Genomic DNA, 68,045 nt, shown 5'->3' with positions numbered 1-68,045 from the left:
GTGAATCAATTGAACTGTGAGTCTGCAATGTGCTTGCAATAAATGATTTGTTAGCCCTTAATGACAATGCAATGAGTTGTTTGGTCTGCCCTGTGCTTGAGACTGCAATGCAAAATGCAAATGAAATGACAATGCCATGAGTTGTTTGGCCTGCCCTGTGCTTGAGACTGCAATGCAAAATGGAAATGAAATGACAATGTTTGGCCTACCCTGTGCTTGAGACTGCAATGGACCCGCTACAATTCGCATCAGGTTCTGCACACCGCTCTCTCTCACCTTGACAGCTAGAAGGGGGTTATGTGAGGATGCTGTTCATAGACTACAGTTCAGCCTTCAACATGATAGTCCCCACCAGACTTGTTGAGAAGCTGCTGGAACTGGGGCTCAACACCCCCCTGTGTGCCTAGGTTCTGGACTTTCTCACCGCCAGGCCCAGGGTAGTCAAGATGGGAGGAAATACATTGAAGTCCCTCACCCTGAGCACAGGATCCCCCCAGGGTTGCGTTAACCCAAACTCAAGTTTGGGTTAACTCAAACCGCCAGGAATGAAGTAGGCTGCAGAAAATGGTAGACATTGCCCAATCCATTAAGGGTCCTGCTGTCCCCACCATTGAAGGGATCTACAGGAGGCACTGTCTCAGAAAGGCAGCTAATGTAGATATGTGAAGAGAAAAAGATTAGTTAAAACAAATGTAGGTCCCTTGCTGTCAGAAAAAGGGTGAATTGATCATGGGGAACAAAGACATGGCAGACCAATTGAATAACTATTTTGGGTCTGTCTTCACTAAGGAAGCCTGGGGTTTCAGCGGCGGTCGCAGCGTGGACTCTCGGCGTGGAGCGGGTGAGCCCTCGCTGGGGCTCGCTGGAAGGGAGCGCTCCGTTTCGCTGGCCCGAGGCAGCTGGCAGCCTGAAGCCGTGGTCTGCACAGCTCCAGCTGGCGCGGCGTCCGCAGTCCGGTATCCCTCGTGGGGGACCCGGGGGAAGAAGGAGCTTCCACCGCCGGCCCGCGGCCAACTTCTACTGTGGGCCCGGCATGGACTTACCATCACCCCTGGAGGGGAGCTTCCAGCGGCTGGGAAACCCTGGAACGGCCGTTCGCACGGGACGAGGCGCGGCTTCCGAAGCCAAAAAGGGCGCGCCGGTTGGAGCGTCTCCCCAACTGGTGTCTCATGTAAGATCGACCGCCAGCCCTGCGGTCTTCGGTGCTTCTGGCTGCGGCGGGGACTTTAAATCTTCGACCGCCGGCCTGCGGCCTACACCATCCTGAAGCCGCGGTCTCTGATGGGGAAGAGCCGACTATGGACTGGCTCTGGACTCTGGTCCTGACCACGGGGGGAAATGGAGGAGGACTGGCCAATTTTTGTGCCTTCCACCACAATGATGAATGCTGTGGTGGATGTTTGTGTTAACTTTTTATTGTGTAATGTGTGTTCTTTCTCACTGTATCGCTGCTGACATATTCATTTCAAATGTGACGAATAAACCCGTATTGTATTGTATTGTATTGTATTGTATTGTATTGTATTGTATAAATAATCTGCTGGAAATAGCAGGGGACCAGGGGTCAAATGAGATGGAGGAACTGAGTGACATCCAGGTTAGCTGGGAAGTGGTGTTAGGTAAATTGAATGGATTAAAGGCCGATAAATCCCCAGGGCCAGATTGGCTGCATCCCAGAGTACTTATGGAAGTAGCCCCAGAAATAGTGGATGCATTAGAGATAATTTTTCAAGACTTTTTAGATTCAGGAGTAGTTCCTGAGGATTGGAGGGTAGCAAACGTAACCCCACTTTTTAAAAAGGGAGGGAGAGAGAAAACGGGGAATTACAGACCAGTTAGTGTAACATCGGTAGTGGGGAAACTGCTAGTCAGTTATTAAAGATGGGATAGCAGCACATTTGGAAAGTGGTGAAATCATTGGACAAAGTCAGCATGGATTTATGAAAGGTAAATCATGTCTGACGAATCTTATAGACTTTTTCGAGGATGCAACTAGTAGAGTGAATAAGGGAGAACCAGTGGATGTGTTATATCTGGACTTCCAGAAGGCTTTCGACAAGGTCCCACATAAGAGATTAGTATACAAACTTAAAGCACATGGTATTGGGGGTTCAGTATTGATGTGGATAGAGAACTGGCTGACAAACAGGAAGCAAAGAGTAGGAGTAAACAGGTCCTTTTCACAATGGCAGGCAGTGACTAGTAGGGTACCGCAAGGCTCAGTGCTGGGACCCCAGCTATTTACAATATATATTAATGATTTGGATGAGGGAATTGAATGCAACATCTCCAAGTTTGCGGATGACACGAAGCTGGGGGGGCAGCATTAGCTGTGAGGAGGATGCTAGGAGGCTGCAAGGTGACTTGGATAGGCTGGGCAAATGCATGGCAGATGCAGTATAATGTGGATAAATGGGAGGTTATCCACTTTGGTGGCAAAAACAGGAAAGTAGACTATTATCTGAATGGTGGCCGATTAGGAAAAGGGGAGATGCAACGAGACCTGGGTGTCATGGTACACCAGTCATTGAAAATAGGCATGCAGATGCACCAGGCAGCGAATAAAGCGAATGGTATGTTAGCATTCATAACAAAAGGATTTAAGTATAGGAGCAGGGAGGTTCTACTGCAGTTGTACAGGGTCTTGGTGAGACCACACCTGGAATATTGCGTACAGTTTTGGTCTCCTAACCTGAGGAAATACATTCTTGCCATAGAGGGAGTACAGAGAAGGTTCACCAGACTGATTCCTAGGATGTCAGGACTTTCATATGAAGAAAGACTGGATAGACTCGGCTTGTACTCGCTAGAATTTAGAAGACTGAGGGGGGATCTTATAGAAACGTACAAAATTCTTGAGGGGTTGGACAGGCTAGATGCAGGAAGGTTGTTCCCGATGTTGGGGAAGTCCAGAACAAGGGTTCACAGTTTAAGGATAAGGAGGAAATCTTTTAGGACCGAGATGAGAAAAAACATTTTTCACACAGAGAGTGGTGAATCTCTGGAATTCTTAGCCACAGAAGGCAGTTGAGGCCAGTTCATTGGCTATATTTAAGAGGGAGTTAGATGTGGCCCTTGTGGCTAAAGGGATCAGGGGGTATGAAGAGAAGGCAGGTACAGGATACTGAGTTGGATGATCAGCCATGTTCATATTGAATGGCGGTGCAGGCTCGAAGGGCCGAATGGCCTACTCCTGCACCTAATTTCTATGTTTCTATGTTTCTATGTTTCAATGGTTCTTTATTGTGACATGTACAGAGCTACAGCGTAATGTTTAGGAAGGAACTGCAGATGTTGGTTTAAACCGAAGATAGAAAAGGAATGGGTGACATCTGAAAAAGGGCCACGGCTCAAAATGTCATCTATTCCTTGTCTCCAGAGATGCTGCTTGACCCGCTGAGTTACTCCAGCATTGTCACATGTGTCCATCTTCGATACAATGCAATGGTTGTTCTACAGACTATCCATCAAACCATACAATAGATCCTCTTCTGGAACAGCATGTAGAGAGTCCCCATGTTCCAGTGCCATTATTCAACTTCCAAGCTTCTGAAATGTCTGATCTTTTAATACATCTCTGCATTATACTGCTGATGGGACTATCATCAGACCCAGTGGATGGGAACCAATGTGAGCATTGGGAATGACACAATACATTCCTGCCTCAACACACTCACACCCCACGTACAGTATCTCTGCTGTTCCTTCATTTGAATTTCAACTTTCTTTACATCACCAGCGCTGGCTATTCAGTCCAATGCCCCTTTGCCAGCTCTTTCTGGGAGTTTTCCAATTTAATTCCACACCCAAACCTGTTCCCTGCCCATCAGCAAAAATGTTTTTTTTTAATCAGACGTTTCCAATAACCATTTGAAAGTTCAATCATATCTAATTCAGTCACTCTGTCAAGTAACAAGTTCTACATTTTAATATCATCAGTAATTCAATCAAATTCATGATGTGGTTCATATTTTTTATTTTGTGATATCATGACATTGTTTGAAAAAAACTTACGTCAGTTATAGCAAAACAACTTTAGGTATAATACGTTGGTGAGACCGCATTTAGAATATTGTGTTCAGTTCTAGGCAACATGTTATAGGAAAGATATTGTCAAGCTTGAAAGGGTTCAGAAAAGATTTACAAGGATGTTGCCAGGACTAGAGGGTGTGATCTATAGGGAGAGGTTGAGTTAGCTGGGTCTCAATTCCATGGAGCACAGGAGGATAAGGGGTGATCTTATAGAGTGTTATACGATTTTATAAGTGATCTTATATGATTTAATAGGAATCCGAGGGGTAACTTTTTCACACAAAGGATGGTGGGTGTATGGAACAAGCTGCCAGAGGAGGAAGTTTAGGCTGGGTCTATCCCATCATTTAAGAAACAGTTAGACAGGTACATGGATAGGACAAGTTTGGAGGAATATGGACCAAACACGGGCAATTGGGATTAGTGTAGCTGGGACATTGTTGGCCAGTGTGGGCGAGTTCCGCACTGTATCACTCTGTGACTTTATAGATATTGACAATGTTGGCAAATGAAAAGAAGGGAATGAAAAAAGGCAAGCAAGGAAATACAGAAGAGTGAGAGGTCTGGAAAAGAATAGTTAACATTCTAAATGAAGCCCAAAGAATATAATCAACCGTGTCCATCTTCCTCCAGGGCTCAGAAATATCAGTCAGCAGAGGAGACCATGACCCAGGAAACTCAGTTCATGGAGAGCTTGTTTCAGTTTAGGTTGAGTCTAGTTTATTGTCACGTGTACCGAGGTACGGTGAAAAGCTTTTGTTGCGTGCTAACCAGTCAGAGGAAAGACAATACATGGTACATTCACAGTAATCAGATACATGATAAAGGGAATAATTTGAATAATGTTTAATGCAAGATAAAACCAGCAAAGTCCGATCAAAGATAGTCCGAGGGTTCCCAATGAGATAGATAGTAGTTCAGGACTGCTCTCTAGTTGTTGATAGAATGGTTCAGTTGCCTCGAGTCCAGCACATGACATTTTAACAATAAAGTGGAGAGTGAGATCCAAGAAATTACATTTATATGTGGTCCGGGACCAAAGCCCAAGAAATGTAGGTCAACAGTTGCTTCGGATTCAGGGATGAGGAAAGTAAGTCAAAGAAAGAGACCAAGGCCCAGGAAATGCAATCAGTAGGAGCAGACTTCTCTCCATTGAATTTCAAGTTCTTTATGGAGCTATGAAAGTTTTTGAAAAGTGGAAACCAAAGGGAAGTCTTGTGTTTGTACAGTAACGGTAATTACATTACATATTAAAAACTTAATCCAATAGCAATACAGCCTAGTGCAAGTTCCATAATTGAAAGATGGTTATGTTTCTCATTGCCAACACCTACACAGAAACGCACTCTGCAATTTTAACATAACAGATGATATTTTAATTTAAAATTTCCCAGTGCATTTAATTTCACTGTTACCTGCATATTATTTGACAGGCTATTCCCACCAATATTTTGGTAATGAAAGCCTCAAAATTACTCCAGGTAAAGCCTTTGTACAAATATTTAATTTTAATGTCATTTATACTAATAAAGAAGTCACTATTTAACATTATCCCAATGAAGACTGGTACATTTGAAATGAAGTAGCTAAAAGTTAAAACACTTAAAAATAATAATCCATTGTAATTTACTGTGAAAATCAAGAGAACCTATTGAAAAACATTAAAGGGAAATACAGAATACTGGGCCAACGAGCTAAACCTGCTTTTTAATAGATTTGATGGTGGGGCCTCTGCTCACCCTCCCCCCTGCACCCTGTCGGTCTCCCTGAGCAGGTGAGGAAAGAGCTGAGCAGACTTCTCCCAGGCAAAGCCTTGGGTCCTGATGGTGTCAGCCCTAGGGTACTCAAGGCGTGTGTGTGCCAGCCAGTTGTGCGGTGTACTCCAGTATATCTTCAACCTGAGCCTGGAGAGGGTTCCTGTGATGTGGAAAATATCCTGCCTGGTTAATGTACCAAAGAGGACACTTCCCAGCTCCTCCAATGACTACAGACCGGTGGCACTGACTTCACACATCATGAAGTCCCTGGAGAGGCTGGTGCTCACTCACCTGCGACCCCTGGTTAAACCCTACCTGGACCCCCTGCAGTTTGCTTACCAAACAAAGATGGGGGTTGAGGACACCATCACCCACCTGCTCCATTGTTCCTATGCTCACCTGGATAAGTCGGGAAACATTGTGAGAGTCATGTTTTTTTTGACATAACACTATCCAGCCTGCATTGCTAGGGAGCCAACTGGCAAAGATGCAGGTGGATGCTTCATTGGTGTCCTGGATCACCAACTACCTGACTGGACGACCACAGTATGTCAGGCTACAGAACTGTGTTTCAGACATGGTAATGAGCAACACAGGGGCCCCACAGGGAATGGTCCTCTCTCCCATCCTGTTCACCATCTACACCTCGGATTTCAGATATAACTCGGACTCCTGCCACCTGCAGAAGTTTTCAGATGACTCTGCAATTGTGGACTGCATCAGTGAGGGGAGGGAAGCTGAATACAGAGGTGTAGTCAACGACTTTGTTGAGTGGTGTGGACTGAATCACCTGCAGCTCAACACCAACAAGACTAAAGAGCTAGCGATAGACTTTAGAAGGAGAGGAACACCCCTGTCCCCTATCACCATCAATGGTGTGGATGTGCAGTTTATCATGGAGTACAAGTACCTGGGAGTGTACCTGGACAGTAAACTGGACTGGTCCAGGAGCTGAGGCCCTGTACAAGAAGGGACAGAGCCGGCTGTACTATTTGAGAAGGCTCCGCTCCTTCAACATCTGCAGTAAGAAGCTGCAGATGTTCTGCCAATCGGTGGTAGCCAGTGCCATCGTCTTCACTGCCGTGTGCTGGAGCAGCGGGGCAAAGGCCGCGGATCCCAACAAGATCAACAAACTCATCAGGAAGGCTGGCTCCGTCCTGGGGGCAGAGTTGGATTCATGGGATGTGGTCTTGGAGGGGAAGATGCTCCTCAAACTATGGAGCAAGCTGGACAATACAGCTCACCCCCTCCATGACACACTGGTCAACCTGGGGAGTACCTTCAGCAACAGACTGGTTCCACCAAGATGCAGGACAGAACGCCACAGAAGACCCTTCTTCCCCGTGGCTATCAAACTGTACAACTCTTCCCCTTCTGTTGTGGGGTAGACTGAGACTGACTCTCCCCCCCCCCCCCCCCTTCCCCACCCCACCCTCCACCACCCCTCCCCAATCTTTGCACATTCCCAATCCTTTCCACTGGTCACTTTAATTTCATGTTTCATGTATTTTGTGTTTTTTATGACTGTTGGCAGATCAATTTCCCTCCTGGGGTAAATAAAGTTCTATTGTATCGTATCATATTGTATCAGAAATAATGATGGCAATAGGACAATATTAAGAATTAGAAGAATAAATCTCATTGATTTTCATAACCATAGTCATAATCATACTTTATTAGCCAAGTAAAAGACAAGGCTCCCGGGACAGGCTGGGTTAGCCCAGTCTGTGTCTTTCGTGAGAAAGATACCCAATAAAGCTACGGAAAGGCAAAATGAACCACCATGGCCTAAAAATCCATCAGGCGAGAATGAAATGCTCGGAGAAGGAGAAAGAGATGCAGCGCACAGGCCTTGAACCTGGTGAGCCGGGCCAGGACTCACCCCACAGAGCGCAGTCCCCCCACGCACTGGAGTCTCCCAACCCCTGCAGAGTAGTTATTAAGATGGCTGATCTATGGGCGGTTGCTGCTGGGACACAAGTTGGGGCCAGATCAACCCCGGCTGGGTCGCCTGGGCGAGGGTGTCTGATGTTGTGAGACCCGAAACAACCGATGACCCCAGGTCACATCACTGAGGATGCGTCCCAGCGTATCTGGAAGATGTACATTTTTCACAATGTTTTGCAACATACGAGGAATTTGATTTGCCATACAGTCATACCATTAAAAAGCAACAAATCACACAAAATACATTTTAACATAAACATCCATCACAGCGATTCCTCCACATTCCTCACTGTGATGGAAGGTGAAAAAAAGTTCAATCTCTTTGGTGTCCTCGAGGGGGCCTTGAGCCTTCCGTTGACGGGATGATCTTGACTCCTGTAGCAGGCGGCGTTTGGGCCCACCGCGTTTGGGGGCGATCGAGCTCCTGCATCAGGGGATACTCTCAGCTCCCCCGCGCCGGGCAATCTGACCCCGGGTAACCCCGGATGCCTGGATGTGAGTCAGTCACTCTGGAAGATCGCAAGGGAGAGACCACAACTGTATTTCTAAGCTGTGATAAGGGGGAAATCCTTTAAAACCGAGATGAGAAGAACTTTTTTCACACAGAGAGTGGTGAATCTCTGGAACTCTCTGCCACAGAGGGTAGTTGAGGCCAGTTCATTGGCTATATTTAAGAGGGAGTTAGATGTGGCCCTTGTGGCTAAGGGGATCAGGGGGTATGGAGAGAAGGCAGGATACTGAGTTGGATGATCAGCCATGATCATATTGAATGGCGGTGCAGGCTCGAAGGGCCGAATGGCCTACTCCTGCACCTAATTTCTATGTTTCTATGTTTCTATGTGAATCAATTGAACTGTGAGTCTGCAATGTGCTTGCAATAAATGATTTGTTAGCCCTTAATGACAATGCAATGAGTTGTTTGGCCTGCCCTGTGCTTGAGACGGCAATGCAAAATGGAAATGAAATGACAATACCATGAGTTGTTTGGCCTGCCCTGTGCTTGAGACTGCAATGCAAAATGGAAATGAAATGACAATGTTTGGCCTGCCCTGTGCTTGAGACTGCAATGGACCCGCTACAATTTGCATACCATCCCAGGTTCTGCACACCGCTCTCTCTCACCTTGACAGCTAGAAGGGGGGCTATGTGAGGATGCTGTTCATAGACTACAGTTCAGCCTTCAACATGATAGTCCCCACCAGACTTGTTGAGAAGCTGCTGGAACTGGGGCTCAACACCCCCCTGTGTGCCTAGGTTCTGGACTTTCTCACTGCCAGGCCCAGGGTAGTCAAGATGGGAGGAAATACATTGAAGTCCCTCACGCTGAGCACAGGATCCCCCCAGGGTTGATTTAACCCAAACTCAAGTTTGGGTTAACTCAAACCGCCAGGAATGAAGTAGGCTGCAGAAAATGGTAGACATTGCCCGATCCATTAAGGGTCCTGATGTCCCCACCATTGAAGGGATCTACAGGAGGCACTGTCTCAGAAAGGCAGCTAATGTAGATATGTGAAGAGAAAAAGATTAGTTAAAACAAATGTAGGTCCCTTGCTGTCAGAAAAAGGGTGAATTGATCATGGGGAACAAAGACATGGCAGACCAATTGAATAACTACTTTGGGTCTGTCTTCACTAAGGAAGCCTGGGGTTTCAGCGGCGGTCGCAGCGTGGACTCTCGGCGTGGAGCGGGTGAGCCCTCGCTGGGTCTCGCTGGAGGGGAGCGCTCCGTTTCGCTGGCCCGAGGCAGCCGGCAGCCTGAAGCCGTGGTCTGCACAGCTCCAGCTGGCGTGGCATCTGCAGCCCGGAATCCCTCGTGGGGGACCCGGGGGAAGAAGGAGCTTCCACCGCCGGCCCGCGGCCAACTTCTACTGTGGGCCCGGCATGGACTTACCATCACCCCTGGAGGGGAGCTTCGACCTCCGGCCCTGCGGTCTGCGGTGCTTCTGGCTGCGGCGCGGCGGGGACTTTAAATCTTCGACCGCCGGCCTGCGGCCTACACCATCCTGAAGCCGCGGTCTCTGATGGGGAAGAGCCGACTATGGACTGGCTCTGGACTCTGGTCTCGACCACGGGGGGAAATGGAGGAGGACTGGCCAATTTTTGTGCCTTCCACCACAGTGATGAATGCTGTGGTGGATGTTTGTGTTAACTTTTTATTGTTTATTGTGTGTTCTTTCTCACTGTATCGCTGCTGACATATTCATTTCAAATGTGACGAATAACCCCGTATTGTATTGTATTGTATTGTATTGTATAAATAATCTGCCGGAAATAGCAGGGGACCAGGGGTCAAATGAGATCGAGGAACTGAGTGACATCCAGGTTAGCCGGGAAGTGGTGTTAGGTAAATTGAATGGATTAAAGGCCGATAAATCCCCAGGGCCAGATAGGCTGCATCCCAGAGTACTTATGGAAGTAGCCCCAGAAATAGTGGATGCATTAGAGATAATTTTTTTTAACTTTTTAGATTCTGGAGTAGTTCCTGAGGATTGGAGGGTAGCAAACGTAACCCCACTTTTTAAAAAAGGGAGGGAGAGAGTAAAGGGGGAATTACAGACCAGTTAGTATAAACCATCGGTAGTGGGGAAACTGCTAGTCAGTTATTAAAGATGGGATAGCAGCACATTTGGAAAGTGGTGAAATCATTGGACAAAGTCAGCATGGATTTATGAAAGGTAAATCATGTCTGTCGAATCTTATAGAATTTTTCGAGGATGTAACTAGTAGAGTGAATAAGGGAGAACCAGTGGATGTGTTATATCTGGACTTTCAGAAGGCTTTCGACAAGGTCCCACATAAGAGATTAGTATACAAACTTAAAGCACACGGTATTGGGGGTTCAGTATTGATGTGGATAGAGAACTGGCTGGCAGACAGGAAGCAAAGAGTAGGAATAAACAGGTCCTTTTCACAATGGCAGGCAGTGACTAGTGGGGTACCGCAAAGGCTCAGTGATGGGACCCCAGCTATTTACAATATATATTAACGATTTGGACGAGGGAATTGAATGCAACATCTCCAAGTTTGCGGATGACACGAAGCTGGGGGGCAGCGGCAGCTGTGAGGTGGATGCTAGGAGGCTGCAAGGTGACTTGGATAGGCTGGGCAAATGCATGGCAGATGCAGTATAATGTGGATAAATGGGAGGTTATCCACTTTGGTGGCGAAAACAGTAGACTATTATCTGAATGGTGGCCGATTAGGAAAAGGGGAGATGCAACGAGGCCTGGGTGTCATGATACACCAGTCATTGAAAGTAGGCATGCAGATGCAGCAGGCAGTGAAGAAAGCGAATGGTATGTTAGCATTCATAGCAAAAGGATTTGAGTATAGGAGCAGGGAGGTTCTACTGCAGTTGCACAGGGTCTTGGTGAGACCACACCTGGAATATTGCGTACAGTTTTTGTCTCCTAATCTGAGAAAAGACATTCTTGCCGTAGAGGGAGTACAGAGAAGGTTCACCAGACTGATTCCTGGGATGTCAGGACTTTCATATGAAGAAAGACTGGATAGACGCGGCTTGTACTCGCTAGAATTTAGAAGACTGAGGGGGGATCTTATAGAAACTTACAAAATTCTTAAGGGGTTGGACAGGCTAGATGCAGGAAGATTGTTCCCGATGTTGGGGAAGTCCAGAACAAGGGTTCACAGTTTAAGGATAAGGAGGAAATCTTTTAGGACCGAGATGAGAAAAACATTTTTCACACAGAGAGTGGTGAATCTCTGGAATTCTCTGCCACAGAAGGTAGTTGAGGCCAGTTCATTGACTATATTTAAGAGGGAGTTAGATGTGGCCCTTGTGGCTAAAGGAATCAGGGGGTATGAAGAGAAGGCAGGTACAGGATACTGAGTTGGATGATCAGCCATGTTCATATTGAATGGCGGTGCAGGCTCGAAGGGCCGAATGGCCTACTCCTGCACCTCATTTCTATGTTTCTATGTTTCTACGTTTCAATGGTTCTTTATTGTGACATGTACAGAGCTACAGCGTAATGTTTACGGGATGTATTGGTACGGGATACTGAGTTGGATGATCAGCCATGATCATATTGAATGGCGGTGCAGGCTCGAAGGGCCGAATGGCCTACTCCTGCACCTAATTTCTATGTTTCTATGTTTCTATGTTTCTATGTTTAGGAAGGAACTGCAGATGTTGGTTTAAACCGAAGATAGAAAAGGAATGGGTGACATCTGAAAAAGGGCCACGGCCCAAAATGTCATCTATTCCTTGTCTCCAGAGATGCTGCCTGACCCGCTGAGTTACTCCAGCATTGTCACATGTGTCCATCTTCGATACAATGTTGTTCTACAGACTATCCATCAAACCATACAATGCATGAGTACAATAGATCCTCTTCTGGAACAGCATGTAGAGAGTCCCCATGTTCCAGTGCCATTATTCAACTTCCAAGCTTCTGAAATGTCTGATCTTTTAATACATCTCTGCATTATACTGCTGGTGGGACTATTATCAGACCCAGTGGATGGGAACCAATGCGAGCATTGGGAATGACACAATACATTCCTGCCTCAACACACTCACACCCCACTTACAGTATCTCTGCTGTTCCTTCATTTGAATTTCAACTTTCTTTACATCACCAGCGCTGGCTATACAGTCCAATGCCCCTTTGCCAGCTCTAACTGGGAGTTTTCCAATTTAATTCCACACCCAAACCTGTTCCCTGCCCATCAGCAAAAATGTATTTTTTTAATCAGACGTTTCCAATAACCATTTGAAAGTTCAATCATATCTAATTCAGTCACTCTGTCAAGTAACAAGTTCTACATTTTAATATCATCAGTAATTCAATCAAATTCATGATGTGGTTCATATTTTTTATTTTGTGATATCATGACATTGTTTGAAAAAAACTTACGTCAGTTATAGCAAAACAACTTTAGGTATAATACGTTGGTGAGACCGCATTTAGAATATTGTGTTCAGTTCTAGGCAACATGTTATAGGAAAGATATTGTCAAGCTTGAAAGGGTTCAGAAAAGATTTACAAGGATGTTGCCAGGACTAGAGGGTGTGATCTATAGGGAGAGGTTGAGTTAGCTGGGTCTCAATTCCATGGAGCACAGGAGGATAAGGGGTGATCTTATAGAGGGTTATACGATTTTATAAGTGATCTTATATGATTTAATAGGAATCCGAGGGGTAACTTTTTCACACAAAGGATGGTGGGTGTATGGAACAAGCTGCCAGAGGAGGAAGTTTAGGCTGGGTCTAGCCCATCATTTAAGAAACAGTTAGACAGGTACATGGATAGGACAAGTTTGGAGGAATATGGACCAAACACGGGCAATTGGGATTAGTGTAGCTGGGACATTGTTGGCCAGTGTGGGCGAGTTCCGCACTGTATCGCTCTGTGACTTTATAGATATTGACAATGTTTGCAAATGAAAAGAAGGGAATGAAAAAAGGCAAGCAAGGAAATACAGAAGAGTGAGAGGTCTGGAAAAGAATAGTTAACATTCTAAATGAAGCCCAAAGAATATAATCAACCGTTGTCCATCTTCCTCCAGGGCTCAGAAATATCAGTCAGCAGAGGAGACCATGACCCAGGAAACTCAGTTCATGGAGAGCTTGTTTCAGTTTAGGTTGAGTCTAGTTTATTGTCACGTGTACCGAGGTACGGTGAAAAGCTTTTGTTGCGTGCTAACCAGTCAGAGGAAAGACAATACATGGTACATTCACAGTAATCAGATACATGATAATGGGAATAATTTGAATAATGTTTAATGCAAGATAAAACCAGCAAAGTCCGATCAAAGATAGTCCGAGGGTCCCCAACGAGATAGATAGTAGTTCAGGACTGCTCTCTAGTTGTTGATAGAATGGTTCAGTTGCCTCGAGTCCAGCCCATGACATTTTAACAATAAAGTGGAGAGTGATGAAGAAATGGCATTTATATGTGGTCCGGGACCAATGCCCAAGAAATGTAGGTCAACAGTTGGTTCGGATTCAAGTCAAAGAAAGAGACCAAGGCCCAGGAAATGCAATCAGTAGGAGCAGACTTCTCTCCATTGAATTTCAAGTTCTTTATGGAGCTATGAAAGTTTTTGAAAAGTGGAAAGCAAAGGGAAGTCTTGTGTTTGTACAGTAACGGTAATTACATTACATATTAAAAACTTAATCCAATAGCAATACAGCCTAGAGCAAGTTCCATAATTGAAAGATGGTTATGTTTCTCATTGCCAACACCTACACAGAAACGCACTCTGCAATTTTAACATAACAGATGATATTTTAATTTAAAATTTCCCGGTGCATTTAATTTCACTGTTACCTGTATATTATTTGACAGGTTATTCCCACGAATATTTTGGTAATGAAAGCCTCAAAATTACTCCAGGTAAAGCCTTTGTACAAATATTTAATTTTAATGTAATTTATATTAGTAAAGAAGTCACTATTTAACATTATCCCAATGAAGACTCTGGTACATTTGAAATTAAGTAGCTAAAAGTTAAAACACTTAAAAATAATAATCCATTGTAATTTACTGTGAAGATCAAGAGAACCTATTGAAAAACATTAAAGGGAAATACAGAATACTGGGCCAACGAGCTAAACCTGCTTTTTAATAGATTTGATGGTGGGGCCTCTGCTCACCCTCCCCCCGCACCCTGACGGTCTCCCTGAGCAGGTGAGGAAAGAGCTGAGCAGACTTCGCCCAGGCAAAGCCTTGGGTCCTGATGGTGTCAGCCCTAGGGTACTCAAGGCGTGTGTGTGCCAGCCAGTTGTGCGGTGTACTCCAGCATATCTTCAACCAGAGCCTGGAGCGGGTTCCTGTGATGTGGAAAACATCCTGCCTGGTTACTGTACCATAGAGGACACTTCCCAGCTCCTCCAATGACTACAGACCGGTGGCACTGACTTCACACATCATGAAGTCCCTGGAGAGGCTGGTGCTCACTCACCTGCGACCCCTGGTTAAACCCTACCTGGACCCCCTGCAGTTTGCTTACCAAACAAAGATGGGGGGTGAGGACACCATCACCCACCTGCTCCATTGTTCCTATATATCCACCTGGATAAGTCGGGAAACATTGTGAGAGTCATGTTTTTTTTGACATAACACCATCCAGCCTGCATTGCTAGGGAGCCAACTGGCAAAGATGCAGGTGGATGCTCCATTGGTGTCCTGGATCACCAACTACCTGACTGGACGACCACCGTATGTCAGGCTACAGAACTGTGTTTCAGACATGGTAATGAGCAACACAGGGGCCCCACAGGGGACGGTCCTCTCTCCCATCCTGTTCACCATCTACACCTCGAACTTCAGATATAACTCGGACTCCTGCCACCTGCAGAAGCTTTCAGATGACTCTGCAATTGTGGACTGCATCAGTGAGGGGAGGGAAGCTGAATACAGAGGTGTAGTTAACAACTTTGTTGAGTGGTGTGGACTGAATCTCCTGCAGCTCAACACCAACAAGACTAAGGAGTTAGTGGTGGACTTTAGAAGGAGAGGAACACCCCTGTCCCTTAACACCATCAATGGTGTGGATGTGCAGTTTATCATGGAGTACAAGTACCTGGGAGTGTACCTGGACAGTAAACTGGACTGGTCCAGGAGCTGAGGCCCTGTATAAGAAGGGACAGAGCCGGCTGTACTATTTGAGAAGGCTCCGCTCCTTCAACATCTGCAGTAAGAAGCTGCAGATGTTCTGCCAATCGGTGGTAGCCAGTGCCATCTTCTTCGCTGCCATATGCTGGGGCAGCAGGGCGATGGCCGCGGATCCCAACAGGATCAACAAACTCATCAGGAAGGCTGGCTCCGTCCTGGGGGCAGAGTTGGATTCATGGGATGTGGTCTTGGAGGGGAAGATGCTCCTCAAACTATGGAGCAAGCTGGACAATACAGCTCACCCCCTCCATGACACACTGGTCAACCTGGGGAGTACCTTCAGCAACAGACTGGTTCCACCAAGATGCAGGACAGAACGCCACAGAAGATCCTTCTTCCCCGTGGCTGTCAAACTGTACAACTCTTCCCCTTCTGTTGTGGGGTAGACTGAGACTGACTCCCCCCCCCCCCCCCCCCACCCCCCCCCCCCCCCCCCCCCCCCCCCCCCCCCCCCCCCCCCCCCCCCCCCCCCCCTCCCCAATCTTTGCACTTTCCCAATCCTTTCCACTGGTCACTTTAATTTCATGTTTCATGTATTTTGTGTTTTTTATGACTGTTGGCAGATCAATTTCCCTCCTGGGGTAAATAAAGTTCTATTGTATCGGATCATATTGTATCAGAAATAATTATGGCAATAGGACAATATTAAGAATTAGAAGAATAAATCTCATTGATTTTCATAACCATAGTCATAATCATACTTTATTAGCCAAGTAAAGACAAGGCTCCCAGGACAGGCTGGGTTAGCCCAGTCTGTGTCTTTCGTGAGAAAGATACCCAATAAAGCTACGGAAAGACCTAATGAACCACCATGGCTTAAAAATCCATCAGGCAAGAATGAAATGCTCGGAGAAGGAGAAAGAGATGCAGCGCACAGGCCTTGAACCTGGTGAGCCCAGCCAGGACTCACCCCACAGAGCGCAGTCCCCCCGCGTACTGGAGTCTCCCAACCCCTGCAGAGTAGTTATTAAGATGGCTGATCTATGGGCGGTTGCTGCTGGGACACAAGTTGGGGCCAGATCAACCCCGGCTGGGTCGCCTGGGTGAGGGCGTCTGATGTTGTGAGACCCGAACACCCGATGACCCCAGGTCACATCACTGAGGATGCGTCCCAGCGTATCTGGAAGATGTACATTTTTCACAATGTTTTGCAACATACGAGGAATTTGATTTGCCATACAGTCATACCATTAAAAAGCAACAAATCACACAAAATACATTTTAACATAAACATCCATCACAGCGATTCCTCCACATTCCTCACTGTGATGGCAGGCGAAAAAAAATCAATCTCTTTGGTGTCCTCGAGGGGGCCTTGAGCCTTCCGTTGACGGGATGATCTTGACTCCTGTAGCAGGCGGCGTTTGGGCCCACCGCGTTTGGGGGCGATCGAGCTCCTGCATCAGGGGATACTCTCAGCTCCCCCGTGCCGGGCAATCTGACCCCGGGTCGGGGCAGGTTGAACCTTCTGCGACTGGAGCGTCCGGACTTGGTCTCTACCCGAGACTGCGAGCTCTGCGATGTTGAAAGCCGCAGACCGCGCGCGGTTGGAGCATCGATCCCAGGCAAGGGATCGGCTCTGACGGTAAGTCCATGATCCCGTGGTGGGGCTCAAAGTCAGTCCCAAGCAAGGCAGCAGAGTGACCGGAGATACGATCCGGTAAACAATCACATCTCCGGCAAGGTAAGAGACTGAAAAAAAAGTTTCCTCTGAACCCCTCCCCCATCCCCCACATAAAACAAATCAGAGAACAATAATACAAACTTTTAAAACACACTAAAATTAACAAAAAAAAGACGGAAAAACAGACAGACTGTTGGCGAGGCTGCCATTGTTCGGCGCCCCCTGGTGGATTTTGAGCAATTCCTTTGCATCCTCTAATGTAATTCATTCTGCTTCTTAATTCGATGGAGTCGTTTTGTAGGTGTTCTCGTCAGCTGGCGCTTTTTTCTTCCTGCTTTGGGCAAACAATTTTTTCTGGCTCTTTGGAGATGAATCCACTGATTGTTCAGAGGGTTTCCTGAACCTTTTGTATAGCTGGTAGACTGATGAGAAACAAAAATAAAGACTATATTTTACAAACTAAAAATCGCACAATACTAATTAGCATAACAAAGATTGACTATTAAGAAAAATGTGTAACTGATGGCACAAGGAGGGCAGGAACCCAACAGCGAACTAAACACAAACTTTTATCACTGAATTTTTGATACCCTTGTCTTGATGCTATTTCATTCGAAAGATTTTCTAGATTCTATTCATAATATTCTGGCCAGTGAAACTAGATATGTATGTATAAATATTAATAATATGTAACTATGTTTTTTATACTGTCATTCTGTACTGCCAATAAGCAAAGCTGAGGTCCTTGTTCACTCAAGGTAAGAGCTTGGTTATTCAACATTGAGGTGAGAAGAATTATCCACCTAAAGGAATTATGGAGGTACAGTTTAAAAGTATATTTTAAAGAGATTGTTGGGTCTTTATATATAAGGGGAATTAAGGCATATGAGGTTTGTACAGGAAAGTGTTGCTGAGGTAAAATATTAATCCTGATCTTATTGATTTCAGTATTCAGTATTTACTTTAATGTCATTTTCACTGAGTACTTACATACACAGAAGAAACAAAAAATTGTTTCTCAATCAGTTCCCGTTAGTGCAGTTAATAAAAACAGAATAAATATATACAGCTTTAAAATTAAAATTAACATATCTAAAATAGGCCTAACATATCTAAAATAGGCCTGTTGAACGCCTGTTGAATGTTTAGTAGAGTGTTAAATTTGTTCATGATATATGTATTTTTATTTCTATTTATTTTTAATGCACACTGAATGGACACTGGTTGAGCAACGTTTTTTTTGTTTCCTCTGGGTATTTGAATACTCAGGAAATGACAATAAATATATACAATACAATACAATAAAAATTGAACTAAAAACAGACATTCAGACCGAACAGTGGCTTTGCTTTGACAGGTGCCCAGCTGTCAAAGTACGGGCGAGTTTAGATGTGTTGGTGTATGATGTATGGGGAGGGGACACAATCCGTTAACCATTTTTATTGCCTGTGGGAAGAAGCTGTGTAGCATCCTGCTGGTTCTGTAGCTGATGCTTCTGTACCTCTTCCCAGATGGCAGTGCAGTCAAGATGGGACAAATGATATACTCAAGCTTTTGTTTCTTATATGCAAAATATTTATCTGTCTCAAAAGTGTTTAATCTTATATAGTTTTTGTTAACTGATCTGTGGAATGCAACGCATGGTTCCTTTTATATATCCCACTCATTTATGTTCTCACCTTTTAGACTCTAGTGAAACAGTGCGGAAACAGGCCCTTCGGCCCACCAAGTCAGCTCCAATCAGTAATCACCCCGTAAGCTAGCACTATCCTGCACACTAGGGACAATTTATAATTTTATCGATGCCAATTAACCTACAAACCCATACATCTTTGGAGGGAAGCAGAGCAACTGAGAAAACCCACGCAGTCACAGGGAGAACATATTAACTCTGTACTACATTTGTATCCTGTAATCATTTAATTCAGTTTAGTTTAGAGATACAGTGCGGAAACATACCATTTTGCCCATCGAGTTCATGCCGACCATCGATCACCCGTACACTAGTTCTATGTCCTACACACCAGAGGCAATATACAGAAGCCAATTAATCTGCAAAACTGCATGCCTTGGAACATGGGAGGAAACCGGAGCACCCAAAGAAAATCCACGTGGTGGTCACAGGAAGGACGTACAAACTCTGCACAGATAGCACTGCAGTCAGGATCAAACCCGGGACTCTGGCACTGTAAGGCAGCAGCTCTACTAATGCGCCACTGCTCTGCGTATTTTTCCCATCCATTTTTCTAACCCTTATCCTCTTCTCCATTCCCACTCTGCCTGAGATTTGAATCCTGTCAGCAGCAGCCTGCCTACTTCAGTCACATCTTTCATCTCACAATAATCACACCTACCTGTAACAAGTATTAGTCCTTCAATTATTTGAAACAAAATATAAATGACAGGGTATGCAAACATTGACTTTAGAATTTCTGGCTTGAAGGATAGCATTAGGATGGTTGTACAAATTTGTCCACTCTGTGCCCCAGTTTCAAAACCTATAGTTCGACACCTGAAAAAGAAAACAAAGCAATCAAATGAGAACAGTAATTGCATATTTTTTCTATATTGTATTACCATATTATACGCTCTGTTAAATTCCAAGTAAAACAGATTTGTGACATAAATAAGTAACTTACTTATTTATTCACTTAAACGACAAACGTACAAACCACACATTTAATTAGAGAAATCCTGAAATGGCAAGGGTTCTGTTAGAAAGTTGGAATATTTAAAATCAGAAGGGTGATCATGCAGTTGTCTCTTGCATTGAACATGAAGAGTTCTGTTCCTCATCCATTAGGCAGCATCCTATCCATTCCCACCATCATCTCAGGGTATGTCCGGTCTCTTAATCGAGAGTCCATCGTTAATGAGGACCCAAAGGATCGGACTGGAAACGTTAAATATTTACTATTTTATGGTTGCAAGTCAAACATGAGAAATTCTTTTCATGATCACATCCTACAATACTGCCCTGCCCCACACTAATGAATTAATCAATACTGCTCCATGTTTGATATTACCAAAGGACTCTCTAAGAGAAATAAGGCCACAATATGGACATTGCACAGGAGCATTCAATGTCCATTTTCTGACACCAGTCAAGATGGCTACATCATTAAGGGTTTAGTATCTATCTATCTGATAGCAAGGGAATCAACGTGAGTAATTTCTCCTCAAGACGTCATCATCACTAACCTACCAATTGCTAACGTGGCTGACCACAGTACTAGTGACAGATAACCACCGAAGATACATTGTGAAACTCTGTCCATATAATGAGCGAGCCTTCGTGTGGCATTATAGCACTTCAATAGACTATCAACAACAGACGTAGTGTCTGTGAAAACCTGGCGCCCAGGTAATGCAGTGGGCTGTCAGCAGCAGAAAATAGTACACCCCATGAAATGACTAACCCTGGATCAAAGCAGAGTGTAAATGACCAAAGCTGCATAGCGCATGATTCAAAATAGGCATGTAATTTAGTGAAGTTATTTCATGGAGCTGCTTCTCCATTAACTGCCTGAATGAAAATTTCCACAGGGATTCTCTAAATTGCCCATTGTAGACCTCATGGAAGATCGACAAAATCCTCTGTCTGTTGTCCATGCCAATTCCGGGTGAAGTTATGGGGCTGTCCCACTTTTTCAGCGACTACCGGCACCCATCATAGGTCATTGCAGGTCGGCGAAAATTTTCAACATGTTGAAAATTCAGCGGCAACCAGAAAGACACTACGACTCTTTGGGCGACTGAGGAGACTACTCATGACCATACAGGCGACACCCCGGCGACATGTCGCAGGGTGAAGCCTATATGGTCGTGAGTAGTCGCCCAAAGAGTCGTACCTTGTTCTGGTTGACCTGCAACGACCTATGACGGGTGCCGGCAGTCGTCGAAAAAGTTGCATGTGGGACAGGCCCATTACTGTGCCCAGCCTAGGGAAGGCAGAGTTCTGAATGACATGCTAGATACCACGTTGTTTCCACTAGTGGGAGAATCTAAAACAAGGGGCACAGCTACAGGTTAAAGGACAGAAACAAGGAACGGCTTATGCTGGTTTACAAAAAAATGGACACAAATTGCTGAAGTAACTCAACAGGTCAGGCAGCGTCTCTCGAAAACATGGATAGGTATATTCTGGGTCCCGACTCTTCTTCAAGTTCAAGGTGATCATTTGAAAGTGAAGTGTGTCGGAACGTCTTCTCACAGAATCATTGGAATTCTCTATTCCAGACGGTTGAAGGAGTAAATAATTTTTTTGATAAAAATTAGGGCATTCTGGATTATGGAGAAGAAGGAATGAGAATTGGTCCAGAACAGCGTGATCTTGTTGAATGATGAGGATGCAGGTTTGTTTATACCCTGATGCTTTTAATCAAGTTAAGAATGATGTGAAAGTACAGTTACTCTAGAAATATCTCAATCTTGTTGATGGATCCCAGCAGGTAACTACAAGGGTGAAATATTTGCAAATGCCTTCTGCCAAAGCACTGAGTGCATGATCCTCAACTCTCTCTGAAACTACCCATGTTTTAATATCTATTCAGAGTGATCCACACCCTAACATATTAAGAAGACCTAAGTACACTGGCCACCACAAACATCATGGAGGACTGACAATACTGTAGTTTTGGGCAACTACAAATAAATTTCACATATCCTCTATCCAATCCAGCATTGATATTACACTGGCTTCTAGCTAATAAAGTGGAATTTTCAAAATTATATTCTATCCACAAAAAACGGGATACATAGTAGGTCTCGACCCGAAATGTCACCTATTCCTTTTTCCAGGGGAGAGAACATCTTGAACTGCCTGACAAACTGAGTTACTCCGGCTTTTTGTGTCTGTCTTATATTTTACCAAGTCTATCAATCTGTTTTCTACCAGCTTCAGGAGAATGTGGATTAAATGGCTCAAAAGTTCAGAAATTGTTTGTTAATTTACCTCTTCCACGATTGCCGTAAAATGACAGCGAGAACAAAGCCTGTAGTGTAACCAATAAAAGGGCTGATGACTCCTATAGCAAGCAACGATGAGTCAGCCTTCCATGCCCCTCGGTACAGCAGTGAGGTCGTCACTGCTAAGATAAAAAATATGACTGCACCAACACTAGTTCCTACCTGTGTAGAAATAGAACCATTTGTTATTTAGGTTGGGACATAGTTTAAGATAAACTGTCAAGCAAAATGATTGAGGCAGATACAGGACAATACGATACAATAGAACTTTATTCATCCCAGGAGGGGAATTGGTCTGCCAACAGTCATAAAACACAACAAGGTACATGAAACATGAAATTAAAGTGACAAGTGGAAAGGATTTGGGGATGTGCAAAGATTCGGTGGGGGGGGGAGGAGGGGGAAACATAGAAACGTAGATACATAGAAACATAGAAACATAGAAACAGAAAATGGGTGCAAGAGCAAGCCATTCGGCCCTTCGAGCCTGCACCGCCATTCAATATCAATCAATCAATCAATCAATCAACCTTTATTGTCATCTTGCAAGCAACAGTTGGACAGGGCAAAATAAAAAGACGTTTCCCAGGGAATAGCGGAGCATCGCACATGAAATTTAAAACATTTTGCACATAATAACACTAAAAACAATCCAGTCCCTGATGGAACAGTATAAATAGTTAAAAGCAGGTAAAACACAACGTTAAAATACAATAAACCAATCATAAAAATGTCCGGGGCAGCTGATTTGAGTGGCCAGTGCCAGTTATTAAAGTGGCCAGTGCCAGTTATTAAAGTGTCCGTGCCAGCCGCAGAATCAAGTGACTGAGTACAGAATGACTGTTTAGCAGCCTCAAAGCCTGTGGTAGGAAGCTGTTTAGCAGTCTTGTAGTCCGGGCTTTGATGCTTCGATATCGATGTTGCTTACTGTGTGTGGGAAGCCAGGAAACAAAAAGGGGCGAAGGGTGACTGCAGTAAGGCTTGTTGAAACACAGAATGCAGGAGGAAAGGATGGTGTGGGAGGAGACAGACTGAGCAGAAAAAAAAGAATAATTTTGAAAATGACAATAGAATGTGGAACAGAACTCAGATTAATTGCGCAATTGTGGAACGTTTGCTCAGATTGATCTCCGTCCACAGTTTCTCCGTCCATTCTTATAGTTAGTTTATATCCCGCTGTATACATTGACAGTCCTCCTCACTGCCCACTTCAAAATGCAAAACATCAGCTTCCTCTTAAAATTCATAAATCAGCAACACATGTTAGCTCCAAACTTGGAACTTGTGGCGAGGGAGGAACACGATGGGTTCCAGGGCATGGTTTCAGATCAGGGGTGAGAGACCCCTGAGGGCTGTTGAGCCTCGCTTTTCATCCAACATTTTCTGAAGAGGACGTGTTCGACCTAGTCACTGAGCTAATGATAAGCAATAGTTTAATGAAAATGATAAAGTGTCCAAATTATGTTCTGTTTGTAATCAGAATGTTGGGGAAATGAGGCTATGGCCAAATGACTGAAAAACATTATGTCAAACAGATTGTCAAAGTTTTACCAAAAATTGTAAACGTTGGCCATTTAGAGGATCAGATGGTGATTTAAGACAGGGAAATAAGATTAGGAAATGGCAGACACTTTGAACAACTGCTTTACATATGTTTCAATGTAAAAATCACCAAAAATCAGACTTTTCTGTGGAACTGTTATGCTGCAGTGCTGAGAACTATATCCTGCACTCTGTATCGATCTCCTCACTCAACCTTTATACTTGTGTTTCGCTTGATTGCATTCATATATATTGTTATCTGATTTGACTGGATAGCATGCCAACAAAAAAGTTTTACACTGTATCCTTACACGTGATAATAATAAACCAAAAATGGCACTGGATACTGCAGAACGAAGGAAATTTAAACAATCATTAACACGAGGATAAATGTTGGGCAACTAATGCGACCTAAGGCAGATAAATCCTCCAAACCCAATGCTAAGATTGTTTAGTTTAAAGATTCAGCACGGAAATGGGCTCTTCGGCACGCCAGGTCCACGCCGACCAACGTTTCCCGCACATTAACACTGTCCTGCACACACATGGGACAATTTTTACATTTACCAAGCCAATTAACCTACAAACCTGTACGTCTTTGGAGTGTGGGAGGAAACCGAAGGTCTCGGAGAAAACCCACGCAGGTCACGAGCAGAACGTACAAACATCATGCAGACAGCGCCCGTAGTCGGGTTCAAACCTAGGTCTGTAAGGCAGCAACTCTACCGCTGCACCACCATTTGGACAATTGTCTTTTGAAGAATCACGTATTTGTTGGTGGAGGAACATCTCATATCCGTCTGAACGATCAAGGCCCTTATTTTTGGAAATTATGACCTGTGACACAACCAAGGAAAATAGATTTTCTGCACCTTCCCTGTTAACTCATGACAGGAAATTGCACAATTCCTTGGGATCACTGCTTCTTCTCCTGAAATTGAGAGTATAGGCCCAGCCTGCTTAATCACTCCCTCTCTCGGGTATTAACCTGGTAAACTGGTGTCAGACTAACTGTATTACAAGTGTATCCTTCCTTGAGAAAGTGACTTGACAATATGTGAGGTGTATCCTCACCAGGGCCCAGTATAATTACAGTTAGATACTAGACTAAGAGGCACCAGTTGGGTCCCATGTTCACACGGGAGGGCTGGTCTCCCAACGCAATAATCCACCTCTCCACGATTTCCAATATTGGTGGCCAGTGGGGGGGAGGGGGGGGGGGGCTTCTGGAGCGCTAATATGAATGTTATGGGCTGAAGGGACTGGTTTCCAGAGGACTAGTATGGACATTGTGGGTCAAATGGATTCTTGGGGTAGCAGCTCAGTCACTCAAGCTTGATGTGCTGGCAGCTCACTCACAGCTGGTGGGCTGGCAGTTGACTCACGGCTATTCCTTGAAATTCCATTTCAAGCAGGGTGCAAGGCCACCAAATTCAAAGCAGGGTGCAGGTTCAGTTTCCCACCACTTCAAGCAGGGTGCAAGGTCACCGAATTCAAGTGCAGTTTCCTATCACTTCAAGCAGGGTGCAAGGTCACCGAATTAAAGTGCAGTTTCATGCCACTTCAAGCAGGGTGCAAGGCCACCAAATTCAAGTGCAGTTTCATACCACTTCAAGCAGGATGCAAGACAAGTTTACACCACCAACTATTTGCATGCTTTATTTCAAACCAACCACCACCAACCATTTACTGTGCTTTATTTCAAACCAACCACCACCAACCATTTGCCGTGATTTATTCCAAACCAACCACATTTTCATTTTCAAACCACATTAAGGGCACTCAAGGTCAGTAAAACCACACTCACAGTTTAGTAGACTTGTGTTCAGAGTTATTCACAGCTCAGACTGAGAGATGTGACCCCCTTGCTTCTTCCATCTTGCAGAGACTGACTGAGGCACTCACGACTTCTGGGTTTTATAGTCCCTCCAGAAGGGGCGTGGCCTTCAGGAGGGAGAATCTCAACATTTTTTAAACACTAATAACTCTTTTATTTTTCATCGATGGGAAATATCCTCTTGACCTGCGCAGGGGAGGGGGACTCCGACTAAGATGGCCAAAAATCACAGCCGTAAGTGGCAGTGATTTTCTAAAATCAATATACAGAGCAACTGGAAGTGGTCAAGATCAGACTTTTAGTAATATAGATAAAGCATTTAATAGGTAGATGATAAGAAGCTTTGTCCCGTGGTATTGGTAACAAAAATAAGGGGGTCGGTCATAAGTGATAGGAGAATAATTAGGCCATTCGACCCATCATGTCTACTCCGCCATTCAATCATGGCTGATCTATCTCTCCCTCCTAACCCCATTCTCCCGCCTTTTCCCCATAACTCCTGACACCCATACTATTCAAGAATCGATCTATCTCTGCCTTAAAAATATCCATTGACTTGGCCTCCACAGCCTTCTATGGCAAAGAATTCCACAGATTCACCACCCACTGACTAAAGAAAATCCTATTAAATCCTTAATATTTGTTCTTTTAAGTTGAGAGGAAGGAGTTTCAATGTGAACTTGAGGAGAATTATTTTTTTAAGTAGCGAGCAGTTGATATCTCAGATGTTGCAAGGAGAGGATAGAGTCAAGTAAGTTGCTAGACATTTACAGGCATTTAGACAAGCACTCTAATAGGCAAGGTTGGAAGGATGTCTTCCTAATAGAGGCAAATCAGGTTAGTGTATATGGCCAAAATGATGGCATGATATTGTGGGCCAAAGGGTTATTTCTGTGCTCTACAGTTAAACAAGTGGGCTTTACCAATTTGAGTAAATTACCATTATTCCTGCCCTCTGTGTGTACGATAGTCAGAGTGTACATGGTGATCACTGGTCAGCACGGACATGGGGGGCCAAAGGGCCTGTTTCCTCACTGTATCTCTAAAGTTCAAGTCTAAACTTAAACAAGGTCGGTTAATGATAGAAAGGTAAGTATATTGTAAAAAGCAGACACCGAATCATTAATTTACAAGGATTTAGTAAATTAAGAGAATGGGTAAACTTTTGTACATATCATTTGTTAGTTTAGTTTGGAGATACAGCATGGAAATAGGCCCTTCAGCCTGCCAAGTCCATCGATCACCCATTCACCCTAATTCTATGCTATCCTGCTTTCCCATCCACTCCCTACAGATTAGGGGATAATTAACCTACAATCCTGCATCCCTTTGGGGTGTGGGAGGAAACGGGAACACCCAGAGAAAACCCAAGTGGTCACAGGGAGAATATGCAAATTTCACATACAGCACCCAAGATCAGGGTTGAACTCTAAACTGTGCCCTGTGTACTGGTGCAAGAATTGATAAAACAAATATATTTTTACATCAATTAATATTGATTGCTTAATTATTCTGGGTTAACAAATAGAAGGAAAATAAAAACTTACTTTGAGAAGAATCTTTGATTGTTTTGGCCACTTCTTTGCAATAAAAATTCCAAGTACAATTGGGATGATCAAAGCAACCAAAGTAATACCTGGTGCAGAAACAAAAATAACATTTTAAAACATGTGACAATAATAAACCTAAACCAGTTAACCAGAAATATACTGAGAAGAGAACCAGACAGCATCCCAAGAATAGCCCTGCACTGGACACCGGAAGGGAAAAGGAAAAGAGGGAGACTCAAAATCACCTGGCGTTGAACTGTAGAGGAGGAAATGAAAACAATGGACCTGACCTGGGGTAGTGTCCAGAAGCTGGCCCAGAATAGACAGGAATGGAGGACCTTTGTTGCTGCCCTACATGCCAGGAGGCATAATAGGCAGTAAGTAAGTAAGTTAACCAGAAATGACCCTTGAATTTGATTTGATTTTTACTCCTAAATCCTAGATATCCAAACACAGGAACACACAAATTTGGAGCAGAGTAGGGTTCAGTTCCTCAAATCTACGGTACCGATCAATAAGATCATGGCTGATCTGATTGTACCCTTAGCTTAATTTACCCGTTTAATGTAGCAACTTTTCACCTGTGTAGGAAAGAACTGCAGATGCTGGTTTAAATCGAAGATAGACACAAAATGCTGGGATAACTCAGGCAGCATCTCTGGAAAGAAGGAATTAGTGACATTTCATGTCGAGACCCGAAACTTAACTTTTTACCTCTTACTTATCAAATGTCTTCTTACTTTTGCCTTTGAAAATATTCAAAAAATCCTCTTCCATTGCCCTTGAGGAGTTATAAAGATAGTTCTAAAGCCTCATGAGCAGCTGAGAGAAAAACATTTACTCAACTCAGAAGTAAATGATGACTTCTTATTTGTAATCCATTCCAAATTCTCCCAATGAAGGAAAATCCTTTCCCATCCACCCCGTCAAATCTCCCCAGGTAATCCATTGGTTGAAAAATATCTAAATTCAATAATAATAATAATAATAATAATAATAATAATAATAATAATAATAATATATTTTATTGTCATTGCACATCAGTGCAACGAGATTTAGTATGCAGCTTCCAACCGATGTAAAAGAAGAGTAAAATAAATAAATAGCTGTGTGACGTGACCATCCGAGGGAGACAGTCCAGGGGGGTGGGGGGCATTCAGCAGGGCCGGTTCAGAGCCGCTATAGCTCTGGGAATAAAGCTGTTTCTGAGTCTGGAGGTTCGGGCGTAGAAGGCCTTGTAACGTCTGCCGGAGGGAAGTAGTTCGAACAGTCCGTTACAAGGGTGTGAGGAGTCTTTATGGATGCTGACGGACTTCCTGAGGCACCGTGTGTGGTAGATGCCCTCCAAGGCTGGTAGCTGTGTCCCAATGATCCTCTGCGCTCTGTGGACGACGCGCTGAAGAGCTCTCCTCTCCGCCTCCGTGCAGCTGAGATACCACACAGAGATGCCATACGTTAATATGCTCTCTGTGGTGCAGCGGTAGAACGTTGTCAGCAGCTTTTGGGGCAGACATGTCTTTTTTAATGTCCTCAGGAAGAGCAGTCATTGCTGTGCCTTCTTGACCAGCGCAGCGGTGTTGGTGGACCATGTGAGGTCCTCAGAAATGTGAGTGCGTAGAAACTTAAAGCTGGACACTCTCTCCACACTTTCCCCGTAGATGGAGATTGGGGCGTATTCTCCATTATGGGACCTCCTGAAGTCAATAATCAGCTCCTTGGTCTTGGAGGTGTTTAGTGACAAGTTGTTACGTGCGCACCAGTCCGCCAGGTTCTGCACCTCCGCTCTGTATTTTGTTTCATCACCATTGGTGATCAGCCCAATCACTGTTGTGTCGCCTGCAAACTTCACGATGGTGTTGGTGCCGAATGCAGGAACACAGTCGTGAGTGAAGAGGGAGTAGAGCATGGGGCTTAATACACAGCCCTGTGGTGTGCCGGTGCTCAGGGTGATAGTGGAGGACAGGTGCGGGCCCAGTCTCACTGCCTGCGGTTCAAGATACTCATGGAGGGTACCAGGAGATTGGAAAACAGCCAATGTGACTTCTTTGTTCAAAACAGGAGAATGACAGAGAGCAAGAACTACAGGTCAATTAGTTTGGAGACACAAGGAACTTGGACAAGCCTGAAGAAGGGCCCTGACCCAAAATGTCACCTATCAATTCCCTCCCCTGAGGCTGCCTATCCCTCTGAGTTACTCCAGCACTTTGTCTTTAGATCAATTAGTTTATTCTTGACAAATGTTTATTATTGTTGGCAAGATGCTAGAGTCAGTAATCAAAAATGAATTTACTTGGATAGGTTGAGTGTATTTACACATGGTCATTGTGGTTTAATGATAGATGAATCATGTTTTTAAAAAAAAGTTCAAATTCTCTGAGAATGTGGCAGGGAGTTGATAAAGAGGAATCGATGCATGTGATATATTTAGTTTTCCAAAAGACATCTGACAAAGGGGCCACATGAGAGGTTGATGCATAATTTAAAACTCCATGGTTTTGGAGGAAGTATGTTGGCATGGATTGAAAATTCACTCAGAAATTTTGAATAAATGTTTTATTTTCAGATTGGAAGGAGGTAAATTTTGGAGTACCACAGGGATCAGTTCTTGGTACACAATAATTACATTAATAACATTAATGACCTGCAGGAAAGAACAGTATGAAAGATTTCCAGATTTGCCGATGATATACTATAGGTGAGTTGTGAGAGATCTTGCAAATCTGCAAGGGGACATAGAGTGAGTGGACAAAGGATTAACAAATTAAGTTTAATATAGAGAGTTTACCTGGAGCTTCAGCAAGAAAAATCAATAGGCAGATTATCATCCACTGTAAATGGAGAGAGTGTTTAAATGAGTGAAAAGCAAAAGGGATCTTATAGAAACATATACAATTCTTAAAGGACAGGCAAGATGCAGGAAAAATGTTCCATGTAAGGGAGTACAGAACCAGGGGTCACAGTTTAAGAATAAGGGGTAGGCCATTTAGGACTGAGATGAGGAAAACCCTTTTCACCCAGAGAGTTGTGAATCTGTGGAATTGTTTGCCACAGAAGGCAATTGAGGCCAATTCACTGGATGTTTTCAAGAGAGAGTTATATTTAGCTCTTAGGGCTAAAGGAATCAAGGGATATGGGGAAAAAGCAGGACCAGGGTACTGATTTTAGATGATCAGCCATGATCATATTGGATGACAGTGCAGGCTCGAAGGGCCGAATGGCCTACTCCTGCACCTATTTTCTATGTTTCAATGTTTCTATGAGATGGCTTCTCAGAGCAGCTTGTAGTCAAGCCTAGTAGAGAAAGGCAATTTGGTATTTGGTGTTGTGTAATGAACGGGATTTGATTTGGGAGCTTAAGGTAAAGGAACCCCGAGGAGGTAATGACCATAATATGATCAATTTAAAACTGCAGTTTGAATGGGAGAAGCTGAAATCATACATGTTGGTATTACTATTAAGTAAAGGTAACTACAGAGGCTTGAGAGAGGAGCTGGCTAACATGGATTGGAAAGGGACTAGAGCAGGAATGACAATGGAGCTGCAATGGCAGGAGTTTCAGGGGGTAAGTCGGAAGATGCAGGATCTTTTCATCCCAAAGAGGAAGAAAGATCCTAAAGGGAGAATGAGGTGATTGTGGCTGACAAAGGAACACGACTAGAATAAATTCACTGACAATAAAACTAGTTTGAGATTTGTCTTTAACAGCTAATTTCTGACTCATCATGACTATGATTCTATAGCTCTTGGACTCTGACTCCATGTCTCTATGGCAATCACAATCATAATAATACTTTATCAACCAAGTATATTTTGCAACTATCGAGGAATTTCATTTGGCAAGTCAGTCATACAAATAAAAAGCAACGGAATACACAAAATACATTTTAACACAAACATCCACCACAGTGACTCCTCCACATTCCTCACTGTGATAGAAGGCGAAAAAAAGTAAAATCTCTTCCCTTCTTTGGCCTCAAGCCCTCTGTTGACGGGACGACCTTGACTCCCGTAGCCGGCGATGTTTGGGCCCCTCCGCATCGGGCAATCAGTTCCTGCATCGAGGGGATGTCAGCTCCCCTGCGCCGGCGATTGGACCCCAGGTCGGGGTTGGTCGAGCCTCTGCTTCGTTGGAGCTTCCCGACTGGGCCTCTCCCGAGACTGCAAGCTCATGATGGTAAAGTCTGCAGGCCGGCGGTTGGAGCAATCCCAGGCAAGGAATCGGCTCCGATGTTAAATCCACGCCCTGCGTTGGGCTCAAAGTCAGTCCGAGGAGGCCGCCAGCACCACCGATGTTAGGCCACAGAGCGACTGGAGATGCCATCCAGAAAACAATCGCATTTCCGGCAAGGTAAGAAAAGTTTCTTAAAAGGTTTCCCCCGACCACCCTCCTCCTCCCTCCACATAAAACTGGAGAACATTTACACAAACTTTTAAAATACACTAAAAATAAAACAATTGATGAAAAAACAGACAGACTGTTGATGGGGCTGCCAATCATGTGGCGCCCCTGGTGACTAGGATTATGTCTCTACAGTGTATGTCTCTATGTCTCTCTATTACTGTATGTCTCTATGTCTCTCTGTCTCTCTGTCCCCGTGTCCCCGTGTCCCCGTGTCCCCATGTCCCCATATCCCCGTGTCCCCGTGTCCCCATGTCCCCATGTCCCCATGTCCCCATGTCCCCATGACTCTATGACTATGACTATGACACTGTCTCCATGGTCCAGTCTCACATCCTATTTCAGAAATGCCAACAGGGAATGTTAGCTGACCGCTCATTCAGTGACCTCAGAATGTCAATAATCTGAATTATTGAATACTCTGTTTACTTTTAATTGTGCCAGACTTATTTAATCATCTGCCTTTTAAATAAATTAAGTTTGGCAATCATACAAAATATGCAATGCTGACTTTGACAGTGAGATAATGAAATCTGGTGCTGACTGGTAGCTTTTTTTTGTTAGTAACATTTAGAGGGAACTTAAATATTATTCTTTCTCTGCAGAATAAACCAGTCATTCTGGGGGCAAGGCATGACTTTGCTTTTTTAACCACTTTGAAGACAATTCTGCTGAAGGCTGTAAATTTGAGTCATTTTATATTTCATCTCAGTGACCATACACTAGTGTTGGAGATCTGGATAGGAGGGACACCTCCATCAGATCTTATTTATTGACTACAACTCTACCTTCAACGCCATAATTCCAACCAAACTCATCTTCAAACTCCTGGTCCGAGGAGTCAGCACCCTCCTCTACAACTGGGTCCTTGACTTCCTGATCTGCAGACCACAATCGGTAAGGATTGACGGCAACACCTCCTCCATAATAATCTTCAATATTGATGCCCTGACATGGCTGCATCCTCAGCCCTTTGCTATACTCCCTCTACACTCTCTATTGTCACTCCAATTACATTCTAACTCTCTACATGTTTACAGATGACACCACAGCAGTAGTCCGATCACAAACAATCTCAAACAACAGAACAGGAAGGTGATAGATAGCTTAGTGGTAACGGTGTCAGGGCAACTACCTCACCCTCAATGTTAACAGAATGAAGAAGCTGGTCATCCACTACAGGAAGGTGGAGTGCTTGCCCCTGTCTGTATTAATGCTGCAGGGGTGGATAGGGTTGAGTGCTTCAGGTTCCTGGGTGTAAATATCACCAACTATTTGGCCTGGTCTAACCAGAGTGGCCCAGTGACGCACTGGCGCAGCGGTAGACTTGCTGCCCTATACAGCTTACAGTGCCAGAGAGCCGGGTTCTATCCCAACTATGGGTGCTGTCTGTACGGAGTTTGTACGTTTATCCCGTGACCGGATGAATTTTCTCCGATATCTTCAGATTGCTCCCCCACTCCAAAGACTCCCCCACTCCAAATGTTTGTAGATTAATTGGCTTGGGTTTGTTTACTTGGTATAAGTGTAAAAATAATTGTCGCTAGTGTGTGTAGTGTAGTGTTAATGTATGGGGATTGCTGGTCGGTGCGGATTCGCAGTATCTCGAAATTAAACTAAACCACCACTATAGTTTTGACTCTATGGTCAAGCAAGCGCGCCAGTGCCTCTACTTTCTCCGAAGGTTAGTATTACAGTTCCAGAGGTGTTGACGGTCCTGACACGTATGAAAATAGTCAAATATCCTGGACATGGCCCAAACGCAGGCAGGTGGGACTAGTGTAGCTGGGACACGTTGACCGATGTGGGCAACTTGGGCCGAAGGGCCTGTTTCCATACTGTATGACTCCATGATTATGACTCTATGATCAGATATATCCAAGGACACTGTGGGAAGCTAGAGAGGAAATTGCAGGGGTCCTCACTGAGATTTATCAGTCGGTATTAAATACCAGCAAGGTGCCAGAAGACTAGAGGGAGGCAAATATTGTGCCTCTATTCAAGAAGGGCTACAGGTATGGTTTGATAAGTTTTTCACTATATCTCATTCACTGTATCTCAATACACATGATAATAATGAAAAAACTAAACTGAACTAAACCTTTCCCTGGACAGAGCAAGGACCTCAATAGGCAATTAATCCAGTGGTTGACGGAGGAGATTGCTGCAGCAGATGTAGTTATAGCACAATCCAAGCCCCATGATCCAAACTACAGACAATAATGAAACCCTATTGCTCAAGGTGCCATCATTCTTCTCAGCAGCTGTCGTCAAAGGCACAACTACCTCAGCCTGCATTGACATTTGTATGCCTCACAATATTCCATCCTTCACAAGTGCTTCCCACCACACTTGCCTCAACATATCACCATGCAAAAATAGGCCAATTTTACATCTGCAAAAGTGACATAAAGAGTTAAATACAGTCATTCACATTGTACTTAGTTTGAACAGACCACATAAAAGAATAGTTAATGGTCCAAGAAGTTTCCCGAGAATGCTAACAGATTGAACGCAGCTTAATTGGAGGAGTTCTTTCCAGGAACGATTGTTAGATCATAGAACTGTGATTCAGGGCTATGCTGAGATGTCAACTATTGTGGTTTGCTACTCACTGTGACTTTAATGAGCTAAGGAAATTGACGATCCCTATGGCATTATTTTCAGTGGTGAGTTCCTGGCTTTGAGGGGCTTCATTGTTTCATAGGCCAGATAAATTGACAACAACATTGGCGCAGTGGTAAAGTTCCTGCCTTGCAGCGCCAAAGACCTGGGTTCGATCCTGTGGGTGCTCTCTGTACAGAGATTGTGCATTCTTCCTGTGACCATGTGGGTTTTCCCTGGGTGCTCCGGTTTGATGCTACACTCCAATGATGTACAGATTTATAGGTTAATTGGTTTCTGTAAAATTGCAAATACTCCTTGGTGTGTAGGATAGTGCTAATGTATGGGGTGATCGCTGATCAGAGTGCACTCCATGGGCCGAAGTGCCTGTTTCCACATTGTATCTTTAAAGTAAAAACAAGACACTAACTACTAAGTTTTAAGAAAATCTGAAACTTTTCCCCTGGTATCAAGGTCCAATCAGAAAGCAGAAGAGCTAATTGTGACAAAAATAATAAGTGATACCTGGCCCAGGTTTGGATAGCGAAATACCTTTGTGGTCATGAGAGCTGCTCAAGGAAACTTTCAAGGGGAAACAATTCCTTGATTCTCTGGGTACGATCAGCTCAGCGGGCATTTAAGGTACCCCAACATGGTGAAAGATCAGTGTAAAAACATATAAAAGAAGAAACATCAGGCACTTCGGCAACGATAACCCAGGACCTACCCCCACAGAAGGAGAATCCTGACTTCTGAACTCAGCGAAGACCACAACTCATTGTAGTGAACCTGATGAGTTCCTCTCACATGGGTAATTCAGATTCAGATTCCGATTCAATTTTAATTGTCATTGTCAGTGTACAGTACAGAGACAACGAAATGCATTGTCCGTGTCCAAGTCATGAGTTTTGTGATTTAATGTATTGAGTAGCAAGTTAAGCCAATGCTTTAAATGCAAGGTTATGGAGAAGTATAAGCATTAATTGAATTTTGGTAATAACAGAACCGTTAATACACTCATTCATAATCATAACTCTGTCACTTCCTGTATAAGATAGCACATATCTGGTGCAAGGAGTCAGTGCTGGTGATGATCAAAAGGTGAACAACTGACATACTGTCCATAGGCAAAATAAGGGACAATGTGCTGCTAAATAGAGTCTACAAATATTGCTGATCGCTTCGTCCAAAACGTTCTCCTCACAGAAATGCTCCATTATGGTCCATTTCACTCACCCTCCAGTGAGCCCACATGCTGGACACCCTGGTCCTTCACTGCAGGTTCACAAGAGCAATATCTACCCTGTCATCAGGAATAATTGGAAAGGCCACCTTGTCCCCAAGATTAATTGGAAGAGATAAAGAGTCAACTTGCAACCTTGCATGCCCTCCTCCAGTCTTAGAGCCACAGAGTAGTCATACAGCGTGGAAACAGGTCCTTTGGCCCAACTTGACCACACCGATCAACATGTCCCAACTACACTAGCACCACCTGACTGCATTTGGCCCATATCCCTCGAAACCTGTCCTATCCATGTACCTATATTTAACATTGTGATAGTCCCTGCCTCAACTACCTCCTCTGGCAGCTCGTTTCATATACCTACCACCCTTTGCGTAAAAAAGTTGGTCCTCAGGTTCCTATTAAATCTTTCACCCCCTCACCTTAAACATATGTCCTCAGGATCTTGATGCCCTACTCTGGGTAAAAGACTGTGCATTCACCCTATCTATTCCTCTCATGATCTTATACATCTCTATAAGATCATCATTCATTCTTCTGCACTCCAAGGAATAAAGTCCTAGCCTGCTCAACCTCTCCATATAGCTCAGCCATTTGAGTCCTTGCAACATCCCCGTAAATCTTCTCTGGACCCTTTCCAGCTTAACGATATCTTTCCAATAACAGGGTGACCAAAACTGAACACAATACTCTAAATGTGGCCTCACCAATGTGTTGTGCAACTGTAACATGACCTCCCAACTTCTATACTCAATACTATGACTAATGAAGGCCAACATGCCGAAAGCCCTCTTGACCACCCGATCTACCTCCGGCACCACAGGAACAATGGGCCTGCACTCTCAGATCCCTGATGCAATCAGCTCAGTTAAGGTTGTTTGAAAAGGGGTGCAGCGTGTACAGTCACTTGTGTCTCCATTTTAGTTTTCTACCGCATAATCTCCTCAATATATGCCTACCTTGAAGATGGTGTCCCCTCCTCACCGTCGGGAGTTTCATAAGACCCTCCCTCACTGCTCGCCCCCTCCGTGATTCCTACAACTCTCCTGCTCTTCAATCTTGTTATCTTTCTGACTCATGAGCACAGCCTCCTGTCCTTCCTCAGCATTTAGCTTTGCCCCCGTCTTAGCTTGTATGGCTTCCAGCCACATTTCTAGACTTCTCAATTCAGTCCCGGCCAGGATCTCAAGTACCTGCAATGTATTCATCATTTCCCCCAGAGGTCTTGCCTCCATGACCTGCCCTCTACCCTCTGCATCATGTGTTGGTGAGTCTGGAGAAGGGTCCCAAACCGAAACACCATCTGCCCAGCTCTCTCCACAGATGCTGCCTGACCTGTTGAGTTCTTTTAGCAGTTTGTTCTTTGGTAAAGCTGTTTAACGATGCTTGAGGCCATATCAGTGCACAGTACATCACTTTTGTTTTTAAACATATAATTCATTTCTATCATCCTGTAATATTTTATGTTGTAATTCCATTTGTCACTTACACTGTTAACTTAGCATTAACGAACTTGCAAACAAGTTCTGCATTATGCAATAAAAAGGAACTGCAGATGCTGGTCTATAGTAAAGATAGACACCAAGTGCTGGAGCAATCCAGCGGGCCAGGCAGCACCTCCGGACAAAACTGACAGACAATGTTTTGTGTCGGGACCCCTCCTCAAACTGTATTATGCAGTTCTGTAAACTTTTACAAGTTTTACCTCACCAACATGAGCTCAGACCAGGCTGAACATGGAATAATTACCTACAGATGTTGCTACATGTGGAGCCTGATAAGGGAGAAGTGGAATCTAGGGTAAGGCATTACTTCAGTTAGAACTTGCCATTGAAGGAGCAATGTCGAGCATTATTGCCCCATTGTTGATCCTACAATGGAGTCTGAGCAATAAAGGAAAACCTCAACAGCTAAGAAAAATAACATATCTATAGAATCCAGGTGATTGGTAGTGTGTGGATAGAGAATACAGCAGTTCATGCAGGAAAATCAGGGGAGGATTATCTGAGCAGATATGATCTGCCAGAATGTGACGTCCAAACTATAATAACCGAACAATTAAATGATTTGGACATTCACCAACATGAGCTCAAAGACTTAAAGCAAAATAAAGAACAACAGCTGAAATGAATTTATAAATAAAGTTTCTCATGTTCTGGTTACTGCCCAGTTGGTCTTTTTGATTTTTTTTAAATAAATTAATTATTTATGATCAAGAGGCGATGGTGAAAAAAGATAAAACACAGAAATTAACAATGTGATATTATGGTTCATCAAGAAGAGAGGAACCATTGGTGGAGTTCTTGAAGGATCCTCATTTGTGGAAAGCCATGGCAAGAATGGCTCAGTCACATGTGAGAGAGCATTTCTCAATGGCGCTCATTCGATGTCAGTGGACATTCCTCCCAGATAGGAATTATTTACCTGAAACGCTCTGATTCTTCCCAAAATGCTTTACTTTTCAGTTCACAGAGATTCAACAACAGAAACAGGCCTTTCAGCTCACGTTGATCACCCGTTCACAGTAGTCCTACGTTATCAGAAGTTCTGATCCACTCCCTACAAATTAGAAGCAATTTCTAGAGAGGCCAATTGACCTACAAAGATGCATGTCTTTGGGATGTGGGAGGAAACCAGAGAATCCAGAGGAAACATAGGTAGAACATGCAAGGGTCATAGGGAGAACATGCAAACTCCACACAGATATTACCCCAAATCAGGATTGAACCTGTGTCTCTAGTGTAGTGAGGGAGCAACTCTGCCAGTGGCGTCATTGTGTTGCCACTGTGTTTCTTTCCTATCATGGTAATGATGCTTGAATGGTAACAGATGTTCTCTCATGATCACTGTTGATGGTGGAATGCAGCCCATCTGGTCCCTTCTTCTTCTGTTCCAAAAGGGGCCTCTAGCAAGCTGCCCATAATCAAAACACACCGTTTCTTCCAGTGTCCCACATATCTTCTAGAAATAGAGCAGCACAGAACTCTCTCTGCTTCTGCAAAATCTTCAGAGCACTCATAAGGAAAAGGGTTGGTGGAATTCTGGTGAGATCCATAAAAGTCTCCCAATATGTATCAAAGCTTCCTTCAATTATAACCCAGTGGAACGGCCTCCAGCAATGTATCAACATTGTCAGATGATGGCAGCTTAAAATTGAAACTAAAGAAAGTTGGTGTTGATTGCAAAACACTGAGTTAAAAAGGCATGCAGCTTCTTAATGAACAATGTTATCCCGAGATATTTCGAAGAAAAAGTTCCACGATTCTGTAGGCTTTCTTAAACTTCTTTAACAATTTGCATATTCAAAAACCCAATGATATCTTCCTTTGATGAGACTTTGAAGGTATCACTTTCCCTGGTAAGGACTGATGTGAAACTTGCTGATGATACAAAGCTACGTGACACTTTGGATTGGGAGAATGTGGTAGGTGGATTATAATGTGGGAAAAATGCAAGGCCATCCATTACAAGAGAAAGCAAAAAGTAAAACAGTGAGGAACACAAAAAGCTAACAAATTAGAGATGTTGGAAGAAAAATACACTAAAGTGCTCAGCAGGTCAAGTAGCAAGTGTATAGACAGGAACATGATCAATGGCATTTCAGTTCAATTAACCATCAGCAGAAAGTAGAAATGTTAGAAATCAAACAAGCTTTACGCTACAGAAAAGGGAGAGAGATGGAGACAGTTTATTCTGGAGCAATCGTAGATGGCAGCTCTATGCGTAAGTGAAACAATAGAGGAACAATTAGTCCACTGGCACTTCATTGTAGTCCCTCACCTAATAGAAAGGTCACTGAGGAACAAATTAAGATAAATTACAATCTTGCACAAAAGCCATGAAGTTTAGAGACTTTAGTGAGATACAGTGTGGAAACAGGACGTTCGACACTCGAGTCCGTGCCAACCAGCGATCACCCCGTAAGCTAGCACTGTCCTACACACTAGTATTAATTTATAATTTTACCAAAGCCAATTGACCTACAAACCTGCACGTCTTTGGAATGTGGGAGGAAACCCGTACAAACTCCGTACAGACAGCACCCTTAGTCAGGATCGAACCCGGGTCTCTGGCGCAGTAAAGCAGCAACTCTACCACTGTGCCACTGTGCCACCCTAATAATAATAAGGGACTTTAATTATTGAAACATAAAATAGATTACCAATCACAAAAGTGCAAAAGAGAAGTTCAGAGGGGAAGTGAAAAAAATAAATAAAAGACGCAAAGAGAACGATCAAGAAGAACTGGGATAAAACATAAAGAGATTCTTGAATATACTATAAGCACCTAAACTGGAGAAGGGCTCCTAAATTAAAAGGTGGGGTTGATCACAAACCATAAAAAACATTTATTCATGGAGGCAGGGGCCTGTGTTGAGGTACTAAAGAAAGTAAGTAAGCATAAGAAATAGAAGCAGGAGAAAGTTGCTGAATTCCTTGCTCCTTCTCACAAGTTCACAAGTTATAGGAGTAGAATTAGGTCAATCGGCCCATCGAGTCTACTCTGCCATTCAATCATGTCTGATCTCTCCCTCCTAATCCCATTTTCCTGCCTTCTCCCCATAACCTTTGACACCTGTTCTAATCAAGAATTTGTCTATCTCTGTCTTAACAATATCCACTGACTTGGCCTCCACAGCTCTCTGTTGTAACAGATTAACTACCCACTGACTAAAAAAGTTCCTCCTCACCTCCTTTCTAAAAGAGCGCCCTTTAATTCTGAGGCTATGGCCGCTAGTCCTAGACTCTCCCACCAGTGGAAACATCCTCTCCGCATCCACTCTAATTACGCTTTTCATTATTCTATAAGTTTAAATGAGGTCCCCCCTCAAACTTCTAAACTCCAGCAAGTAAGTACAGGCCCAGTGCTGTCAAACGCTCATCATATGCTAACCCATTAATTCCTGGAATCATTCTTGTAAACCTTCTCTGGATCATCTCCAGAGCCAGCACATCCTTCCTCAGATATGGGGCCCAAATTTGCTCACAGTACTCTAAATGTGTCCTGACCAGCACCTCAGCATTATATCTCTGTTTTTGTATTCCAGTCCTCTTGATATAAATGCTAGCATTGAACTTGCCTTCTCTGACATTCAGTAAGATTACAGCTGAGCATCAGCGATTCTTTTATCCCCTAAATATCGACAAATCTATTGATCCTTGTCTTGAATACACTTGTTGAGAATGTCTCCATAACCCTCCCGAGAAGAGAACTTAAAGATTCACTGCCCTCAGGTAACAAAGCGTATTCCCATCTCTGTCCTGACATTGTAAACCTTGTGTCTATTCTAGTGTATAGAATAGAACTAGTGTGCAGGTGATCATTATTCTACGTTCGCTCTTCTGGGTGAGATGCTAACTGCATTTCGTTGTCTCTGTACTGTACACTGCACAATGACAACAAAGATTGAATCTGAATCTGAATCAAAGGGCATATTTACACACTGTATCTCTAAACAACACAAGTGCTGTCCTTACATCTGCCCTATCAAGCTTTTTAAGAGTTTTATTTATTTTTAGTTATTTTAATACTTCAAATAATATAAATAGGCAGAAATAAATTTGATCACCTATTTCTGTGTAAGGTGTAATCATGCTTGCATCTGGTGATTTGTTGGTATCGTTGCATCCTTGTGCCAAGGTGGGTGAGTAGATAAAGAGGTTCAAAGGCATGAAACCGGTGGCCAGGATTGTAGAGATGACTGTCATGAAAATACTGCAAAACACAAAGCGGTTACTGTTTTTGAAATAATACTAAACAATCCTTCTTCAGAAATGTTGGCTTAAAGAATAGAGACTGGAATTTGCAAACAGTAGAAAACAAAACAACCTAACTTATCCTGCAAACAGCGAGGAGTTTAGTTTAGTTTATTGCCACGGATGGGCAAGTAAAATGATACTCAATATCCATAACGATTTATATAAGTTTATGTGGAAGCAAACGTGATACAAATATATTTGCCAAGTTATTCAGTTTGATTTTGATCAACATTTTGATCATTATCTCAGTGTAACAGAGTATAGTCATGAATGCCCTATGGTAAAATCACAATTGACGTGGATTTTTTCATGTTCCCTACAATAGGTTTCAGAGCACAGGCACAGGCTTGACCACATTGAAGATAGGGACTTATTAACATGGACCTCCCCAGTCTTTGGGGATGTCTGACATCCTTATTATGCATGGTGGCGATTTGGGGGAAAGGGCGCGAGTAAAGGAGCAACCTAATTGGCGAGTCTAGAAGAGTTTGAAAGAATGACATGTTGAAGACCTACTTCGACTATGTAGAAGACCTCCTTCCATCTCCTTCGACTATGTTGAAGACCAGCTTCGACTAGCCACGACTATAGAAACTTACAAAATTCTTAAGGGGTTGGACAGGCTAGATGCAGAAAGATTGTTCCCGATGTTGGGGAAGTCCAGGACAAGGGGTCACAGCTTAAGGATAAGGGGGAAATCCTTTAGAACCGAGATGAGGAGAACTTTTTTCACACAATGAGTGGTGAATCTCTGGAACTCTCTGCCACAGAGGGTAGTTGAGGCCAGTTCATTGGCTATATTTAAGAGGGAGTTAGATGTGGCCCTTGTGGCCAAGGGGATCAGAGGGTATGGAGAGAAGGCAGGTACGGGATACTGAGTTGGATGATCAGCCATGATCATATTGAATGGCGGTGCAGGCTCGAAGGGCCGAATGGCCTACTCCTGCACCTAATTTCTATGTTTCTATGTTTCTATGACTATATAACCATATAACCATATAACAATTACAGCACGGAAACAGGCCATCTCGGCCCTACAAGTCCATGCCGAACAAATTTTTTTCCCCTTAGTCCCACCTGCCTGCACTCGTACCATAACCCTCCATTCCCTTCTCATCCATATGCCTATCCAATTTATTTTTAAATGATACCAATGAACCTGCCTCCACCACTTCCACTGGGAGCTCATTCCACAGACTAGCTACGACTAACTTCGGGAAAATTGGACACCGAATAGTGGAGAGTGAAGACGACTTCCTTCGACCTCCCTTTGACCTCCCTTCGACTATGATGAAGGCTATCTACGACTACCTTTGATTACCCTTGATTACCTACGAATAACATGCCGACCTACTACGACCTACTATGACCTAATACGACTAAATCTACGAGTAGAAAAAGTATAGATTTTTTTCCATGGCAACCTTTTTTTACTCGCGGGCATTTTTTAACATATTGAAAAAAACGCAGAGACCTAGCTGAGGCCTTGAGAACGTGGAAACCACTCTCGAGCATGAAGGAGAGTCACGATGACCTCCTACGATCTTGTGTAGACCATGCTGCGAGTATGAGTCGAGGGCAAACTCACAAGAACTCGCGGATTAGGTCGCCCAACTGGGACAGGCCCTTAAGGGGATGAATAGCATGGTCATGTGTAGTAATCAGAAGGGAATGGTGATGCTGGTTTACCAATACAAGGCACAAAGTGCTGGAAAACTCAGTGTGTCAGAAAGCATCGCAGGAGAACACGAGTAGACCCTTCTTCACACTGATTGGAATTTTGGATTGGGACCTTTCTTCAGACTTAGCAGTGGGCAGGGAGGGGTTGGGGGAGAACTGCCCTAAATTTCACTTGGACTAACTACCACCCTGCTGTAAATTACACTTGAACCATCTCTAACATGTCTCTCCTCCTGATTTTTCTGACAGACTATCAACTGATTTCTACTATGAACACATTATCTCATAATTATGTGGACTACACTCCCTCCAACGTTACCTCTTGCAAAGATGCCATCCCTTACTCTTAATTTATCCACCTCCAACGATCTGCTGCTAAGATGAGGCTTTCCATTCTAGGATATCCGCGATGTCCTCTTTCTTTAGTAAATGTGTTTTCCTTCCGTGCTGTCATATATGGATCCCTCACCAGCATCTCCTCTGTGTCCTGTAGTTCTGCTCACGCTCCAACTCCCCACAGAATGGAAAAAGGATTGACTTCCCCTGGTCCTTACCTTTCACCCCATCAGACTCCACATCCAACACATCTGCGATATTTCCACCACCTTGAAGGTGATCCCACCCTCATTCACATCCTCCCAACCCCACTCCTTTCCATTTTCTGTTTTCTGTAGACATCTTTCCATTCACACTTCCTTGGTTCATCCAGCCCTTCCCACATAACCCACCCCCTGTCCAGGTACTTTCCCCTGCAATTGCAGATGTAACACCTGTCCCTATACCTCCCCCCTCACCTCCATCCAGGGACACCCGCAGTCCTTCCAGCTGAGACAGAGGTTCACATGCACCTCCTCTAACGTCATCTTCTGCATTTGTTGCTCCCAATGTGGCCTCGTTTACATTAGCCAGACCATGCATAGACTAGGTCCACCACTAGGCTTGATCGATCTCTTTGTTGCTGACCATTTTAACTCCTCTTTCCATTCCCATACTGACTACTGTCCTGGGCTTCCTCCATTGGCAGAGTAAGGCCACATGCAAACTGGAGGAACAGCACCTTATATTCCGCTTGGGTAGCTTACAAACATAATGGTATAAACACTGATGTCCCCAATTTTAGGTAATTAGCCTACAAACACCTCCCCCCCCCTTCCCCCACCACCTTTTCCCCCCTTTCTTCCACATGCCACACTTGGATGCATTGAGATAATAATCTGCCCCCTTGTTTTTGCTGCAAAAGTGGATTACCTCACAATTATTTATATTATACTGCATCTGCCATGCATCTGCCCACTCACTCAACCTATCGGCTTCAACCTCCACCCCTCGCAGTGCATTCCAGACACTCACCGCCCTCTGTGTAAAAAACGCCCCATATACCTCCTTTAAACTTTGCCTCTCTCACCTTAAAGCTGTGCCCCCTAGTATTTAATTTTTCTATCCTGGAAAAAAGATTCTGACTCTCTGCCCTATCTACGCTTTTCATAATTTTATATTCTTCTAACAATAATCCAAGTCTGTCCAACCTCTATCTGAACCCTCACTAATCCAGGCAGCATTCTAGTAAACTTCACCCTTTCCAAAATCTCCATGTCTTTTCTGTAATGGGGTGACCAGAACTGCACACAATACTTCAAATGTGGCATAACCAAAGTCCTATAAAGCTGCATCGTGACATCCTGGCTCTTATACTCAATGCCTCTACCAATAAAAGCAAGCATACCATATGCCTTCTTTACCACTCTATCTACTTGTGTTGCTACTTTCGGGGAATAATGAACTTGGACCCCAAAATCCATCTACACATCAATAAAGCAAAGGGCCCTGCCATTAATTGTATATTTTCCCCTTATATTTGACCTCTCAAAATGTAAGACCTCACACTTCCTCGGATTAAACTCCATCTGCCATTTCTCCACCCATTTCTGTGGCTGATCTATATCCCACTGTATTCTATGGCAGCCTTCCTCATAGTCCACACCCCAGTAATGTTGGTGTTATCTACTCATTTAATAACCAACCCATCCAAGTTTATGTCCAAGTCATTTATATATCTCACAAATAGCAGAGGTCCCAGCACAAATCCCTGTGGAACTTTACTGGTCAAAGACTTCCAGTTTGAATAATGTCCTTCCACCACAACCTTCCGTCTTCCATCAGTGATCTAGTTCCAAACCCATATGAATTGTCGCTATTAATTGCATGCATCTTAATCTTCTGGATCAGCCTACCTCGAGGGACTTCATCAAATGCTTTGCTAAAATCCATGTAGAAACTATCCACTGCCCTACCTTCATCAATCACCTTTGGCACCTCTTCAGAAAAGTCGATCAAGTTAGTAAGGCCTGCCATGTACAAAGCCATGCTGACTGTCCCTAATTAACCCACTCTCTTCCAAATGGGAGAAAATCCTATCCCGAAGAATCCTCGCCAATAGCTTCCCTACCACTGACCTGAGGGACACAAGCCCATGTCCCTGGATTTTCTATATTTCCCTTCTTAAATAAAGGATCAACATTAGCTACTCTCCAGTCCACCTGGATCTCACCTGTGGTGAGAGAAGCCACAAAGATCTTCGCCAATGGGCCCGCAATCTCCTCTCGTGCCTCTCAACTACCTGGGAAAGAGCTCATCAGGTCCGAGGGATTTATCCACCATATTGCTTTTCAAGACTCCCAACACCACCACCTTCCTAATCTCAAACTGCCCTTGCATATTATTATTCTCCATAATGCTCTTCATCATGGTGAAGACAGATATAAAGTACTTCTTTAGTACCTCGCCTATATCCCCACTCCAAGCATAAATACCCTTTTTTATTCTTGAGCAGACATACATACTCCCTCGTTATCCTCTTGTTTATATAGGTATAAAATGTTTGGAATTTTCCTTAATTTGACTTGCCAAAGTCCATTTGTCTCTTTTGGTCCTAATTGCCCACTTGAGTTCTTTTCCGCATTTAGATTAGTTTAGAAATACAGCGTGGAAACAGACCCTACAGCCCAACAAGTCCACACCGACCAGCAGTGACTCATGCACTAGTTCTATCATACACGCTAGGAACAATTTACAGAAGCCAATAAAATCTACAAACCTGCACGTCTTTGCATAGTGGGAGGAAACTGCAGCACCCAGAGAAAACCCAAGCGGTCACAGGGAGAACCCCGTTTATATCAATGGGACGATGGTGGAAAGGGTCAAGAACTTCAAATTCCTGGGCGTGCACATTTCCGAAGATCTTTCCTGGCCCCAACACACTGATGCAATCATAAAGAAAGCACATCAGCGGCACTACTTCCTGAGAAGACTACGGAGAGTCGGTATGTCAAAGAGGACTCTCTCGAACTTCTACAGGTGCACAGTAGAGAGCATGCTGACTGGCTGCATCGTGGCTTGGTACGGCAACTTGAGCATCCAGGAGCGGAAAAGGATGCAGAAAGTTGTAAACACTGCCCAGTCCATCACCGGCTCTGACCTCCCAACCATTGAAGGGATCTATCGCTGTCGCTGCCTCAAAAAGGCAGCCAACATCATCAAGGGACCCACACCATCCTGGCCACACACTCATCTCTCCGTTACCATCGGGCAGAAGGTACAGGAGCCTGAGATCTGTTACATCCAGGTTCAGGAACAGCTACTTCCCCACAGCCATCAGACTATTAAACTCACCAACAAACAGACTCTGAACTGTAAACAGACTATTGCACTTTATCTGCTTATTTATGTGTATATTGAACTGAACTGTTCTGTATTTTTGCTTACAATATTCCGTTGTGCTGCAGCAAGCAAGAATGTAATTGTCCTATCTGGGACACATGACAATAAACTCTCTTGACTTGACTTGACCTGAAGGTACAAACTCCATATAGACATCAGCCATAGTCAGCAACAACCGGGTCTCTGGTGTTGCAAGGCAGCAATTCTACTGTTGTGATACTGTGCCACCTTTATATTAGTCAAATGCATTGACATCTAAAGCCTTGCTTGTGCTTCCTTTTTCATTTTGATCAAATTGATGACCTGTTTGATCATCCAATGCTCCCTTACATTGCCATCCTTCTCCCTCCTCTTCACTGGAACATGAAGGTTCTGAACATCCATCAATTGGTCTTTAACCAACTCCCACATGTCAGATGTGGACTTGCCCAATAACAATTGCTCCCAGTGTACCCTCTTGAGCGCCCCCCTAATAATGTTGTAGTTTGCCTTACCCCAATTTAGTATCTTTCTGCAAGATCCACTCTTCTCCCTTTTCAAAACAAACCTAAAACTTATAGAGTTGTGATCACTATTCCCAAAATGTTCTTCCTCTGAAACAGGTGGCCAGGCACTTTTCCCAACACATGGTTCTTTTACCAGTTAGACCATCCACATACAGTTTCAAGAAACCCTCTTGGATACAATTCTACCCCATCTAAGCCTTTGGCACTGAGCAAGTCCCAGTCAATATTAGGAAAGTTAAACTCATCCACTAAGATAAACCCTGTTGCTTTGGCATATCAGTAAATTGTCTACATATTGGCCTTTGTACAATCCTATCAGTGTTTCAATCTTCTTAATTTCTAAGCACTTTTCCGACTTTTTCCGACCTACTACTCTGGTTGACATCCACTTGTCCTTCACGTGTTGGGAGAATGGGGAAGGAATCGGAACTACCCCAGTATTTCTTGTGGAATGGAGGAAATGAGGGATGAAGTGAGGCTAGCATTGGTGTGGAGGAGCAGGTTTGTGGTGGTGGAGGTGGGAGAGATCCTGGGATTGTGAGGGAATGCAGGTTCCTGGAACTTAGGGGTGTTTGAAGGTGAGTACACTTCAATACAGGGGGGGGGGGGGGGGGGGGGGGGGGGGGGGGGGGGGCAGGGGGGGGGGGGGGGGGGGGGGGGGGAGCTTAGGTCACGTGTTACTTGTAGATTTCCTAGGTTGGTGCAAAAGCTTCGTCATCAATCATTAAACATTTCCAGGATAATTATCCTGAGACAATATTGTCCAAATTCCCCTGCAGCACTCCAAAAGAAGTGATGCATGCAGAAATGAATTCATCCTGTCTGGCCTGGATCATTTCAGACACTAACTCATGACAGGAAATGCCTATCATAAAGTTCCAAGTGAAGCAAGAAAAAATAACAATTTAAACATTTCTTTGAAACACAAAATTCCAAACAGAAAATAGCTGTGGTAAAGAATTCCACAGATTCACCACCATCTGACTAAAGAAATTCCTCCTCATCTCCTTCCTAAAAGAACATATGTTCTTAACGTCAATTTTACGTTGAACAATGATAAATTCAGAATTCAACTAAAAAAAGACTAAAAATAAGTAAAGCAAGATAAAAAAAACCGAGGGCAGACTGAAGCAAAACATAAACACACACTGCAAAAGCAAGTACATGAAATGGGAAATAACAATTAAGACAATTGCTGGTTCCTTGCAGCAGGAGAAATTAGAATGGGGCCAAGGAATTAAATACATTTATTTTACATTATACAGTATACATATACAGTAAGTTTGATTTAATCAAAATTAATTTATATTACTTTATATACTTTATATTATTATTTTATATATTCAAAGGAAGACACAGAAACCTGCAAGATATATTAGAGAACAAAGGATCACTTATTTATCCAAAATAGTGCTGAATAGATTCTTTGACTAAGGGAATAAAACAAAATAGGGTTAACCCTGGAAAATGATGCTAAAGTAGAAGATCAGCTGTGCTGGAAGATCAGTTTATGCTGGAAGAGTAGCATGGCCAATCCATTTTTTATTTTTTTTACAGTTCTTGTTTCACGGTCATTCAGTGACAAGTGAGCATCATCATTCATTAAACATTTTTTGGAACCAGCCATCTGACATCTTTTAACAATTTTACAATTTTACAATTTTAACATTTTAAAATTCAACAGGAATTAAGACCAATTAGCAACAAGCAATTAAGACCATTCGGCTCAGCTAACCTGTGCATATATAATATTAAATATAAAATTAGAGCAGAAAATGCTGGGAACACTCAAATAGTTAGAAAGCAAATGTGGAGAGAGAAATGGGGTGAAGATTTCCAGATGGTGACTATTCATTGGATATGCAAGGTATCTGAGAAATAATTAAACAAATCCAGGGAGGAAAGCACATAAGGGGATGTCTCTTATAAGGTGGGAGACAGTTAGTAGACAGTAAATGAATAAAAAGTTAATAGCACAAAGCAGTAGGTGGCACGGGGTGGAAGTTGTAAGGTACGTCCGTCAGCAGTGAGGGAAAGAGTTGGTTTCAGACATCGTGTACATGGTTGCGTGTAGCAAGGAACTGCAGATGCTGGTTTATACCAAAGATAGACACAAAGTGCTGGAGCAACTCCACGGATCAGGGAGCATCTCCAGAGAAATGGAACAGGTGACGTTTCAGTTCGGAACCCTTCTTCAGACTGAAAGTAGAGGGTTGGAACTGGAGGTAGGAAAAGGCCGGAACAATTCAGGGCCGGCAACTGATGGCTAAGGAAAGGTAGAGCCCATAATGGCCCATTGTTGGCTGGGGAGGTAATTGAAATTAGAGAAATCAATGTTCATACCGCAGGGATGTAAACTGCCCAAGCAAAATATGAGGTGTAGAAAGTATACTGGCGGGCAGGTTTGCTAATGCATTGAAAACAGTCCATTTGGAAAACTGAAATAGGCAAGGAGTAGAGGTTTGCTCTGGCGTAACGCCATAGGTCTCTAATGTGGTGGAGGGAGATTGTTGGAATGTGAAGATAAAGAGAGGGAGAATTCTATGGGGATATTTCTATATATGAACTCTATTTATGCACATATAAATTTGCAATGTATTGTGATTAATTTTAGCAATTAACACTCTGGCCAAACAGCAATAACAATCTACTATTTAGTATAATAAACATTTTAACCAAATGTTCAAAAGGCTGTGGGGTATTTTTTGTTGCTCAATGACTGATGCTATTTTTACAGTTCATACTTGGAAGGAAAGATCTGAAGAACATACATTAGGAATCACCGTCACATTGCAGCTTACCTTGAAGTGGTTGCCACACGGCATTAGATAAGCTTGTTAAAATGTAACTCAAGGCATTTTTACATTGTTGATATCAGTAAATCTAAGGCTGTTAGATATTTGCAGGAAGGTTGAGCAGAAATCAACATTCATAACTTGATAAGTGAAAAATAACGAGAGAAACCCATTGGCACTCACCTGAGATCCATGTCTCCATCTGTCCAGTAGCTCAGAACATTAGAAATAACCCCTCCGGGACAACATCCCATAAGAAGCACTGCAGTTGCTGAAGCACGTTCCAATTTAAAAGACATTTTAAGGATAAATGCAATAAGTGGCATGAATCCAAATTGACAAACTACACCTATAGCTAGCCCCCACGGTCTCTTACAGTGAGCCCATAGTTTCTTCAAGTCAACCGTGCAGCCCATGGAAAGCATGATCAACAGCAGAGTAGCAAGAAGAGGTGGCTTCACATAATGCATCATAACCTCATTAAATTTATCATCGTCAGTCATATTATTTACATTGCCAATGGTATTGTTCTCACAGTTTTGAATGTTTGTTGAATTGCCCATTTTCACCTCATCAACTGTGTGCTGTTGTACTTGCTCTGCACCACGAGTTTTAATTTTATCCTCCAGTGCATTTATTTTTATGGGGAAAAATGCAAGGGGATGTCTCCACGTAAAGTCGAATGTGTGTTGGTATTGGAGAATCTGATATTATGCAATATTGTAATTAACCTCATGCTGGCTAGTGCAGTATAGCTCCAAATACAGACTTGTTCACTGTGAAACGTGCCTATTTCTGTGTGCACAAATGAAAATAAATAGATAATAAATTGAAAGTGAAAGTGCAAGTAAAATAGAAAATAATTTGCTTAATTTGAATAGGAAAAAAAATAATATGATTGAAAATTCACTTTATCTTTCTCTTATTGGAAATCTTCAATTGTGCCTCAGTGAAATCGGAAAACTCACAGCCCAACAATAAAAGAGCTCAGAGAAAATCAAACTCCCTGGCATGGAGCAGACAGTTCTGTCAGTAGGTATACCATGGCACTCCAAAAACATGCAGCTTTGGGCAAATGTAAGAATTAAATTAAAAAGAATAAGTAGTTGTTCGTTTCGAGTCGAGTTGTTCGATTTGAGTCGTTCGTTCATCATTCCTCTGACTCACAAAAACGATGTGTTAACTGTCTATGTGACTGTTAACTGCTACATCGATATCCATTCCCTTCATCCTTTGTAATTATAATCGTGTCACATTCGTTTTCTTGAGTCAGAGGAATGAAGTGTTAAAGGCCTTTCTCACGGGGCGACTTGACGCAAGATGTAACCAGAGTGAAGTGGTCGTGGTCTAGCACAATATCACACGATATAACGGGGGGTAGATAAAGAGTTCCCACGGGTACTCGGCATTTGTGTTATTTGTGCGAGTGACTTGTCCGTCTCCCGAGCTTTCCCGTTAAATCTTGAATGAACATTGTGAACTGTGAAGTGTCACATGGCACAAATGATGTCACTTTTTTTTTCACACACTATAAATATCCTCCCTTGGTTGAATTGGCTCATTTGGAGACATGCCTGTACTAATGCCGTGATTTTACTGCAGGAAGATGCTACATTACTTAGACGATGTTAGTTGCGCCCAAGTTTAAATTTCCAACGTGTGTTTCAGAGTAAAGAGTCAGCGCAGAATCCTTGATAATCAAAAACTGTCTGACTCAGCAAGTTAGACACAAAATGCTGGAGTAACTCAGCGGGCCAAGCAGCATCTCTGGAGAAAAGGAATAGATTCCATTTTTGGTCGGGACTCTTCTTCGGGATGTTTGTAGGGGGGAACTGGAAGCAAGAAACGACCGGGACAAATCAGGGCCAACAACAGATGACCTCAGCAGGGTATTTTGAAGAGGGGTCCCGACCCGAAATGTCGCCTAACCCTTTACTCCAGAGATGCTGCCTGACCCACTGAGTCACTCCAGCACTTTATGTCTATATTTGGTTCCCTGATAGGCCAATTGTTGGCTAGGGATAGTGTGATCCCAAGAGGGAACCATCATTGCAAACCTTGGACTGGTTAACCGACATTTACTGCATGGGGGGGCAGGAGGGGGTGGGCGGGGGAGAGAGAGAGAGTGTAAGTTACCTAAAATTAAATAATTCAATGTTCATAGTGAACACAGACACAAAATGTTGGAGTAACTCAATGGGTCAGGCAACATATCTGGAGAAAATGAACAGGTAGCGTTTGTGTCTATCTTCGGTAAAAACCAGCATCCGCAGTTCCTTCCTGCACAATGGATCTCAGTGTCAGTCTCTGACTCCCGTTGGCAGGCCATTCGGCCCACAGCCCGCCCAGCGATGACTAACCCATATCACAGGGGGATGGTGTGAAGGCGGAGTTAGACAGAGCTTGATTAATGTTACGGTTGGGGAATGGGCCATAATATGGCCAGGGAAACGCTGTTATTCGTGATGCCCCCTCCGCCCTTTCCCAGCTGTTCTCAATCGCACCCCTGGCCACACAAAAATTTATACTTTAATTCAGATTCAGATTCAGATTCAGAAAACTTTATTGTCTGTCGTAACAGAAAATCTTCTTTGACGTGGCTCAACATACAGACAGGACAATGTACTGATAAGCAGTCATACAACACAGATTTCTGCGAGCACACACAGTGTGTATCGATCTTAAAAGCAAATATAAAGATTAAAAACTGTAAAAAATAGACAAGATAAAAGTTGTGGATACGTGTAAAGTGACAATGCATCAGGGTTAATTTGTCCATTGTTCATTTTTTATTTAAGCTGTTTATGGCAATGGGTATGAATGAGTTTTTGTGGATGTTTTTCTTGGATAGGGGGACTTTATATCGGCGGCCTAATGGCCGAAGTTGGAAAGACTTGTGCAGGGGGTGGGTGGGATCCTGTGTAATGAGATTGGCTTTCCTTTTAACTGCCTGGGTGTGGAGTACTGATAATTGATTTTGAGTTTTGCCAGTTATTTTGCTTGCCTGATTGATGATCTGGGAAAGCTTTGATTTGTCTTTGACAGAGGTGAGGGTGAACCGGGATGTGATGTTAAAGGTGAGTACAGATTCTATAAGTGATTTATAGACAGCTGTTAAAATGTCCTGTCTGACATCAAAGCTCCTGAGTTTCCTCAGCAGGAACAGGCGTTGCTGTGCCTTCTTGTACACAGAGTCTGTGTGCTGGGAGAAGGACAGGCGGGTGTCAATCTCTGTGCCCCGGTATCTAAAGGCCTCTACCTGCTCAACTGTCTGCCCATTCAGCCTCAGAGGTTCAAAGAGAGGTTGGGGGGAAGATGTTCGCCTCCCCCCACAAGGAAGCTCCTTGGTCTTGGAGATGTTAAGCTCCAGAGAGCTCTCTTTGATCCACAGCATCAGGGTGTTGACCTGCTGATAGTAGGCAGCCAGAGAAGTGTGATCCTTGATGTGGGCCACCAGGGCCATATCGTCTGCATACTTAAAAAGGGAAATGTCACTGTTATTGTTTGTTATGTTGTTTGTGTAGATGGAAAATAAAATCGGTGATAAGACACAACCCTGGGGGACACCAGTGTTTAAAATCATGTTCTTGGATTTAAAACCATTTACCACCACATGCTGAGGCCAGTCTTGCAGAAAGTCTTTTATCCACAGGATAAGTGATGGGTTGACTTGTAGATCCAGAAGGCGGTTGCAGAGGGTGACCGTGTTAACTGTGTTAAAAGCTGAAGAAAAGTCCATAAATAAAATCCGTGTGTGGGGGTGTGGGGAGTCCAGCTGTCTGCTAACTGTGTCCAGGAGAGTCAAACAGGCATCCGCCACCCCACGCCTTGCCTTATAGGCAAACTGGAGTGGGTCAAGCCTGTCCACCACCATAGCAGTGAGGTGATCACTTACCACCCTCTCCATACACTTGGAAAGAATGGATGTGAGTGCCACCGGTCTGTAGTCCTTCATCTCCCTGGCGTTAGATTTCTTCGGCACCGGTATGAGTGTGGACTCCTTCCACATCCGTGGGACACAGCTGGAGTCAAGGAGATGCTGGAATAGCTGAGCGATAACATCACCCAGCTGAACTGAGCATTCCCTCAGCACCTTGCCCCTGAGCCTGTCTGGGCCAGAAGCTTTGTGAGGGTTGATGCGGCCCAGTATAGATGTAACCTTCCTTTTATCCACTGTGATTGATGAACTGCTGGTTAGGGTCCAGTCATTCTGGGGGTGTGTCCTGTCAAACCTGCTGTATTAGATGTTGAGTTGCTCAGCAAAGGTGGCAGGGTCAGAGCATTGGATCAGGGCCGGTTTCTGGGCTCTGCCCATCATGGTGTTTAGTCCCTGCCACGCCTCCCTTGCATTGCCAGTGGTGAATTTTTCCTCCACTTTGTTTTTATAGTGGAGTTTGGCAAACCTGGTCTTCCTTCTCAGCTCACTATTATACTGTTTTACTCTGTGTTTGTCTCCCTGTAGGAATGCTATTTTTTTGTTGTTAAGACACTGCTTCAGGTCCTTGGTAACCCAAGGCTTGTTATTAGGGTACAGCTTGACCTGTTTTGTTGGTATAACAGCATCCACACAGAATGACAAATAGGAGGAGATAGAATCTGTCAGCAGATTTAGGTCTCCCTCACAACTTTGGAAAAATATTTCCCAGTCAGTGATCTACATGCAGCCCCTTAATGCATCGACTTAATGCAGCCCCTTAATGCATTAAGAAGGAATACACGGAACATTTAAACTCAGAACGCATCTAACAGAGTGAGCCATGTGAGCACTTTGATCATTCTCCCTGTATTTGCATTTGACAAAATAGTCGGGAAAAAATGTTTAAAAGTGTTCATACCTTTTGCTATGCCTAATTGGCCCTTACCTCTGCGAAAATAGTCTGATATTCGTAAGTGAAATGTCACCAACAATAATTGATTCTATTATTAATTGACTAATAATTGACTCTATTAGCGGAAAGATGCAATTCTGATCTAATATTATCAATGCCTCTGTCTTTGGAAGCAACACCAGCAATTTATTAAATCTGACTACATGCGGCACAGTAGTAGAGTTGCTGCCTCACAGCCCCAGAGGGTTCGATCCTGACCATGGCTGCAGTCTGTATGGAGTTTGTATGTTCTCCCTGTGACCACGTGGGTTTTCTCCGAGTGCACCAGTTTCCTCTCACACTCCAGAGATTACAGGTTTGTAAGTTAATTCGGCTTTGGTAACATTGTAAAATTGTCCCTGGAGTGTATAAGAATAGGTGGTCGGCGCGCACTCGGTGGGCCGAAGGGCCTGTTTCCGCGCTATATCTCTAAAATCTGAAGTTAGGTAATGTCTAAAGGAACTGCAGATGCTGGTTAATACGCACAAAAGGACACAAAATGTTGGTGTAACTCAGCAGGTAAGTCAGATCTGGGAAGAAAAACATAAAAAGCTGGAGTAAGTCAGCGTGTCAGGCAGCATCTCTGGAGAAAAAGAATAGGTGGTGATTCGAATCGGAACCCTTCTTCAGACATCCCAATCGGAATTGAGTCTGAAGATGTGTCTCGTCCCGAAACATCACCTATTTTTCTCCAGAGATGCTACTTGACTCGCTGAGTTACTCCAGCTTTTTGTGTCTGTCTTCGGTTTAAACCAGCATGTGCAGTTCACTCCTTACACGGGTCTCTGGAGAACATTGATTGGTAGCGTTCCGGACCCTGCTTCGGAAAGGCATCGATCGCCAGTCGGCGAGGACTCCGAGCTGTATCTCTCAAAGAAGTACATGTGAAAAATTTCTCACAGACCATAAAAATGCGGGACCTTTCAGTAAAGTCCCTTTTAAAGATTATAGTTATTTTCTTGAATCTCATTAACATAACTCATGAATAAGTTGATGTCCATATGCGGAGGCAAATCTTTATTTTTTAAATTCAATCCCACAGAAGACAATTTTTACTCACCTTCTGTCCCCTCTGTCCAGCTTCCGGGTTCACCGTTCGCAGGAGTTCCCACGGTAAACGCAAGAGTTATTACGGATATCGCACTGGCCACTACGTGCATATAATGTTGCAACGTTCAACCACAAGTGTACAAGTCACTCTTGGAGAAATTCAAGCTTGCTTGAATTTTCTCCCGAGTCAACAAGTTACACGATTACCTGCCGTTAGCGCAACGGTGGTCCACGAATGCCATACGGTTATCGTACGAGGTTCCCACGATGTTCAACTCTGGTTACCTCTTGCATCAAGTCGCCCCGTTAGAAAGGCCTATTAAACGCCTCGAATCGTTGTACCCGTATCTGAGTTTTAATGACCTCCCGTTAATTTTATTCAAAGGAACAAAAAATACTTGAAGCAAGGTCAGTTCACGAAAACGATGTGTTAACTGTCATTGTTAACTGCTACATCGATATCCATTCATTAATCCTTATCCATATAATTGTGCGAACTGACCTTGCTTCAAGTATGACGCGTTCCTTTGAATAAAATTAACGGGAGATGGATTTGTCAGATGCGGGTAAAATTATCATTTGAATTTTGGAGGTAGATTTACGTAGAAAAGGAATAGGCGACGTTTAGGGTCGAGACCCTTCTTCAGACCCTTTGTGAACATCGAAATACTAGTACGCTTGCGTGTCATTCTTCAAAGCAGCGGAGTGAATCACAGATACCTGTAATGACTTAAGCATAGTAAGATTAGAGAAAAGATACCAGTCGTGTTTATGATCAAGGGTGGGAGCGGAGGGCATGTATTCCCTCAACGTTACTCCTCATAAAATACAGATCAAACTTCGAACTGGTAAGTTCTCGTTTAATCTTACTATTTTACTTCGGAGTCACGTGAGGGACTCCATGAAGATTTCAAAGCTCTGTGATTCAAGCCGTGGAACGAGTCCATCATCACGTCTGCCTTGGTTTTGGGGAGAATAGTGATAACATATTAAACATCAATATGATATATATAAATATCCATAAAGTTAATAATAATTGATAGCCCCTGTTTTTTGGGGTAACTTATGGTATAGAAACTTAACAATGTTTCTGAAAAAATTCCAGTTTCCATTACTGGTTTGTTATAATCTTTAGAAAGTTCTTTCCGATGGCCATCCTGCAGTCCTGAGGATTTTATCCATAGGAACCTCCAATTTAAATGCTGCCGACGTTGCTGCAGCCTGATGGAGTGAGATTTTAACCCAGTTAGTGTTTACACCAACTTTGGTCAATACTATGTTAGCCATTTAGCTGGCCTGGCCTGTTATTCTTTAATGAGGCTGTCTGTAGTTGATGAAAAGTTCCTCTTCTGTGCCACTGATGGTCTTGGTTTGTTCCATGTATATTTGTAGATGTCTCACAACAGTCAATCATCTGTAGGGTAGGCTCTAAAAATGTTATGTTAAGGCCCGCTGACCCCTGTCTGTTTTGTTCCCTAATTCCTGAATATAGAAGTGTAAGTTGCCAGGTGAACTGGTCTAGTTATCCAGCCTTAATTTGGTAGGGACTGAGTCCTTAGTGCCGTGACCTAAGCCATCAGCATGATAGTTTTGAAAAAATGTCAAAACCTGTAATGACAGCGCTGTGGCTGGAGCCCAGTTCTTTAACAACGTTAAGACGATGCTGATGTCCCATATTTGGGAATACTCGGTCTTTGGGGAATTCCCATAAAATTGTCCTCCATAAGCTGTTGTTCCGTTCTCTTGCCATAGGTAAGTAGATGGACCACTTCTGGCACAGTTGATGTCACTAATACTAAGCCCCCGTCGGTTAACAAAGCTGCCAAACAGGCTGGATGATGTATTATGGTTGCAACACATCTCCCATTAGTTTATGTATTTTAGACACTGTCTTTAGGTTGATTGTCTGTGGCCCGCTGTGATCATGTCCATTGCTCTGGCCGTCAGTCCCAGATGTAATAGCGGCGCTTTCAGACTCTACGATTTAAGCGATTTATATGTTCATGGCACGGGTGGTTTTCCCCATTCTTCATCGTCTGTTTAGGATGGTGCTGCATGGTTCTAATCTCATTCCCAGTACCGCCGAGAATCATGGTTGGGTAGGTCAGTGGGGTACTATTAAAAACACCCCTACTGATGAGGTTGCCAAATTGTGTTGGCCAGATTGTTACATGATGTAGATTCCCTTTCACCCATGTGCTACCACAGTTGATATGTGCTACCACAGTAGTATTGTTAATTTATAATCTAATAACCTGTTTAACATATTCCAGAGCAACATGACTTTAGGCCATGAAAAAACACCCAACATTTCCAGGTAGTTATGCCCAGTGTTAGTAATAATGATGCTTCCTGTGTATTCCATCTTCCTCCACAGCTGGAGATGGAATTGGTAACACACCATCCTAGTGCATAGCATGCATATGTAGGACCATAGACTGGTTGCTGACAATGATAGGATTGGAGCAATGCCCAATGTTATCTTTCCACCATTTAGTTCCAATATGGCTTCATCATTCTATCGAAATGATCACCATTAATTGTAAGAGCTCATATTTTGGCCCTCTGTAAATATTTATAATGTAAGGGTTTGAATTATGTGGCTGGAAACCCATATTCCCAGTACCACCTGTTGCCAAAATTCTTGCTACCAGTCTGATGGATGGTTTATCCTGATGTCAATGATTTTGCTGTATGCCTTTATTAAGGTTGTAACCTCTGTTGGCAAAGTTACTGACATGAGGAACTGAGTTATTGGTGAACCCCAAATAATCCCTTTAATTTGAAGGCTTCAATTTTGATTTAATTGGATGGATAATGAGTCCTAGTTTCCAATAATTGTTAAGTGGCTGTTACCGTTTGTTCAGCCCGTCCTAAGTTCCCGCACAATTAGTATGTCATCCAACAAACCCATTACCATTGTGTGGCTGGTTGTTATATTTTGTAAATAACCTAGGTGCTAATGTAAACTCATTAGGTAGTGCTCTATACTGCTAGAGCTGAGCCATCCAATTAGATCACCTGTTATGGGTACTGAAAATAGTAAGCATCCTTTGAATCAATGCTTGCCATTTTCGTTCTTAAAATGAATATACTTAACAATAGAAAAGGTTTCCGTTCTTAACGAATATATCGCATTATTTTATTTATTTATTTATTTATTTTTATTTTTATTTTTTAATATATGGTCCCTAGATAAGGGACATATCAGATATTTAAACTGATAAAAAAACCCAGATATTATGCTTGATCTTGGCCAAAAGCCGAGATCTGATCTATGTTTGATGCGTCAAGCGCCATATCCTATTTGTTAGGAAGGGGATGCGTAGATAATAATTCTTCCCTTACAATGCAGCTAAAACCCATCCGTTGCTGATGTCCAGTGTCTGTATCCCATATGACATATTTTGTAATTGGTGATTATGTCTGGATACGAGTAGATCGGCATCTGGTGTTCCATATCGTGTAGAAACATCAGCAAATACTATAGCCCAATATCCTTTTGGTGTTCTCCTCCAAATTCCTCTCTCGATGTATCAGCTGGACTAGAAGATTATGTGTTGTAAAATTCTATTGTGTATCCCCGGATACTGTTTAAGATACGAGTGTCAAAAATTATTTATTCGATGTCTTCTCGCACCAACCTCCTTGTTTCCTTCTGGTTTTACTGTTTTCATCTGGATCCCCGAGGCCGTGTGTTGTGGGTGTACACATCTTCAGATATAGGGGCGATACCTTTGAGGATGATGTTTGGACGTTTAGATGAGCTCCAATTTGGCTTCATTGTCCAACTCCTTGACCTTTTAGATCGGTCCCCTCCAAATAAAAAGATATTGCTAGGAGGTTTCGGGTTTACACAGGCCCGTGTCAATCCCGGTTGGATGTAACCAGCTGCATAAATTGATTAGTTTAGTACATTCAGGGATTTACAATCCCCAGTGGCAAGTGACCGCTATGGTGCAGTAGATAGAAAACATATGGTCTATGCTGGTTTCTAACCTGGTTTGTAGATCTTTCCCAGTTAGCTTTACTCACAGCTGTACTGTTGTTCCCCCTGAAACATAGACAGACATTCCCATGTGACTTCCCAGATGGGAATGGAATCTGTCAGTAAATTTTTTGGACTGCTAAATCCTTCAGTCACAACTTAAGTATTCCTGTATTTCTATCAGGAAAAGACCAATAATGCACTCTATGTACTTTGTGACTTAGAAAAAGCATTACCTCATTATTACAGCTCTAGGTTTGCCCTAGACTAGACCCCAGCACTCTTCTGACAAAAGAGTCTACTGGAGGGAGAGAAGCATGATTATAGCCCTAAGAAAAACTGTGCTGCTTCCTTCTCCCTGTCTTTTCCTCCAGCACTTCCCTATAATAGTAGAAGTGAGATACTGCCCTGTATAAGGTGCTGCTATGGGACTTACCCACTTGAGGATTTGTTCTTCTGTTTTGGACCCGCATCGCTGTAAACGCGGTATGTTCTCGCAGGTGCAGGTCCCGCACGCGTCGCAGTGCTCACGGGCACTGAGTTCCCTGTAGTGCCGTTGACCTGCGGTGCTCCAAAGTGCGGTGCAGTGGTCACGGCACTGTCCTCTCGGGGAGCTGGCCGCTCACAACCGCAGGTATGTTGGTTTGGACGCGGTGTAGTGCTCTGCACTGTGCCGCTCCCCCCTCACTTGCGCCTGTGGTGCTCCAACGCGGTAAAGTCCTCTCGGGGAACTGGCCGCTCGCAACCGCAGGTAAAGTGGTTTAAACGCGGTGCAGTGCTCCCCACTGTGCCGCTGCTTTCCTCACTCGGGCCTGCGGTGCTCCAACGCGGTGTAGTCCCGCTCGCGACGCAGGCCCAGCAGCTCCAACGCGTACCCGGTGCTCACGGGCACCGACCGCTCGCTGCTATTTTTAGCTTCTCAGCCCCACGGACCCACGTAGCGCTCCTTACCCTGTAGGTCCCTGGGCTGTTTTGCGAGTCGTCAGGTTGACGGCTCCGGAGTGCTCCACCGGCTGTCGGCGACCCGTACACCTGCTGGAGCTGAAGTCGCACCGGCTCCCGCCAAGGGAGACCGTCGTGCCACCGGCCGTTGCTGGCTGCCTGCTCCTACATAGCAGCTCTCCCCCGCCAGCTTTCCACAGCCTTCCTGAAAAGAAAAGGTAAGTAAAAAAGAAACGAAGCTCTCTTACCGACTGTTGCAGGTTTCCAAAAAACCCTGCCGTTTGGGAGGAACGTCCTTCCTCCCCCAATGACTCGTTGCAATGCGTGTAGCGATAATGACACGCAAGCGTACTAGCGGGCTCTTCATGGAGTCCCTCACGTGACTCCGAAGTAAAATCTACCATATCATGTGCGAGCAGCCCGTTCTTTTTCAGTGAAAGAATGCTATACTAAGGAGGGGGACCCACAGCCCCATTTATATCAACGGGTCGATGGTTGAAAGGGTCAAGAACTTCAAATTCCTGGGTTGATAACATTGAAATGATAAGGGACATGTAGTTCGTGTGAAGAAGGGAGAAGACTCAGGCACCTGGCACAATTCCAGGAGCCTGTGTCTGGTTAACCCTTACAGCTAACAGCTTACTTTTATCGAAGATATAACTAACTATAAATAATTAGTAGATGAAAGTGTTCGATAAATACATTTCACAGTAGCTGAACACAGATCGGATACTGGCTAATGAAATATACATATATATATACAGATATAGATAAGGTAACGGGTGAAATTTAGCTGAATTTGAAATGGCGCCGCCTTCTTAGGGACAGAATAATAAAAAGAGCGGAGCTAACAGTACATCATCAATTTCGGAAGTCGAATAAATGTCGGACCCCACAGACCTGTGGGACACGCATTACAGTGTCGAACACTTCAGACACTGTAATTTTACCTGTCAAATTTTTTTTTTATCACAATATGTCACTATTCTGTGTTTTTTTTTCAAGGAAAATCGCAAAAGGGATATACCAAGGAAGTTAATAATATAAACGCCCCCCAACTATCCAGAGTCCTGAGCTACGGATGCACCGTAATAAATAAAGGTACTAAAATCACAAAAAATGCAAGATGATAAACAAAAGAAAATGGGAGGAATCAAACTGTGTAGCTGGAATATAATGGGTATTAATGAACGAATGAAAAGGAGCAAAATACTAGCTCAGTTGAAATCATATAACACGGACATTTCTTTTCTCCAAGAAACGCACCTTAGACATCAAGACCAGATGAGATTGAGGGCGAAATGGATAGGCCAAACATTTCACTCCTCATACACATCGAAATCCATTGTTTCCAGTAGGCGGCGCGGCTCTGGCCAGCAGCGGCCTCTGCAGCCTGTCCGCGTTTTTATTATTTTTTGTCTGTGTTTTTATGTAGTTTTTGTTATTTTATGTTGGGGTGTGTGTGTGGGGGGGTGGGAGGGAGGGGGAAACTTTTGAATCTCTCCCTGCACTGGAGACCCGACCTTTTCTCGTCGGGTCTCAGGTGTCGTTGAGGCCGCAACGAGGAGCGGCCTCCAACGGGAAGAAGCCGGGGACTCTGGTGCCGACTTACCGTTGCCGTCGCGGAGCTGGCCGAGACCGGGCGGGTGGAGCGGTGGAGGAGCGCTGCTGCTGCTGCTGCCGCTGCTGCTGCTGCTGCTGCTGCTGCCGATGCCGCTGCTGCTGCTGATGCGAAGGCTGCTACTGCGGGTCTGCGGACGGCGGCACCGGGAGCCCGCGGATCCCTGGAGGGAGACCGCTTTTCGGGGCTCCTGCAACGGCGAATTCTCCCGCCCGTGTTGCGGGGTTGAAGAGCTCCTGGAGCGGGGCCTGACACCACTGCCCCGCGCGGCTGGAATGGCCGCGGGACTTTGCGAGCGCGCACCGGGGGCTCCAACACCAAGACCCGGTGTGCGACTTCGCACCACCCGGCGTGGCTTTAATGGCCGCGGGACAATCGCCATCGCCAGCCGGGGGCTTTGACTTTGACTCTGACATCGGGGGGGGGGGGGGGGGGGGGGGTGCAGTGGAGAGATAAGTTTTTTTGGCCTTCCATCACAGCTATGTGATGGATGTTTATGTAAAATGTAATTATGTTGTGTCTGGGGTCTATTTGTGTGTAATGTATGGCTGCAGAAACGGCATTTCGTTTGGACCTCCAGGGGTCCAAATGACAATTAAATTGACTCTTGACTCTCTCTCTTGATCCAGAGACACCACAATTATTATTCGCAAAGGAATACCATTCAAATCAAAGAATATTATATCAGATAAGGAAGGGAGATACCTTATAGTCACAGGAGAGATTTATGCTATGCCAATCACCTTGGTAAACATATATGCGCCCAATTTTGATAATCCTCAATTTTTTAATAAAATTCTGAATAAAATCGCAGAATCTAACTACCAAAATGTTATAATTGGAGGAGACTTCAACTGTGCTTTAGATCCGTACTTAGATAAATCGACGCAAAAACAAAGAGGTAATATGAAATCTAAAACTAGTGATCTCTTAAATACATATATAAAAAATACAAATATAGCAGACGTTTGGAGGATTGCGAACCTGACTGGAAGGGAATATTCATTTTATTCAATGGTGCATAAAACATACTCACGTATAGATTATTTCCTAGTGGATTCAAAATTAATTCCTTATACTCTTAACCCTAAATACCACACCAATACGATTTCAGATCATTCCCCGCTATCTTTTGTTTTAAAACTGGAAGGAATCTCTACGAACAAATCGTTCTGGAGGTTTAACTCGCAAATTTTGAAAGACCCACAAGGGAGTATATATCTAAAAAAACAAATGGATCTATTCTTTGAGATAAATGATACACCAGATATTTCGCCCACTTTATTATGGGAATCCTTCAAAGCATTTATTAGAGGAGTCATTATCTCGTATCAAGCTTTTCAAAACAAAAAGAATAAAATGAACAAAGACAATTAGAAGAACAAATCAGACAACTAGATATAGATAATGCTAAAGATCCAACTATGGATAAACATAATAAAATTTTAATTCTGAAATTTAAGCTAAATAAATTATTATCAGAGAAGATTATAAGATTATTCCAAATTACTAAACAAGAACGTTTTGAATTTGGGGATAAACCCCATAAACTTTTGGCACGCCAACTGAAAAAACGGGAAAAAGATCATGCAATTCTAAATTGAATTAAATCAGATAGAGGGGAATTATTAACACTTCCTAATGATATCAATAAAAGATTTGCTCAATATTATAAGAATTTATACACATCAAAAACGCTAATAGATAATAATAAGGCTTCAGAATTTTTGAACGATTGTAACCTCCCAAAACTAGAATTGAAGGAACAAGAGGAACTGGGAGCACAAATTACAGATAAGGAAATAGAAGACACAATAAACTCACTTAAGAACGGAAAAACACCAGGACAAGACGGATTCAGTAATGAATTTTATAAATGTTTTTACGATACAGTGACCCCACGTCTACAGAAAATGTATACATTTGCTTTTAAAGAACAAACCTTACCTGAAACACTAGCAGAATCAACGATCACACTAATACTTAAAAAAGATAAAGATATAGAAGAACCAGGATCATACAGAGCTATAGCATTGTTAAATATGTAGCAATGTTACAAAATTTTGAGATTTAAAAAATCAAGTCTGCAATTTATCCCATCAGATAAAGCATAACAATAAGTTTAATTTGACACCAAATTCACTTTCATATCTCAAGTATTAAAAAAGTTATGACCATTTTCATACTCGGAAATTAGCATCTTGTTCCCTATTGATTTTCAATGGACATTACAAAAAAGCTGTGATCTTGGATAGTCAACAGGCCATTTCTTAAGGAAAGATTAACATTTTTAAATAGCCTAAGTGTCCAAAGATTATTCACAAATAATTCACAATATAACATGATTTTTATATCTAATTTACATTAATTTATAGGCCAAATGGAAGGAATTTAGTGTTCAATTGCTGTAAATAAATGCCCATTTAAATCAGCTTTCTAGTGGGTTCATGTGGAACGCGCCGGTTTAGAATGTTGACATAGCGCTGGATTAGTGCCCTCAAGTGCCGAGAAAAATACTGCGGGATATAAAAAGCCCAAAATGAGCTATTCGTTATAGATAATTTGATATATAGGGTTATATATATGCCCCATTTAATGTAAAAATAAGGTACATACCTTTAATTGTTTGCTCTATAAAACCCTGGGGCTGCGAGAGGTTGCGAGATGAAACAGTAATTTTAAATCTATTAGAACTATATTATCGAGGCCTATAAAACTAATAATACCTTTTGCGACCGGGTCTTGCAGCGATTTTTCGTTAATGATTTACTAGGCTGAACATGTGCGATTAGTACAGCCTAGTAAAAATCGCGTTTTAAACCTGCCCCCTCCAAACAGCGCCAAAATCGCGGGCCTGGCTGAGGGCAGATTCCCAATGGCGATTCAGGTAGGTTTTGTAACATACCTAAAATATGGATCAAAAAATATTAGCAAAAATACTAGCTAGAAGACTAAGTCAATATGTCAGTAAATTAATAAATAAGGATCAGACGGGATTTATACCTAAGAGACTTCATTTAATAACCTGAGACTTCTGCTTAACATAATGCACTCTCACAAATCTCAAGAACAAGAGTTATCTATCATTTCATTGGACGCAGAAAAAGCGTTTGATCAAGTAGAATGGGATTATATGTTTAAAGTATTGCAAAAATTTCAAATGGGAGAGAGCTTCATCGCATGGATAAAATTATTATTAAAAACCCACGGCTAGAATATTAACTAATAATATACTATCTACGAAATTCCAATTAACAAGGGGCAATAGACAAGGGTGTTCATTATCACCGCTATTATTCGCTCTGGTAATTGAACCTTTAGCTGAAAAAATTAGAACACATCCTGACATCTATGGTTATAATACAAAACATTCAAATAACAAAATATCCTTATACGCAGACGATGTACTACTGTATATCACAAAACCCCAAATCAGTATACCAAACATATTAAACCTAATCGAGGATTTCGGATCTTTCTCAGGATACAGAATAAACTGGAACAAAAGTGAAATTATGTCGATAAAACCGAAAGACTCAACACATCTTTTGAAATTCCCCTTTAAAATAGCTACAGAAAAATTTAAATACTTAGGAATTGAAATCACTAGAAATTATCACGGTATGTTTAATGCTAATTATAGCCCCTTACTTAAGAAATTAAACAATCTAATTAAATTCTGGAAAACGCTGCCGATGTCTTTAATAGGTCGAATAAATGCTATAAAAATGATCTTTTTACCACAAATCCTATATTTATTTCAATCAATTGCAATATATCTTCCAAAAAAATGTTTCAAAAAATTAAACTCAGACATCACAAACTTTATATGGGATTATAAATCCCACAGAATACAAAGAGCACACCTTAGTAAACCAAAAGAGATGGGTGGTCTAGCGCTCCCTAACTTTATGTACTATAATTGGGCGGTAAATATTAAAAATATGATTCACCTGCTGGACAACTCTGCCCAGCAGGTGGATTGGATTATAATGGAGAGAGAGGACTGCACTCCTGGTAATACAGGAGCGACTCTTCTCTCACCAACGAATTTGAATAACAAAAATTATAATAAAAATCCAATGATACATAGTACAATTAGAACTTGGAAACAAATAAAACAGAACTTAAAATTAAGAAATCTATCTCTGCTAATGCCAATAGCCAATAACCCTTCGTTTAAACCCTCAATTATAGATAAATCATTTACACAATGGGAAAGAACGGGAATCAAAACGCTCGGAGACTTGTATGAATTAGGGAAATTATTACCATTTCAACAATTACAACTGAAATATAACTTGAAAAATAATCAATATTTTAAATATCTTCAAATCCGTGATTATCAGAAAAAATATACAAAAGACTATTATAATATGCCCCCAGACTTATTAGATGAAGCCATGAAGATAAAGGCTGAATCAGCAAATCTAATATCATACTTATATAATATTACTAGACCAAGTGCAGACCCGTTGGGTCTGTTTCCCCAACGGCGTTTGCGGGGTGGGGGGGGGGGGGGGAGGTGAGAAGAGGGGAGGGAGGAGGAGTAAACGGGATAGATTTGGGAGGGAAAGGTGAGCGGGGTATGGGTGAGAGATGGGGAGAGAGATATGGGGGTGGGGGGATGGGGGGATGGGGAGGGAGGGGGGAGGAGGGAGGGATGGGGAGGAGGGGTGGGGGGAAAGAGGGGAAAGAGTGGGGAGGGAGGGAGGAGAGGGGTATAGCGGGAGTGATGGAAGAGGGACAGAGGGATAGGGGAAGGGTGTGTGGGGGGAGAGAGGGAAGGGGTGGGGTAGAGAGGGAAGGGGGGGTGGGGGAGAGAGGTATGGGAGAGGGGTGAGAAGAGATGGGGAGAGAGTGGGAGAGAAGTGGAAGAGTGGGGAGGGAGGGAGGGGTAGAGGGGTAGCGGGAGTGGTAGAAGAGGGATGGGGGAGTGGTGGAAGAGGGACAGAGGGGTAGGAGAAGGGGTGGGGGTGGAAGAGGCGTGGGGTAAGGGGGTAGAAGTGAAAGAGTGGGGAGGGATGGGTAGGGGAGGGGTGAAAAAGGGATAGAGGGGTAGGGAGAAGGGGGTGGTGGTAGAGAGGGAAGGGGGGTGGGGGAGAGAGAGATGGGTGGCAGAGGGAGAGGGGTGAGGAGAAAAACACATAGAAACATACAAATTAAGTGCAGGAGTAGGCCATTCGGCCCTTCGAGCCTGCACCGCCATTCAATATGATCATGGCTGATTATCCAGCTCAGTATCCTGTACCTGCCTCCTCTCCATACCCCCTGATGCCTTTAGCCGCAAGGGCCACATCTAACTCCCTCTTAAATATAGCCAATGAACTGGCCTCAACTACCTTCTGTGGCAGAGAGTTCCAGAGACTCACCACTTTCTGTGTGAAAAATGTTTTCCTCATCTCAGTACTAAAGGATTTCCCCTTTATCCTTAAACTGTGTCCCGCTTGTCATGGACTTCCCCAACATCTGGAACAATCTTCCTGCATCAGACAAATGCAATTCAGGACTTTTCTCTTCACAAGCAAAGTCAGAATGACGGTTAGTGAAGAATTCGAATAATCGCTGAGCGTTCTCTATGGCAACAATGTATTTGAGCACTGGGCATTGTGACATCACACGATGGAACGTTCACCAAGGGCTGGGGCTCCTGCAAAGGCATATGTAAATGAATCCATTCCAATTGGACATATGTGAACATCGGGCATTGTGACATCACACGATGGAACGTTCATCAGGGGCTGGGGCTGCTTCTATGGGTGAGAAGCCAGTTTATTTTTGAAATATTGAGGTGGGGGGGGGGGTGAAGGATTTGATTAAAAATGTGTACTTAAACACAACAAAATGTAATGAGGAGCAGATACTTAGAAAGAAAAGCGAAATCTCTACCGAAATGGAAAAGATGTCGGCGATTCTGCGTCTGGTTTCGGAGTTGCAGGGAATCAAAGGAAGAAACGCGGCCGGAAGCCGTACA

General features: G+C 43.4%; 1 protein-coding gene and 1 pseudogene across 1 annotated transcript; both read right to left on the bottom strand.

Annotated features, from left to right (window-relative positions):
* Positions 1-16,016: 16,016 nt before the first annotated feature.
* LOC129699856 (sodium-dependent organic anion transporter-like) lies at positions 16,017-50,376 on the bottom strand. The gene is made up of 6 exons (XM_055639993.1): positions 49,786-50,376; positions 40,715-40,860; positions 26,897-26,985; positions 21,957-22,132; positions 19,357-19,514; positions 16,017-17,424 (listed from the first exon to the last, which is right to left on the bottom strand). The coding sequence occupies exons 1-6, from the start codon at positions 50,163-50,165 to the stop codon at positions 17,279-17,281; spliced, it is 1,095 nt and encodes a 364-aa protein (XP_055495968.1). The 5' UTR covers positions 50,166-50,376; the 3' UTR covers positions 16,017-17,278.
* Positions 50,377-58,684: 8,308 nt separating this feature from the next.
* LOC129704770 (U2 spliceosomal RNA) lies at positions 58,685-58,795 on the bottom strand (annotated as a pseudogene).
* Between the last annotated feature and the right edge of the window lie 9,250 nt (positions 58,796-68,045).

This window comes from Leucoraja erinacea, chromosome 1 (assembly GCF_028641065.1).
Source record: "Leucoraja erinacea ecotype New England chromosome 1, Leri_hhj_1, whole genome shotgun sequence".
Lineage (NCBI taxonomy): Eukaryota > Metazoa > Chordata > Chondrichthyes > Rajiformes > Rajidae > Leucoraja > Leucoraja erinaceus.
Note: the sequence above shows the minus strand (reverse complement) of the source record. Positions and strands in the feature narration are given on the sequence as shown.

Coding starts and splice junctions, on each gene's coding strand:
- LOC129699856 (XM_055639993.1), bottom strand. CDS start 50,165: ATGGGCAATTCAACAAACATTCAAAACTGTGAGAACAATACCATTGGC. Junction 22,133..26,896: donor AATCAAAGATTCTTCTCAAA/GTAAGTTTTTAT, acceptor ATTTCTACACAG/GTAGGAACTAGTGTTGGTGC. Junction 17,425..19,356: donor AGGACTAATACTTGTTACAG/GTAGGTGTGATT, acceptor GTTTCTCATCAG/TCTACCAGCTATACAAAAGG.